A 72089-nucleotide genomic window follows, 5' to 3' on the forward strand; every position below is an offset into this window, starting at 1 on the left:
AAAAACAGTATTCAATACATCAACAATCTTTATCATATATAAAAGTCAAATGGAATACATAAACAAGTGAGAATAGCTACTACCTCCAATCTTGACAAAAGGGAAGTTTAGCTCCTCATCATCATTGTTACCAGCAGAATAATAATGGAAGAAAAACTCTGTTTTTCTCTCTTACAAAATATCTCAATGCCAATGTGTGAATAATGAATGAATACCCTAGAATAATGTATTTTTTCTTTACAAAAAGGGTTGACATTTCCTTAATTGATCATTCTCATCCAAAGTAGAAAAGCTATTCCAAGGCAGACACCAAAATGGCAAACAGCTTTTTCTGAAAGACAGCACTTTTGGCCCTTAATCAGCTTGCTGGATTCGCAGCCTTCGCGGCGCGAAGGCAGTTCGCGGCGCGAACTGATGCTTATCCAGCTTCCTTGTTTTGCAAGCTTCATCCAAGATGTGGTGTTGCATTCCAAAAGCTCTTTCATCTAAAAGTTCTACAAAACTGAAAAATCTGTGAAATAACTATTCAAGACAAAATAAATTAAATCTAATTGCATTTATACAAATTAATAAGAACAAAAGTGTGTAATTAAATCAAAGTTTGGTAAAAGGGACCAATAAAATGATATAAAAAGTAGTACTAATTGGTCCCTAACACCCATAACCTTTATTTTTGTTCTATGAGAATCTGGAATTTTTCTTTTTCTTTATGTGAGAATTTATAACTTTTTATGTGAGAAGCCATAACTTATCTTTTTTTGTTATGTGAGAAGCATGAACCCTTTCCTCTTACATAAAAATATGTAATCCACCTTTTGCTATGTGAGAATCCAGAACTTACCATTTCATTATAAATATTATCAAATATCATTTGGTGCGTTCTGTGAGAAGCCAAAACAAACCATTTTTTCTCAAAGTATCCCTAGTGAGTCATTTCACCTTACTTCACTTAATCCCCAGCAGCCCACATTTGCAAGCCATCTCAATAATCCCCAAAGAGTTTTCTTCACATTTTTATATCCATAGCAAGAAAATATTCCATAAACTCTCGGCATAACATCTCATTTCATTTCGTTTCATTTCATCAAGTGACAAAATTTGGGTATTTAGTATTTAATTATCTTCCAACTACAATTATAAGAAGAATGTTATTCTCCATATACTATGGTCGAAGATATTTAAATAGGGCAATTGTCATACCCCAAAATTTTCCACCAATTTTTAATTTTTATTTCATTTAAGTTCATATTCGTATCACTTCATTTGGTCATGGAGTTCCATAAGCATTCATAAGTCAAAATTCAACATAAATTCAATATTTGCATGTGTTAGGAAATTTGATTAAAAATACATGTATCATGGTTCATTGTTATAATAATCATTTAAATCATCATCACATTATTCCAAAACATTGCACATGTTGAGAAAATTGACTAAAATTTCATTTTTCTTAATTCATTTTGGAGAAATAAAATCATTACCATTTAATTCATCATCATAATTTTTATTTCACATTTTACTAATCATTTTTATGCATCAAAAATAAAAAGTCAAGGAAAAGTCAAGATTTTAGCACTAAAAGACAAAAGAGATCTCACTTCTTTTGCCAAACCACTCATGCGTCTAACACACATTCAAATTCACACTAAATTCACAATGTATCGGGAATTTGAAGTGCATTACACCATATATTTTGCATCAAATTTAAATCAAATTTAAATTTCCCATAAATTCCATCAAATTCAAGTGAAATGCACTCACACTTTTCACATTTTTTTTAATTCCACGTTTAACCCTTAACCTAATTCTATCTCTATATAATAATGCATCTTTACATCAGAAAATTATCCTCAACTCACCCTTATAATTGTCAAATCTCTACCATATTGAATTCTCAAAATTGAAGTTTCTGCACTTTTAAGATACTTTGAATTTTCACTAATTCTTTTGAGTTCTTTAGAAATTGGGTTTCCACTTTCATTGCATTGAATTTACATAATCATTGCCTACACAAGTCACTAACCAAAATAGTTCAAATCAAGAAAAAAAGTTTAGTTCAATTTTGAACTTGATTTTTAAAATTTCTCAGATCTTGAATTTGAGCTTGGATTTGATTAGAGAAGGTTAGAGGATTCTAAATCTATTAAAATTTATGAACTAATAGTTTGTTTAGACCTTCATCGGAGCTTGATCAGAGAGCCACCGTTTCCACCATTATTGTAGGCAAGTTCTTGAGGTTTTCGTCAAAGTAAGTTTAATCCTCTCTTTTTTTCCTTATGTTTTATGTGTGTTATCATGTTTATACATGCTTAAGGAACTTAGTTCAATCATTGGTTGCATGAAAACACATTTAAATTTAATTTTCAAAAAATTGCTCAAGAACACTCATGAACTCAAGAACACAAAAATCGAAAAACCTTGAATCTCAACCATAAACTACAAACTCATATACCATTTGAACTTGTTTTTCGCGCTGATCACTAATATGTAATTAGTTTTGCATTTGGATGTGTATCTTTGTCAAATCAAATTATTTTTCATTATGGATTTCATCCACCTTTTTGCCTTGATTTTCATGAACCTATCTTGTTGGCAAATTTTGATTGCATATTAGGATTAAGGACAAATATCCAAGTTCAACAATATATAATTTGTAATTTTTTTTTCTTTGAATTGATATTTTCATATTTTTTTCACTCTCAAATATTGTTAAAAATGATGAACAAATGATGAACGAAGATGACAAAATCAAATTTAATCATGGTCGTCCATTGCATCTTGTTTTTCTTATTTTTGTCAGTCTCCCGCTGCCACTTGTCACTTGCTGGCACATGTTGGGTGAGAGGGGATCTTGTACAGAATCCCCCGCATGAGAATACCAAACTGATTAAACCTAGGCCTTTGATTGTGCATCCCATGGTGATGGACACAATCAACCTTGGGGTTGTGGATTGGGCGCTTGTGGGCTTTTATTGGGCCAGACTTCTAAGCTCTTCTCTCCCTTATTTTTACTTCACCCCATTTATTTTCTTTTATTAATATTTTTATTTTATTTATTAATTCATATTTTATTTTTTCTAATTGTTTTTTAATTAATAAAATAATTAAGGAATGAATAAGTAATAATTGAATACATTTTTTCAAATACATTAAAACCATTAGTCCAATGCGAAGTGGATTTTCAAAAATTGTTTCGCTTTGATTAATTTAGATTCAATGCAAATCAAATCTCTTTTTGATTAAACGTAACATTAAGAATCTTTTTATAACAAAATTGAAAGAAGGGGAACATTGGAGCCTCACATTGCATGAAAACCTCGAATGACCGGCCCTGAGGCGTACATCTTAGATTTACCGATTATTCTTTCTTTCGTTATAAGTTACTTAATTCAAACTTGGACAAAAAGGGACATTGAAGTCTTGCATTTCATGAAAACCTTGAACAATCGGCCTTGAGGAACACATCTTCGTCTTACCGAATGTTCATTGTCCGTAAATAAATTACCTAAACACTTTGGATGAAAAAGGAACATTGGAGTTGTACATTCCACGAAAACCTTGAATGATCAGCCCCGAGGCATACATCTAAGACTTATCGTGCGTTCATCATCCTCCTAAAAATATTTCAACCAATCAAAGCATCTTTTTCTGCCATAGTGCGATTATAAAATATTTTCCTAAACGAAAGATGCTTCATCCATTCTGAGACGATGCAAATAAAGTTTCATACCTATCATGCGCAAGAAGTTATAACTTTTTACGCTCGAATGTGACGAGAACATAACTATGGGTGATTCCAAGCTATGTTGCCATTCTTATGCGACGCCAATGTTCACTTCTCCATGTTTTGGATAGTAAGCAAAAAATTTTGCACGAATGCGACTAAGTATCTTTCGATAAAATCTACCAACTCACAAACATTTGCTACCCAAAACTATGTAGCCTTGAATTCTCCATCACACCTGGAGATACGTAGCAACGAGATTCAATGTCTCGTCAAGCACTATAACCAAAAACCCAAAAATATATTTTGTCTGGCGAAGAACTATGTAGCTTTGAATTCCTCATTGTACTTGTGGATGCGTAGGAGCTAGACCTACAATCTTTCCAAGCACCCTAATAAAAACCTTTTTGCGACCCTTTTTATTTTCCTTTTAAACTTTTAGTCACTCTAATAAAACAAATAACATATGATAAAATTCTAATTGCAAATGTAACTAAATGGTTCTGGTTGAGTACAATGGATGCGTGAGGTGTTAATACCTTCCCCTGACATAATCGTCTCCCGAACCTGAATTTGGTTACGAAAGCCATTTTCTTTTTTCTTTTAAGGGTCGTATCGATATTTTCCCTTTCCTTTTCTAACAAATAAAGTTTGGTGGCGACTCTGTAATCTCAAGTATGCGAGCACTTGTGTCCCTTTTTTACGATGCGACACCCTCATATAGGTAGAAGCAAATGTCATATAGTATCATACGGTTAAGAGAGACTTTGAATAGCTCAGTTGCACCATTCCCCGTGTACGGAACAAAAGTGGTTCCACGAGGTTAGCCCTATGTGTAATTAGGCACAAATTCACACCTCGTGATGCGAGGGAAGTGGGAGATGATCCATCCTTGAAAATGTTGCAGATAAAATATTAATAACAAGTGTAACAAATGAATTGTGATAATATTAGTAACAAGAAATTACCGTAAGTTGCATGCAGCACCCCGTGAACTGCTTTGTCTTCCAAAGATAACTCTCGTCCAACTTCGAGTAAAGGTAGACCAAACAGGCGGTCCCCTGTTTTATTCGTGAATCACAACAACCCATCTCCGGATAAAGCTGTAATTTTGATCCCATGGTAGCAACCCATTTTCTGCCTTAACAACTCCAAAAAAACAATTGCATGTTGTTCTAACCTACCTAGTTCGTTTACATTACTACCTAAAGTGCCTAAAACAGCTAATGTATCCTAAACAAATAAATACAAATCAAAACACAAAAAGAAAATAAAATTTGAAAAACTTACCAAAATGGAACTGATTGATGAGAAATAGATATTTCGATGTTATAAGATGGTGGAAAGGAGGAGAAAGAGATTCATTGATGCTTCAATGCAATAAAGAGATTCTTCAATGGTTAGGAGAGGGAGGGGCGGAATTTTCTTTTTTTGAGATCTTTCTAGAAAATGAAGAAGGATGAAGAGAGAAGGGTTATGGCACCAGTTATGAAAGAAAAACATTCAGAGATGCATCTCCAAATCACCAACACGTTTTTGAATAAATGATGTTTACGGAGATGCATCTTCGGACTCACTTTTAATACATACGAAGATGCATCTTCGGACTAAATTTTAACGTAAAAAGGGTGTCTCTTCAATTTGGTCTGATAAATGCTGAAAATATGTGCGTTCAAAGATGCATCTCTGGACACTAGGGACATTAAGGAATTTTCACGGGGATGTAAGAACATCCATAAGGGTGCAAAGAGCATTTCCCTAAAGAGGGAATGTTCTATAACTCAATTTTGGAGCCTAAATTTTTTACCCAAGCCCAACATGTCAATATTAAAAGTGGATGCTTTAGCATAAGAAGAAGAGAAAGTTGCCACCTTTAAACAAAGAAGAATGTTTATCCCATACTAAGTGGTGGAAAAGTACCTTATGAAAATCCCTAAATGCCTATCTGAATTCGAAAATATATTTTCGGACGCACTCTGAATCTCACCAAAACACGTCCACTTGAGTCTTACCCCATATTGTTTCTAAATGTTTTTTGGATATGCATCTCAGGACGCACCATACATCCCATGCATTCCTCAGTAAAACACCTTCCGTTTGAAAAAATTGATCTGGAGATGCATTTTTGTATTCACACCAAACAATAATTTTTGACTTTGTTTTAGAGATGAATTGATGAAATTGACAATGTGTTATAGCTATACTATCATATTCAATTTAATATAAATTAAATCATACACTTTTGAAATAATATGAAAATGACATATATAAATTAATAGTGCTTTGTAATACATAATAAAGACAAAATAAAATACAACTGATAATAGTGCTCATAATACAAGTTAGAATAAATTAAGTCTCAGATGAAGCGATTAATCAATGATGAATCAAGGAAGAGATTGTGAAGCTTCAAAGATTGTGAAAGATTAGAAGTGTGAAAGCTCGTTTGGTTTGTGTCCGAGTGATCAGTGTTTTGTAAAGATATTTAGTTATTAAATTACCAAGGAAATGCACACATTCACCTAAAATCTTTTTAAACCTCTCTAAATTTTCTAAAACACCTAAAATATTAATGAGGAACCGCCAAGGTGCTTATAGGATTGACCAAATATGTTCCTAATCATTTAGGAAGCATGTTTACACTGCCTAATCGATTGAGAACCTTAACCATTCGATTAGATCAAAACATAAAGCTTCTTAATCGATTAAGAACGCTCCAAATTTATTAAGGCACATAGCCTTTGTAGGGTTTCCTTTTTGGGAGTTAGGGTTGTTGTATTTTCAAGCTCATAATCGATTAACCATATGGAATAATTTATTATTTGATTTAAAGGCCCGTGATCTTTTCCCTTTTTAAATCAATTTTTTCACCTTTAAATAGAAGGGTTCTCCTTATTTTCAAAACACACTAAAAAATGTATTTCTATATACTTTCTCACTTTCTACTCTCTCCTTTCTCATTTATTTATTTTTCATTAAATTGCCTTAGTGCTTTAAGAGAGGAAAATATCAGTGAGATTTTTGTACTGGTGTTGGGATTATTCTTATAATTTTTACAAGACTTTGCGTCTTGTGTAATATCTCGTGAGAAATTGTTGTTTGGTTCATGAGTTAAACCAGTAAAAAACTCTCATTTAGTTCGTGAGATTGTCCATTAAAATCTTTGTTTGATTCATGAGCTTAGCCTGATGTAAAAGGTCTTATTTGGTTCATGAGATTGTCTATTAAAATCTATATTTGGTTCGTGAGCTCATCTTGGTGTAGAAGCTCTCGTTTGGCTTTGAGATTGTACTGGTGTATAATCTTGTGTTTGTCTTGGACGATAACCAATATAAAACTTATGTTTTGTTGTAAGTGATGAAAAGATCACATCTTATATAGTGGAAACTCTCAAGAAGAAATTATTAGGGACAAAAGTAGCCCAAGTGATTATGTCAAACTTTTATAAATCCTAGTGAAAATCTCCCAACCATTATCTCTTTATATTTCTGCTATTTACTTTAAATATTGTTTCTTTATTTATTCCGCTTCTTATTCTTTGTTTTTTTACAAAATTGTTTTAAATGATTTCATTTATCAAATAAGGTTTAATTGGACTTCTCTGTTCAAACCTCCACAATTTACCCCATCCCTTGTGTTTTGGAGTCACTTGTCCACCCGCACTCTGGAGTTGATAAGGCTATCTTGAGAGATACAAATGCCTACCTGCACTCTAGAGTCCATTCAAAGCGTGCTTATTTCTTTAGCAACTTGTAGATCAGTAATGTAAGCTGAGTTGACCTCGAGATGAATCTGTTTAGGGAGGCGAGCATCCTGTTTAATTTTATTACCTCTTTCTTTGTCATTGGTGCTCCCATATTGATGACCGCTTCACATTTATCCGGGTTTGCATATGTCTCTCTCTGTCAAGTAAAGCCTATGAATTTTCTTTCTCTTAATCTGAAGGTACATTTTGACGGGTTGAGTCTCATATTGTACTATCGAACTCATATGTTAGCTAGGTATTTTTTGTGTAATCCTTCTATTTTGGACTTGACGATCATGTCATCCATGTAAAATTATTATTTTTCACCTATCTCTTCATTGAAGATTTTGTTCAACATCTTTTGTTGTGTTGCTCATGTGTTTCCATACCAATGAGCATGACATTGTAGCAATAGTTAGCTCGTTTGATCATGAAGTTTTTTGTCCTTGTCTACTTCAAACATGAGTATCTTGTCATAGCCAGAATACATGTTCATAAATGATAATAGTATGTACCCGACTAAATTATCTATCAGCTAGTCAATGTTCAGAGGCGGATATGAATCTTTAGGTCAGGCTCGGTTAAGGTCGATGTAGTCAATGCACATTTTCCACTCCTCTGACGATTTCTTGACCAATATGATATTTGAAAACCATTTAGTATATGTTACTTCTGAAATAAAGTTGGCATCAAGTAGATATCAAATCGTACTCATATTTCTTTGTGTCTTTTCAAGGGATTGTCGTCTACTTCGTTGCACAACATGATGTGCGGAGGGGTCAATGTTTAGTTGGTGACAAGTCACGCTAGGCCTATGTTGAAGATCTCGTCGGGAGAAACTATGAAGAGGTTGGCATTAGCTTTAATACATCCAATGGGCCCTTTCTTGAACATAGACGACTAATCATCCCCTTTACGAATCAACCTCTTAGGATTATCATTGAGTTGTATAACTTCGATATTGCCATCTAGAACCGGCCCCGGGTTTTCGCTTTGACTCATGGCGAAGATTCGAGCTCATCATCTTGTAAGGTTTCATTTTCTTGCACATCGAGGTCGAGTGTGTTGAGTATGATTCCCCTGATGTTCTTCCTTTTTGGAGGGAGACGACGCTCGCTGAGGGATTATTTACGAATGACATATTATTTCAAAAATATAGCTAGAGGTGGCCAACTATTCAGTGAACTAAAAGCTAACCGCAATTCCAAACGTACATGCTGTAAATAGAAGATAGTAAACAAGTTTATGTATCCAGGTAAGCAAATTTTATGTTTCTGCTCTTTTGAACAAAGTAGGTAATGCCCTACTACAGCTTGCTAGTTAACCAAAGATATCTACAACTTGCTTAAAGATCCAAAATAATAAAAGTTTACATAAGAAAATTAAGTCGAATTTGCATAGGGCCATTTATGTAGTTTTGAACTAGTATTTCACATGTTTTCGTTGTGTGTTGTGGGTAGGGATGTGCAAAAAAATCGGTTATTCATAACCAAATTGATATCCAAAATGTTTTACTTTTAAAAAACCAAACTAAATGCTAAAATAAAAATTTGGGTATTCATTTTGTTATCCAAATATAAACCGTTAGTCGTTACCCATTATAAAAATTTTGTTTTGTTATTGGGTATCCAAATATTACTATGAGTTAAATTTTTATATTTGTCTGTTTTCATGTTTTATCATATTATAAATTAAATTTATATTTTATATTTTTTTAAATTTTATAAAAAATAATTTTAAAAATAAAATTCAGAATTTTTTTTCTTTTCACAAAAAATATTATATTTGGATTTTTTTTCAAAAAAATTATATTTGATATTTTTTTTTAAATAAAATTATTATTTTCTTCTAAATAAAAAAGATATTTTTTATCAAAAATATTTTGTATTTTTTTCAGTAAAAAAAATGTTTATTGAAATTATTATTTTATTTTCAAAAAAAAATTATTTTCGATTTCCATTTTTTTAAAATAAATTTTTTTCAGTTATTTTTATTTTTTGGAATAATTTTTTTTTAAGATTTTTTTTCAGAATATAATTTTATTATTTTCAATTTTTTTTTCTGAATATTTGTTATTCTTTTTCTAAAAAAGATTGTTTTTTTATGTTTTTTAAATTAAAAAAAATATATTTTAAAACCTCATAAAATTTGTTTATGAACCATTATGAGAGATTTTAGAAGTTTGAACAGTTTTTTTGATGAATTATTTATTTTATGAATAATTATGATTTATAGAGATATGATTCATAATTATTTTATTTTATGACCGTTTTTATATATTATATAAAACTTTGAGATTGTTTTTAATCGAGATATTATTTGTGGTGTATAAAAGTCAAATTTAAAATAATTTTTTAAAATAAATATTTTTTTATATAAAATAGTTTTATAACTGATGAAAATAAAAAAGTTAGTTAAAATAAAATAAAATTATTTTTGATATAAAATTGGTTTTTTAAAAATGTAGTTTTAAAAACTGTTATTTTATAAAATTGGTTTTGAAATTGATTTTTTTAAGAAAATAAAAAAATTGGTTTTAAAGAAATTGATTTAAAACTGTTTTTTTTTTTTGTTTTTTTTGTTAAAAACCGGTTTAAAATCGAACCGATCCACTTATAAATCGGTTTTAAGAAAATAAATTGGTTTTATGAAAATGGTTTTAAGATCCAAACCGAACCATATATATGGTTCAATTTGGTTTGATTTATGATTCATGCACATCCCTAACTGTCGGGTTACTTTGGGTCCAAACTCTATTGATTATTTCTTTGATTCTTAATATTCCAGTAGGATCAAATTAATGACAACTAAAATTGGCTTACTACTACACATTGTATATATTGAATTATTGATGTTGATATTTATTCAATTATTTTTTAAAATCATGATGCTCAAAAAGAGTGGAGTTAACAGAGATTGTGATATGACCATGTCGGCTTGTATAAAATGCCTATAAGAATTGAAGTTCAAATACAAGTGAAAGAAGAAAGACCAAAACTACTAACTTGAATATACTAATATATTGAAGTTTTAATATGAAATTAAATTGGATAACAAATAAACTATTTTTTTACACAGGTTTAATGCATTTCAATTATTGTGGTTCAATAAAAAAAAATTAAATAAACTCTCTCTAATCTAAAAATTAACGTTTTAGTTAACAAATAAGCAATCAAATTCGCTTGGTTCTTGACAAATTTTACCTAAGAGTTGAGAATATATTGTAAAAGATTATTAATAAACAAAATGACTAGATTAATTCCGAGTTAATCTCATAGTTGACATGGACAACTTAGATCACTGTTTAAAAAACATTTTTAAAGATGACTTAATTTAGTTGCAGCTGAATGATTACTTGAATTGCTTCTTTTATGACTAAGACGTCAACTTCTATAATCTATAAAAGATCAACATCCCACATATATCTCTAATTCATCTCAAACACACCAACCCCTATTAATTGTCCCTTTCTACTTATTGAAACATGCATCGACATTATACTTCACTCACCCTTCATTAGGCGAACTCCACATTGAACAAATAAATAAACTATCTTATAGCTGATAAATTAATATATTGAATTTTTAATATTTAATAAAATTAAATGTCAACGGATAAATATTTTAAAATTAAAAAAAATCATATATATTTCTTTCACTCATGAACATCAAGAACACCAGGAACACTGATTTTATGTTAATTCACATTTCAAGTTATTAGGCCCAAAATGATTAAAGGATATAAAGCATACTAAGTGCAAAAACAAGTTTATGTCAAAAAATCACACAAAATTCAAGGATCAAGGCTTACTTAAGCGGAAAAAAACCTCAAGAATTCGATGAACATCGATGAGCAAACCCAGATTCCAATCAAGCTCCAATCGAGCTCCATCTAATCTCGTTTTTCACATCTCTTTGTAGATCTAGACTTCTTTTGATCTCCTCTACCTCATTCCACCATAATTTTATAATTTCATCAACTTTTTTTTTAAATCGAGTTCAAAATGGATTTGTGCGAATTTGAATTTTTATGTAGTTGTGTGTAATTTTTTTGCGTGGATGAACTGTGTAATTGGACTCCTATTTATACAAATTTTCAGATTAACATGAAAGGAAAACAAGTCACAGTGACAAATCGTGATCAATTAAAAACAAATATGACACATTGAACGCTTTGAACAAGTATGACACATTGCGACCAATTAAAAAATAAGTATGACAAATTGCGACCACTTAGAAATGGGGATGACAAATTGGGAAATATTATGTACATTGTGATTTTTTATATGTTTTGTGGTTTTTTGATTACTTTGTGATTAAAAATGAATATAAAAAATTAATAACAAAAAAATACCTACTTAAAAATACAAAAATAATATTAAAATACTCCAAAAAGTCAACATTTGACTTTTTATTGATTTTTTTTTGGCTTTTTTGACCTTTTAATATAAACATGAATAAATAATAATAATACCTGTTTTTTTATATTTCGAGGGCCTAAAAATGAAAACAAATGCAAATGTTGTTCGTACACCAAAAAAAAGTAAACAAGTAAAATGCGAGCAAAATTTAGGATACGACACATTTATCTATTTAAAAAACATTAAACATTAAACAGTTTACTTCATATAACGTCAACAAAGGCGCTTAATGTGACTCATGATACACATGGAAAGAATTCAAAAGTGCCTGAAGTACGAAGGTACCACATATGAGTAAAAGGTGTAGTGAAAATATATATATGATATTAAGAAGTCTCTTCAAACTATATATAACAAATGGGGACACAACAATCAGATCAACCAAAATATTTTTCCATTAGTTCAACAAACATGAATACATCAATTCAAAAATACATGACACTAAGGAATTTATAAAGGTTCATACAAGTTTTAAACCAGAGTAAAAGTTAAAAAAGAATCTTCGGGATACCAAGTGACTCAATGGAAAATTAAGAAGAAAATGTATCCCAATTTACAAAAATTAGAAAGCAGGGGCGACGTAATTCTTCCGTTCAATCAATGATCTAGTTTAGACTTTAATTTTTATGTTGGAAATGAGATCCACATATCCACACACGTGCTTAGAACTAAATCAAAAACAACATATTCTTACATTTCACTCAATTCTAACATAGAACAATGCTAATAAAAATACCATGGGGCCCAAAGATTAAAAATAAAAACTTATGTTCATGTTTAATCAAGTTCTATCCAACTCCTAAGAGCGCTTCACCAAAATAACCTCACTTCAAATTTGGAAAACCAAAACTAACAAAAAAACAACTTCCTTCAACATAATCAATAAACAATAAGCAATCCACTTTTCCTATCGGTTTTTTCCCTTAACTAAGGAAATATATGATATATGACACGCCCAAGAGTTATACCTTGGGTCATTGTTGACTGAGGTGAAACCTTTGTAATAAAATGTATTATTTGTTGCAATGATTCGGCCTTGGATATTGAAATTTTAAGTTTAATGAATGAGTATTCAAGATATAACCAAATCTTCATTGTTGAAGAGGATATTCCTAAGACTACTTTTAGATGCTTACGTGACTTTTGAACCTTTGAACGCACAATGATATAATTTGGATTAAAGGATGCAGTAGAGCCGTATCAAAGGAAAATGAATTTTATCATTCATGAATTTATTGGAGATTGTATACAAGTCTATATTGATGGTGTAATAGTCAAATATAAATCATAGAAAGATCTCAAACTCCTCTAGGAACTTCATTCTAAAGGAGGGGGAAACATAACTTAAAAATGAACCATGTCAAATGTGAATTTGATTACAATGTTAAAAAATATTAGGTTTCTTGAGTTAGGAAAAAAAAGGTCGAAGTAGAAATAAGCAAAACAAAGAGAAGGGTTTGGGAATCCTAGAGATAAACTTAGAGAGACGAGGGTTTAGGAAAACTTTTGGATATATCTAAGGGGATTAAGAAACACTTCTAAACACCTCAGGTTTGTGTGATTCATATATTGAGAGTATGAAAGATTAAGAAATACTTGGTTAGAAAATAGGATTTCTTCTTTAGAACTTCAAAGACTATTTTCTTGTAATTCATTTGTAATCTCTTGTAATAATTTTTGAAAGTGTAATGAATTTGATATTCGCTCTTTCTCTGGAGTAGATTGTTTAATCAAAATGGGTAAACAAATTTCTTGTGTTATCACATACTATTAGTGTTGGGGAGTCCGGTGAGCTTCAAAGTGTAAATGGGCTAAGCGTTCAGATTCCAAGAGGCCCTGACATCACATATCACCCAAAACCTTAAGGAAATGTGAGTATGAGTCCACTCTCTTATAAATCCAACATTTCCTCCATTAATTGATGTGGGACTTAATCATTCACACTTGAATCTCAATAATATCTCTCACGTTTGAGTCACCCACAACACCAGTCTTGATCAATACTAGGATCTAATTTTCGTTCGCCCACTAAACCTAACCATGGCTATGATACAACTTGTCGGGGAGTCTAAAGAGTACAACAAAGTGTCAATGGGATAAATGTTCAGGATCCAAGAGACATTGTCACCACATATCCATCCAAAATCTTAGGAGAATAAAGATGTATGTCACCTCTCTTTTACATAAGACTATTTAGTAGTTTTCAACTGGTATTTGACATATTTTTAGTGTGTGGCGTGGGGTTACTTTGGGTCCATTTCTGTAAGACCAATGAGTCTTCTAATTAAATGGAAGACAGCGGTATTATTGGTGGGTGGCTGGCTGGCAGCAGACAGATGACGATGTAATAATCTAGTTAATTTCCAAGAAGTAATAGCCTAACCCCAAATTGATAACAAGTAGCTAAGAAAATTCCAAATTCTACTGTTTCTTTCTTCCAAACCTAGTGACTGTTCTTTCTTCCAAAACTAGTGATTGTTAATATTCCAGTAAGATCAAATTAGTAACAACTAAAATTGACTAACTACTACACATTGTATATATTGATGTTGATATTTATTTAATTATTTTTAAAATCATGATGCTTAAAAAGAGCGGAGTTAACATAGATTGTCATATCACCATGTCGGCTCGTATAAAAGCCTACAAGAATTGAGGTTCAAATAATAGGGAAAGAAGAAAGACAAAAGGTACTCACTTAATATACTAATATATTGAAATTTTAATATTTAATATATATATATATATATATATATATATATATATATATATATATATATATATATATATATATATATATATATATATATATATATATATATATATATATATAATATGAAATTAAAGTGGATAACAAATAAACTATGTCATAGCTGATAAATTAATATACTGAATTTTTAATATTTAATAAAATTAAAAGTCAAACTAATTGATAAATACTTAAAATTAAATAAAAATAAATAATATATTTGAAATTAAATTTACAATAATATTTTTGAGAAAAAATAATAAATTATAAACTCAAATTTTATTTGAAGTAACTTATCAAAAATATAATCAACTAATAAAGCAAATGTTATAAGCTCATAAAAAAAACCTATTTTTAAACAAGTATGTTTTAATTATATAAATTTATAAACTATTTACATATTTAATTCAAAATTTAACTCTTATATTAAAGTGTTCAATATATAAGAGCGATATGGTGATTGTTGTGTGAGATGTTGATTGTTCAAAGAATATGTGATGTGATGAGAGTTTGATATTGTATGTTTTTAGTATAAGTTTTAATTGAAGTGCTTTTTGTTTTTAATTTTTTTAGTATTTAATAAAAATTTCAAAAAATCGTGGAAAAGTTAATCCAAGACAAAATCATTCTAATTAAAAAAAGTATATGATATTTTACAATGGAAGTTACAATGACAAAGTAAGGAGGAAAATCATATAAAAAAAAAGAAAAATTACAAAAATAAGCAAAAACATGTTACACCTATACAACCAAGCGAATTATTCTGTCATAGAAAGAATAAAATCAACAACTGAATATAACATATTGCGTCAAAAGCATAGCGGCATACTATTAACTATTGGAAATAGTGTGACACGCATTGTAAGTAAGAGTAACGGGCTAACAACGAACACAAACAACTACTTCCGACACATCGTAAAACTCGCGGCGCACCTATAAGACATTGTGGCGCAATTCTGCAAACGCAAAAAAATTCTATAATTTGTAAAACATATTTAACCATGTGGTTTTGAATTTTATGACGAAGGAGGAACATTTTGAAGTATTATAGCATGTGAGAAGGAAATACATCATTATGGGTTCATCCCTAATCGTTTAAAGGCTTAATTACTCTTTTTATTATATTGGTCATGAATCCCTTAAGGATGAGTTACTAGTTCCCTTAGATTAAGTTTCTTTAGATGAATTTGTCTCAAATAATGTTAACCATGTGACTTATTTATATTTGCTCTCTAAAGTGATGAACTTCCTATAGCTATTCAACAATATCGTATGTTTAATTCTTTCTCCCGTCTACAAAATTGCGGGAATCGGTCTAGAAAGAAATTAAGAACTAACTATAGATTTTTCTATTTGAATTAGATATTGTTGGGAGGTTGTTTCTGATTGCTATAGACATAGGGAATGTTGGATCGTAACATAGATATTTTACGTTTGACCAAACTCTCGTCGGTTGCAACTTGCCCAAGGCATTGGGAGATTGTAATAAGACAAAGTAGGTTATGCAACGAGAAATCATGTGTGACTATTTTATAAAATAATTATGATATAAGAAGACTCATTATAGGTTCAAACAGATAATAACAACATAAAAAAGGAAAAGGGATTCAAATAATGGCTTAATCATTTCTATTATCATTATTTTCATTCATTAGTTTTGTTAGCTAATTTTACAATTATTTCCACAACCATGCTCAATCACGTTATGTGCACCCCATTTAAATTATGTCTTTTATGTTTCTAATAGAAAGTATAGTTTCTTGTTGAGGAAAAAATAATCCTTATATTGGTGATGTAAATTTACTCACCCCTTATGGTTTTCGTTGGCAAAAAAAAACATCACACCTCTATTTTCAGTCCAACTATCATGTTAGGGAAATCAGTATTACAAGCCATATGGTTATATGCCATGCAATTAGTTTGGCTACCTCGATAAACTTCTGATGAAGTAGATGAAAGTTCCAGGAGATTCATTCGATGTCTAATAAATGCAAAAATTATTTGTTTTACAAAAGCACTAATTAACTAATATAATAAGAAATCATATGAAAATTCATAATTTGTCATAAAAAGTAGATAAAATATATATGTGAACATTTTAACTATGCTACTCACCATTGCAAGTGAAAATATCAAAGAAAAACACCAAAAAAAATGCTAAGGACCACAAAATTTGCTGAGCGGAGCAATGGCTCTCTCAACAAAGACATGACATTGAGCAAAGGCATTTTTTCTAGACATTCTCATTAGGAAAAAGTACAAGCTCGCTGGGAAAACATATGTGGTTCAGGTGACCTCTGGTCTAATTCATGGAGAAGAAATGTATTTTTTCTAGGCAATATGTTAACCTCTCTAGGCGAAACAAGGTGACTCAAGACCACTTTTCTAAGTTAATTCATGGTGAAGAAAGGGTTTCCTCATTGGGCGAAAGGACAGGCTCGATGGGAGAAAGAAGGCGGTCGTGACCCATTTGGATGAATTGGACGTAGCTTCGTACTGAAGAAATGCATGCTCGTTGGGCGAACTTATAACCTCGTTGGGGAAAATTACCTGATTTGACTTTTATAAATAATCATAACCTTCAAATCGGGAGATTCCATAATTTTATCATATAGCAGAGAGATAATAATGGGATCAGAGAAGGAGTAATCCCAAGAGAGGGAATTAAATATCGAAGGTGGAGGCTTCGTTCGGTAAGAGAAATCAAAGCTTATGCTTTTCCATCTCTTTCTCAGTCATCATTATAAAGCTACTATGAGTAATAATAGATAAATTATCTTTTGTTGGGTAGATGTAATTTTCTAAGTACTCATGTATTCATTATGATCATGAAGATATATATGTTTTAGTAATTCATTAAAATTGTTGATTATCTTTGTTCTTAATGTTTTTATATGGCTTTGAATTGATATTGAGAAATAATTTTCATAAATAGATTTAGGATTTTCATATATTAAACAATAAACTCTAGAGATGGATTTAGGTTTACCATTCACAGAAATTGTTGACCCTTAATATTATCATATTGGCTAACAAACTAAAAGATTGTTAAATATCCACGAGGAAACCAATAAATCTACATATCCACATGGGCGAGTAAAATAATCGTTGAATGTGTTGAATGTAATTTTAAGTGTCGGGTTTTTGTTATCGTCTCCACAGGGATTGTGAGATATCACCGCCTTTCGACAGTTGTTTTAATTCTTAGCTTAAGGTAACAATGGGGTTTTGGTATTTGTCACGGTATCTTGCATAAAAGTGTAATAAAATGCGGTAAAAGTTTTGGTTTTAATATTTGAGAAATATTGCCAAAGTTAGGGTTCGACGATCACTTTGCATGTATATGTTCGATCAACAAAACTTATAAACTCCTTTAGATGATAAACTATTTCACAAAGTCCTCCCAATGTGTTTATCTCTAACACACATTGTGAGTTTTCCCATTTTGATCCATTGTTTATCTCTAACACAATCTATCAAAATGACAACTTTTTGGTTCAACCTTATGGTGAACAAAATCATTCATTACTATCTCTAGCTAACAAACAAGATTGGATGAAAACCTAGGTTAAGAGTTGGTAAACATCTCTCAATCATAAACCAACACAAAGAGTTTTGAATAAGAACAAAGTTTTCACCATATATTCACCATTAAAGAGTTTACAAATGAAGATCATCCCATTTACACACAAAGCTAATGATCATCTACATCTAACCTTGACAAAATGAAGGACTTAGCTACTCATTTTCATGGTAGCTTGGTCAACAAGTTTCGGAAGAAGGTTGATCAACATCCGAGTCGAATAATCGAGATTGGATGGGAATCCACCTTCTTTTTGTGAAATATTGTTAAGAGATGAAGAGAAATGATTTCTAGGTCACAAAAGATCCCAAGAGCAATGCTGGAAAATATCTAAAAAGTACAAAAGTATTGAGGTGCAAAAGTATGGCTCCAAAAAGTAGCCCTTGCTACTTATAGAACTGCTACTGAGCTGTCATGCTCGCTAGGCGAGCAGACTGGCTCGCCTAGCGAGCCCCTAAATGAGGCACCTGAGGCACCTGCGCCCAGAGAAATAACCTTTGCCAGACTGTCATGTTCGCTGAGCGAACAAAACCTTCGCTAGGCGAAGGTCACGCTTCAACCTTCGCTCCAGCGAGCTTGAGAGGTTTTGCTACTGGAATGCTCGCTGGGAGCTCGCTAATGGCTCGCCTAGCGAGTGAGTGCTGGTTGCGCTTTTCGCTGAGTTCTCGCTGGGCGCTCGCCTAGCGAGCCCTTCGCCACAGCCCTCGCCTAGCGAGCAAGCTGATGAATGCATCTTTTCTTTGGTCCCTTTGCCAACTTTCTTGTGGCTTCATTTTCTATTATTTCATGCCTAATTCCTGCACAATAACACACAAATCAAAGGTACCAAGATCGTTTATCATTGTATTGCAATTCAACAAAAACAAAGGTTGTTTCGAACACTTTAGCAAGGAAACGGAGTGAAAGATACCCATATTTGATAGCTCAAATAAGCACTTTTGGGTATCTAACAGAATGCTAGGAGGCTCTGGCCTTTGCATAATCTCAGATCTTGCTTTTTTAAGCCCGACTATGCGAAGATTTTGAGATATATCCAGTTGTAGGAACTTCCTTCATCAACAAGGATCCCTGAGACGTAATGATTAGCGATGGTAGTAGTAATGATCAACATAAACTCCCCATGAGTTTCATCCACATTCTCGTGATCTTTGAACACTAAGATTAGTCTGTCGTTTTTCTGTTTCTCAATCAAGATTCTTCATTCTCAAACAGATTCCCACGTATTGTGTCTATGGCGAATATTGAAGGTGATCTTGAATTGAAGGATTTTGAAGTATTTTCATAAATGAGATTCGAAGCCCTATCCATCTTAGTGTACATGTCAAAGTGTTTGAGGTTTAAATTGGAGGAGATCTGATTGAATCATGAGAGATATGATGGAATCAAGAGAGATCTTATGGAATAATGAGATATTTGACTGTGAAAATCTGCATGAATCAGAAGTCGCTTTCTACATACGGCGCCATTGTTCCTTTCAAGAACTAGAAAGTCATATTATTGATGTGGTGGTGCAGATCTCTAGTGCGGTTGCACGGAATGGACCTACAAAGTTAACATTTCAAAAGTCAAATATGTGAATGAATGAATAGAGTATATGGAATTATGCATATAATCATATCTTAGACCGCTTATATACGATGGATGGTAATTGGGATCACTTTGGCTGCTCAACATATTTTTTTTTATAGAATTCATGAATTCATATATGTGTTAAAAAATTATAAAATATTTTATCCAAAATTAAACTATGTAAAGCAATAAAAAAAGGTTTTTAATACTATGAATTTTATTTTTAAACTTGATTAATTTATAATTAATAAAATATTCATCTAAGTTTTAACTAGAATTAATTGTATCAAAATCGATTCTATCAAAAACAATTTTTTACAATAAAATCAAAGACATGATAAATCACAATTCATGTCAACATGCCAAAAGAAGAAAGTTGTGTTGGGTCAGAAACGAAAGGAATCGAAGACGATTACAATATTCCACTTTTCAAGAATATTGTATAATTCCTTCACAGCCAGCTTTGAACCAAAGCCACACACATTTGACCTATATATATATATATATATATATATATATATATATATATATATATATATATATATATATATATATATATATATATATATATATATATATATATATATATATATATATATATATAAACGGTTAAAACCAAAATACATACCCTTAAAACCCTACACCTCCTCATCTCTTTAATTTTCCTGTTATTGTTCACAAATTTTATAGTGCAGTTTATCGTATGTTAGTTAATGTTGTTAAATTTAATTTAAAATGTTTATAAATAAGTTGCAACTTGAAGTCTTTTATAGTAATCTATAAATTGGGCAAATTTGTTTGATATAATAGTTTGAACACACATTTTCAAATTATTTACTGTTTCCTTTTTAATAAAAATTTCACATTGAATTTAAATAACTTGACTTTTTTCAACCGCTTTTAAAGTATTATTATTCAAGGGATTTGAATTTAACTTTAATAAAAATTTAAAAATAGTTTTCGTTATGTTGCAACATTTCATATTAACTAATTATTTTTTAGAATAGGATCATCTACAAAACTTTTATCACTCAGTTTTTATTTCTTATAGTTCGCATAGTTACTGTTTTTGAATTCATCTTAAATTATATAAATTTTTTATTATAATCAGATTATGAACTAAAATTAAGCGACTTATAATTGAGGTGTGTTCATTTTCTAATGCTCTTGTGATTAATTGTGGTTTATGGGAGAATGAGGGTTGGAGTTGAAAGGTGGGTGTTGATTCTACCTTATTAGTAGGTGAATTATTGGAGGATTGGAAGGAGTTAACAGAGATCCTAAAGGATGTTAAACCGTGTAAGAATGAGGTTGATAAATTAATTTGGTGGAGAGATGTGGAGGGCTTTTCGGTTAGGAATGTTTTTAAATGTTTGTACTCATTGAATGCGGTTAACCATATTGGTAGTGATTTTAGACGTTGTGAACTTAAAAGATTATGGAAAGCTATTATTCCGTGTAAAGTCAAGTTGTTTGGGTGGAGATGGATCTTGGGAGCCTTACCGACGAGAAAAGAACTTTGGCATAGAGGCGTGATTTTAGGTGTGGAGGGTTCTTTTTGTCCCTTTATGTGAGTTAGAAGAGGAATTTGTTGGTCACCTTTTTCTTAAGTGGTGTAAAGTTAAAACCATTTGGAAGGAAGTGTTCTCATGGTTTGGAGTGGATTTTGATGATCTATTGGGATTTTCGAATATTGATACTATTGTTACCGGAGAAGATGTGCTGTTATTTTTATCTAATTCTTTGGATGGAAGAGTGAAGTCGTCTTTCTTCACTTTTATTTGGTCTTTGGTTTGTTGGAGCATTTGGAATGCTAGAAATAATTTGGTATTTAAACATTCCATGTGGAATGTGGTAGAGATTTTATTGATTATTAAATCAATTGGGTGGGATTGGATTTCTATTTTGTCCAAAGGGAGTATAGATATTACTAGAGAATTATGGTTTGCTAATCCTGCTAATTTCATTGGATTGTAACTTTTCCCTTTGTATTGGGTTGCACCCCTTGTGCGTATTAATACAAGTGCTTATCAAAAAAAAAAATTGGTTAAAAGGGTCGCTGCAAGTGCAGCATGTGCTGCAGCATAAGGCCTCAAATATTAGAGGGTCCCAATTTTTTAAAAATTTAATTTTTTTATAAATATTAGTAAAAATAAATAAAATATTATTAAAAAAATTTAAAAAATGTTATGATAAAAACTCAATACATACAAAAATCAATATTGATCAAAACTCAAAATAATTATAATTAAATTTATTTTTAATTAATACATGATTATATTTTTGATATACTTTTTTAATTATTATAATTGTATTTTTTTAAAAATTTGGGTCCATTTTTATACAAAAAATTTGGGTCGGCCGTGTTGGTTAAGGTAACTAATTATTGTTTAAAAATATGATGTATCATAATTATTTATTATCTATATTTTTGTATCATATTATTTTTATAGTTTTACATCTTTAATATTATTTAATAATTTTTTGAGGTTTTATTCTAAAAGAATTGCATATATTTTTTAATTCATCTTAAATTATAAGTGATTTATGATTGGTCCACACGGTTAATTAATTCGTTTTTTTAGAATATGATATATGACAATCTTATCATCTCTATTTTTGTTCTCTATTATTTCAATAATTATAGATTCTTAATGTTGTTTAATTTTATTCTAGAAAAACTGCATTAGTTTTTCTATTATTCTTAAATTATAAGGGATTTATGATTTGTCTGTACAGGTAACTAATAACTTTTTTAGAATATAATTGTATCACGATAATTTATCATCTCTATTTTTGTTTCATATGTTTTACATGTGACCGCACGAGTAATTGGTTAATTTTTAGAACATGATTATCATAATATATCATAACCTTTTTCAAATCTTAATTCAACAAATAATAAGTGTCAAGTTTATAAAATTCATTTATAATGACTTATGTTTCTGAACTTTATCTTTAATATAATTTATTTTATTATTAATTTTAACAAACAATCAATACTCAACTTTATTGTTCAATAACCAATAACAAAGCGATACTCAACTTAACATTTAATAACTAACAAAGTAACAACAAAGCGACAAAGCACGGGCTCGTACGGATGCATGAGAATAATTTCACCATTACATCTAGGGGTGGACGGCGGTCGGTTATGGGTGGGTTCGGGCCCGAAATAGCTAACCCGAGCTAATCCACGGTTGAAAAAGTTAAATCCAGTTTCACCCAAAACTAAGTTCGGTTTTATCGGTTGATGGATTATCGGTTTATACGGTTCATTCGGTTGGGTTGAATCGGTTTGGACCAATAAATTCTAACCTGAATTTTATCATTCCTATAACACTAATCACATGAATACTTATTAAACTTCATTCTATATAATTAAAAGAATTAATAAACCATAAACTATTTTCATTATATTACATTTTCATCATCATCTAAGTGATAAAGTATTAGCATTATATTACAATTACATTATCATTCAAGTAATAACCTGATATACAAGTTCATTATAAGCCAAAATATTCTCAACATATTTAAGAAAAGTTAGTAGTCCAAATCATCCATATCTGCCACCCTTTGAGGAGGTTTGTTTTTATCACTCATATTTTCTATAATAGATGCCTCGGTTGTCGTCAGTAACAACGATACACTGCAATAGAGCAAAAACTAGTTTAACATATAGTAATGTGTGAAATATAAGCAGAGAAAAAATTGCATTGTAAGATATATGATTTTACCTGGCAGCATCTACCAAAGCTGTTCTAACAACTTTAACAGGATGTATAATCCCAGCCTTCACCATATCAACATAAGTTCCTGTTTTAGCAGAATAAGCACCATAGTTAAACAACCTTCTTTTTACTACAGAATCATTTTTAATGTTAAGGTATCATAAACAATACAGCATCACAACCTTCACTGTTACTAACCTTTAGCAGCATCGAAACCCAAATTAAGATTATCTTGTTCCAACAATTTGCTGTAAATTAAAGAACCATCAAAACCAGCGTTTGCAGCTATTGTAAACAGCAATACCGCCGGTTTTTAAGAATGAATGACAAACTTTGAAAACAGCAACACCGTCGGAGAGTTTTGATAGCCAAAGATGAACTTGATCGTTGTGTCTTAGAAGCTTTCACAAGTTCTGATTTTGCTTGGGCAGTGGCTTCATGGGAATGCTCAATGTTGGATCCAATATCATCTGCAAAATGGAAATTCTCAACATCAACTACTATAAACCAGTCTAGACATATAAAACGACTTGATAGAGGATGCATAAATAACAAAAGTAAATGAAGGGTGGGGGTTGGGGGGAACTAGTTACCAATCATTGCTCCTTGCTCATGAACAAGCACGGCAAGATCTTTGAAGATCTCATTTACTTCCCCAATCTGCTGCTGGACTTCTTGAATACCTTGTTCTCTTTCCTCGATGATAGCCTCATTGAAGGAAATCTCATTATCTAAGGATATTACCTCCTGTCTGCAGCATGAACAATTTAAGAGCTAAGCAACAAAAAAGATGCAAATGGCTAAATTTGAAAAAGTAGCCTTAGGATATTACCTCCTGTCTTAGAAGTTTTTAATCCTTCTCCTTTACTTTACCCGCCCGGTCCTATTTTTTAACGGACTTTGACGGAATGGACATGTTTGTTTGCCACCTACAATTGAGTGATGACACTCAGATCACGGAGTCACGGTTTAACCGGTTGAACTGTCTACTTCTTAGTGCTTTCTCACTCAAATTTAATATTGAATTTGGTCAATAGACTTAGACTTTGCAGCTTACAGCTATAAAATAAAAAGTTCCCATGGTGTTACAAGATCCCTCACCAACTGCAAATGATGATACAGAAAAAGAACACATCCAAACAAGCTAACAAAGAAAAAAGACATTGAATTTATGAAATGAAACTAAAGGAGCTATGCATGTTAGTTGTAGGTATACTAAAAGTATGTTTGTATTAGTAGTGGAATAACACATGGCCCTATTCTATAGTTTTAATATTTTATGAAGGAATAGAACATAATTTAGATATATATGAAAATACACAATGAAATTGATGTCATCATTTTCCATTCTATTCCATCAGTTTTAAAATTATTCAAACAATAGAATACTATATTATTTCACTATATTCTATTAAAAACATATATCCTAGGAGAAGGAAATGTTACAACAATATGTCACTGAGAAAAAGTGCATTTTGCAGTATTCAAGATATTCTGTTAATGGGTTAGTATCAGTTGGCAGTTAGTTGGTAATTCTGTTATGACAATTACCAGTATGATAGAGTTAGTTACACTAATTATAGTTTTAACTTCTACTCTATAAATTAATATCAGTATTATACACTGTTTCATTCAATCAATTGCTTATTCATAATAAGTTTTTCTTTTTTCAATTTTTCTCTCGAACCGTCTCGATCAATGGCCAAGAAATTATGCAACATTAGTAATAAATTATAACGACCCGCGCCACATTTCATGCCACAGTTATATTTGTTCTCTCTCAGATACAAATTCAAGAAACACTTCCATTCTTGATAATGGCCCGAATATATTTACTAAATCACTTGATGTTTTACTGAATCACTCTTGAATCACTTGATGTTTTTTGCACTTAAAAATTAGTTGACAGAATAACAAGATCAAATTGCCGAGTTGACAGAAAAATATGATGTTTAAGACTGACAAATGCAATGACTTCCAAGACACAACACATCCAATAAAGTTTGCAACTATTCACCAAAATGATCATTGTGAATAATGAATGGATCTTAAACCACTTGATTTCATATAGGCAAGAAAGTAAGAGAAGGCCTTGATCTATTAGCCCAATTCCTTAAGCCAAAATTGAGCTCAGAAGAAGATACCCATCAAATGCATTAAATAATAAAAGATGAAACCAATAGGCACAACAGTTTTTCAGATGACTGCATACTTCAGCATAACATGAAATCATCACACAGGCATTAAACACAACATTGAAGCATCTGCAAGAATCACAAGCAAACTTAGAGCAATGTACATACCGTTGACATCAAATGCCACAACTTGTCATCATGGACTCCCTCCGACACCACCAGCAGAATATGACATGTGGATGCTAGAAAAACAGCAAGCTAGAAAGATTCTTTTTAGCATCCCAAATTGATCGAACACATCGGTCGGGAATAAGTTAAAAATAGGACAATTGTGATCATGATAGGAAGTTTATACCCAGAATTATATTTTTATTGAAAAGTATTCTCTGTTTGGGAGTCACTGTTTACCTGAATAGCCATAACCTCATGAGCCAATTGAGCTGACAAAGATTCTCCTTCTCCACTCATCACCGAAATTGTTGAAGACCCATCAGGTTCCATCATCTCAACTAAAACAGAAGCACTGAATACAGGCTACAAATACAAGGAATCAAATGAATATACAAATAAGAAAATGAAGAAAACATTTTGAGCAATGAAGTTATCATGGTTAAAACCTGTGTATCAAGAAACCACAACTGTAACAGTAAATAAGACTATTACTGTAACAGTAAATAAAAAACTCGATCATAAGATTCATTTAAAGAAACTCATGGTTTTTAAAAATAGATCATAAAATACCAATAAACTGATTTGTTTGCGCATGCAATCGAAATAGATAATAGAACTTCAAACTCACATTAACATCAACATGATGATCAATTTCACTAGCTTGTTTAAGTTTATCCGACGTATCCTTCACCAATTGTCCAATGTGGAGTCTGGTCTTGTGTCTGTAAGTTATGTCGCGCTCTTCTGTGATAACCTGTTTTCAAATTCATTGTGATCATTTTCAGCATAATATGCAGTAATCCACAATTCCATAAACAGTACAAACCTTCCATGCTTTTGCAGCAAAGATCGATGAACCGACTGCGTAGGATGAGCAGTTAAAACCAGATCCACAGTCTGATTCTTCAAAGCATCAAAAACCTCTTCAGGACTATTGGTTGATATATTATCACAAAAAAATAACTGTTGAGGATATTAGCTGATAGATAAGCTGATTATCCATAATAATCAGTAGCCCAAAATAAGGTCATTTTCACAAATGACTCCAAAAAACAAACTGAAACGAAACACAAAAATATATTAATACATGTAAAAAACATAGATATAAGTAAATCAAATGAAAAAAATACAAAAACCACAACCATCATCAAAATAATCAGTAGCCCAAAATAAGGTCATTTTCACAAATGACTCCAAAAAACAAACTGAAACGAAACACAAAAATATATTAATACATGTAAAAACATAGATATAAGTAAATCAAATGAAAAAACACAAAAACCACAACCATCATCAAGTATGTGATTGAGATGAACCAGCAACTGGTTCATTTCTGTTTCCAACAGCATTAGATCCATCACCAGATGTTGATCCACTAGTAGAGGGACCACAAAAATTCTGCATAAAATTAAACAGAAACCAAATAATTAAATCAAAACCAAAGCCAATACATTAATACACTAAATACTCATACTCAAATACTTACATACCTGAAACAATAGTGGCAGACAACTCAAATTCTTCATTTATATTCAAGTCCTTGAATTGACTAAGTGTAGGTTTCAACCAGTCCTGTGCACAAATCAAAGCCTCTGCCATTTCAGGGGTTAGTGAACTTCTATATGTGTCTAGAATTCTGCCCCCGGTACTAAACGTGCTTTCAGAAGCGACAGTGGATACTGGACTAGCTAAAACATCCTTCACCATTTTTGATAAAATAGGGTATCTACAAGAGTTTTGTTTCCACCACATAAGGATGTCAAAGTTAAAATCATCGGCACAATTATCATCTAGATACCTCTCAAGATCATTTTTTTTATCTATTGAATCTTTTTGTTTAAGGTGCTCTTTAAAAGCTTCAACCCTTGCAAAATGAGATGGAACTTCAACATTAGGAACACCATCACCAAATGAACCACCCTCATTAGGACTAGTAGAGGGTCCATGTTGCTTTTCATGTACACCCTTGTACCAATTGAATAGTTTAAACAACTCCTTTTTTATCACATTAATCATATTAGTAAAAGGCACCGACTCACCATTATACATATCATTAAAACACCACTCTACATATCCTAACTTGTATCTAGGGTCAAGAATCACGCCAAAATAAATAAACTTGTTGATGTTTTCAATTTCCCCCCAATATTTGTCATACTTCTTCTTCATTTCATATCCCATTGAGGCTAAAATTATGTTCAAGTTCATGGATGATCTTTTAAGCTCACAATGTATTGAAGCTAGTTGGTGGAATGACTTATGAAGGGATACTTGTTTTGACGAAGAAAATTCCATAGTAGCATCATAGAAAATTTTGAAAAAACTTACTAGACACCTAACATTCTCCCAATCATTAAGAGTAGGGGGCCCAACTAATCCAAAAAATTCCAAATAGCTAAAATCTTCACCTTCCATTTTCTCAAATGTTGCTTGATACTTTTCAGCAGCATCTAGCATCAAATAACATGAGTTCCACCTTGTCGGAACATCTAGACAGAGAAGTTTCTTGCAATTAATTCTAGCAAACTCAATACATTCTTTGAACTTTGTAGATCTTTGGGGTGATGACCTAACAAATCTAACAGCATTTCTAATGGCAGAAATGGATAAATCATTCTGTTTTAAACCATCACGAACCACCATATTTAAAATGTGTGCACAACAACGAAGATGAAAGAAAGATCCATCACTCATTAAACCACCCATATTATCAATCCTCTTCTTCAAATAAGCAACAGCTACATCATTAGATGTTGCGTTGTCCACAGTGATTGTGGACACATTCCTTATTCCCCATTCCCTTAAAATCTCTTCAACTTTTCTACCAATTGTCTCACCCTTATGATTAAGAACTAAACAAAAACTTAGAATCCTATTTTCATACTTCCAATCATTGTTAATGAAGTGTGCAGTTAGGGTCATATAACTAAGATTCTGAATGGATGTCCAACAATCAGTGGTTAAGGCTACCCTATTGCAATCAGATTTGAAATAACCTTTCAATCTTGCTTTTTCATCAACAAAAAGTTGAAAACAATCCCTCGCCACAGTTCTCCTTGATGGAATAGTTAATTGGGGTTGTAATTGTTTGCATAACAACTTAAAGCCTTCCCCTTCAACTACCCTAAAAGCATGTTCATCTAGGATCACAAAGAGAGCAATAGCCTTCCTACAAGCTGCCAAATTAAATCATTGGCTTGCGGCAACCAAGCCACCACCCTCTCCACCGGCAAAGGAGAGGGCAGTTTGAGTAGGATCATTTTGTGGCATCTTGGTACATACTTTTGTATGAGCAAGCATGTTAGATGTCCCATGGGTTTTTGGATCACACAAATATTTCTTATGACAGTGTTTGCAAGCAGCTACTGCTTCAATTTCATTAGGCAATTTAATAAAATGGTCCCAAGCAGGAGAGGATTTCCTAGGACCATTAGCATTTTGTTTTCTCTTCTTTCCAAGTGGAGGAAGTCCAACAACATGAATTTCATTGGCAGCAACATCAGTTGCACCAACACCAGATGTTAATGAAGAAGGTTGGTTTTGAGTAACATTCTCCATTACTGAAAATTAATGAAGATTATAATCAACACACAACCAACATCATCAACTTGTTAAGTGTTTATAGGCTTAGTTTCAAAGTTTGTTAATCTTATTTTTATGTAGTCATATGTCTTAATCTTAAAGGACCTATTACCTTAAACTTTTAATAAGGCATACAAAACAAATGGAGTTACTGTTATTATGCAAAATATTCAACATGATATATCGACATAGGCATACAAAACATACATAAAATAAACTAAACTTACTGTTATTATGCAAATTTCCAGCTTCTTGTATTTCTCCAGCTCCTTGCATTTCTACCGCCTCTTCCATATCTCGATAAAAATTAAACAAATGGAGTTATTAAATACAGTATATAAAAGATTAAAGCTCTTAAAAATAGAAACAATGATCTAACCTTCCATTAACTCAAAGAACTCTTGAAATTACAAAACCTGAAAATACAAAATCTGAAATCAAGAACAAAGAAAGACTTAGTGTTTAGAAAGCAAATACAAACACAAAAGAACGTGATTAAGAGGGATAAGGATACAAATGATTCTCTGCTCAGTGATGATGAAGGAGGAAAGGACAGTGATGACGGCGGAGGAGAGACATAGATAGCGATTTTGTTTTACTTTTGGAGATGAAGCAAGGTGACGACGCTAAAGCTTTAGGGTTCAGAGGGGTGGACGGAGCTTTAGGGTTCGGAGAGGTGGACGGCGCAAGCTTTAGGGTTCAGAGGGGTGGATGGCGCAAGCTTCAGAGGGGTGGACGGCACAAGCTTTGGGGTTCAGGGTGAACGGTGCAAGCTTCAGAGGGGTGGACGGCGCAAGCTTCAGAGTTCAGGGTGGACGGTGGACGGCGCAAGCTTTAGGGTTCAGGGTAGAGTAGACGGCGCAAGTTCTGATTTTGCAATCTGATTTTGTTGGGTCAAGGTGCCAAAATTCTCCTTGATAGTAATAGTAATGTAATGGAATCGGTCGGGCTCGGATTTTGTTGGGCCAAAAAATCAAAACCGAACCCGACCACACATACCCCTCTGAACCCGTTTGCAACACCCGTCCAACCCGTCAAACCGAATTAACCCGACCCGAAACAGCATCCTACAACCGGTTCGGTTGGTTATTCTCGGGTGGGTTTTTCTTGTCCACCCCTAATTACATCATCCAATTAGGGTAGATGTAAAATATTGAAGAATATTTCTTAACGCATCATATATGTGTCTTTTACAGCACCATGCGAATTTCTAAAAATGCCTCATGTTTTCGGAGATGTATCTTCGAACACATCTCCTACATATTCAATAAATATCATTTTGAGAGACGCCTTATAAGTTGAGTTATTTTTATTCCAGAAATGCATCTTCAAAACATTTTAAGAAATACTTTATTTATTTACCTATTCCATAGAAATTCTAGAGATTCATCTCCGGAATTATGGGAGGGATTTTGAAAATTTCTGTCCCCTTTGCATGTCAGATATTTCCGGAGATGCATCTCCGGAAATATCTAATAAAAGAAGCAGTTGCATGATCACACAGTCATTGTTGCCACTGTTGGTTTTCAACCAAACCCTTCATCAAAAAAACTCTTTATTCCCAATCCATTTTTCACTCCAAATCGTCACTCTTTTGGTTCATCACATCATAGAGAGCAAAAGAAGATAAAATTTCAAGTAAAGATCATTCATTTCCCTCTGTGTTGCTCACATTAATCATACTTTTTTCTGGGGAAAAAACGTTGTGTTCGGAAATGTATCTTTGTAATGAGTATGAACTTGTCTAGAGATGCATCTCCGGAAGTTGTCTTTGTTTGATTTCTAGTTCTGTCTTCGACAGTAGCACTTATATGTTATTGTATTTTAATTATTTTCATTAGATATGGTGCACCCGATGTTCTCCCAAAACAAGTTGTTTCTCCGGATGTCCAAGGTGTTGTCGTGAAGACGGTAGATATTGGCAACCAATTTAAAAATAAGCAAGAGTTTGAATCTCGTGATCAAATGCTTTAATGAATTTGTATGGAGGCCTTTAAACTTGGATCAAATGTATCTCCGGAACAAGAAAATAGAGTGTATTTCTGGAGATATATATATATGGAATCAACATGGCAGTCATTGAGTGACCCATATTGATCTATAACTTCTATAAATTAATGTGCTCTTATGTTATATTTCACACAAACTGAAAATGTCTCAAATGTCACAATTAAACATTCACTAGTATGTCGCAAATGTCTCATTCTCCAGCTATACATCTGGGCGCACGTTCAAGCTCAACGACTTCACCTCCCTCGAAGATATGAAAGACTAAATCCATTATCTCCTACCTTACAGAGACAATCGAAAGATTGTGAAGCTCGAGTATCTTTCACCGTCGATTGGGAATGAAGGGAAGATTAAGTTCAACAAATTTGAGCTCAAGATGCAAGCGGATGTTAAGTCTATGTGGAATACATTTTTCCGTTTCGAAACAAAAGTTCCGCTCAAGTTGGAAGCGATGATTTCAAGATCGGTCGAAGATATTCTGAAGATGTTGAAGCGTTCACCTGAATATTGAAATGTAATGTTGTATTTTATGTTGAACTCATCTATGTAATCCTAATTTTATTTTATGAATTTTAATTTCAATTTGAAAAATTATATATTTTTGGATCTGGTACCATGGTTGTCAAACTCGCGGGTAAACTTGTAAACTTGTACGAGTTTACGAGTCTAGAAAGCAAAAATGAGTAGACTCGTGCATAGAATCTTTTTTTGATAAACTTGAGTAGACTCGTGTAGACTCAAACAAACTTGTATAGACTCGCGAGCCTATGGCGAGTTTACGAGTCTATAAAAAAAATTGTTTTGTTTTTTTTTATAAAAAAATTCAAATTCTCCAAAAGATTTTTTTTTTAAAAACCTTTTTTTTTACTTGTACAGGAATTATAAAATCTCTCTTCTAGTCTCTTGTTTCAGCAAAATTTCTCTTTCTTCATTGATGATGTGCATTTATTATGTCTCTTGCTTTGTTCGTGTTTGTTGTCGTAAATCAATCATTTGTTGTAAGTATTTTCTTATATGCTTCATTTGAATGTTTCTCTTATATATTCTCTTGTGTAAATGTGATGCACCATTGTTCAACTAGGTGATTCGGGTCCATTGATCCCAATCTCCATCTATCAATTTGACGTGAAAAATTAGTTTAGAAAATTTATGATATATGGCCGAAAGCGCTTGTGTATGTTTTGAAAATAATAAAAACATGCTATAAATTTTACTAATTAATTAATTATTCATGATAACAATTATAAGGAATCTTCATACAAAGTGTTATAAGAAGCTAAGGTGAGTGGATAAACCATGATGATAAAGACATAAAACAAACTCAATTCAGAATCAGTTTTAACATAAGATTAGAACAATTTGAAGAGAGGCTAGAACAACTAAGAAAAAATTAGTACTTTAAATCTTTAACTATATACTTTGCTATTTTGTTTGTTTTATTATCGAATTTTTTTGTTAAAAAATTTGTCATGGAGTAGGATATTTAAATTTTGATGTTAATTGATATTCTATTATATATATTTGTGTTATATATTAGGTATTTACAAGTTTAAAAATATTTACATATTTTTTAAAGTCATTTTTAATTTTTCATAAACGCGTACGAGTTTGCAAGTCGAGTTTACGGACCATTTACGAGTCTGAGTAGACTCGCGCGTTTGACAACCTTGTTTGGTACTGATATGTATGTCTTACAGAAATGTAACTACGAAAAATTTTCTAAGATATATCTCCGGAATAAAATAAATCAAATAATATGGTGTCACTCTAAATGGTCTTACTTAAATGTATGTTTGATACGTCCGAATGCATTTCCAAAAACATAAAAGCATATGTGAAAATTCGCACGATAAAATCTTATAGAATGCATTGAGAAATGGTCTATGGTGAAACAAGCAACCTAGCTCATTTATCAACTATCCGAAAGCCCTTAAATGTGAAATAAAATCACCAGCTGTATCCGTTGAAACTTTCCATCTCTTAATAACACTTTGTTCGTACTAATAAGACGTCACATTTTAAAGTTTGAAACTTGAAAAAACTTTGAACACAAACAACATGTCAATTAATGAAAGCAATTTTTTTCTTTGCTGAAACTTTAGTTAGTGACCCACCTATATAACCCATTCTCACAATCATCCTTAAATGGTACATGAACTTTTGTGCATGTCTGATATCATAATTGATATATCAAAATCAGGATTATCTTAAATTTGTGGTAGATAATAGTGAATAATATACCGTATCATTGATTTATCAAACATTTATAGAATATTATTTATATAAGGGTAGATGGCAAGTGAGCAACAAATTAACTTAATTTTTTTTAAAAAAGAACACAACATTTACATTCATGAATTTTGAATTCTTTATAAAAAATTAATTGTCTCTAACGTAAAGTCAAAAATATCAAATACAAAAGATATAAAAATATATTGATCATCTAAAAGGAGTTCATGTGCGTCTCTTTATTCACAAATATTTTTATTTGATTTAATATATCAAAAAAGGACATCTCAATAAAGTCACACGATAGTATTTGAAACATGAAAGTTATTTACAATAAACTATGTATTTCCGAAAAGGTATTTAGACACACTTTATGGTAGATTGGACGAAGCTCTTATTATGAAGAAAATAATAATAATAATAATAATAATAATAATAATAATAATAATAATAATAATAATAATAATAATGTCGTTCAAACACACCAAGACTTTGATGTATGAGATAAAGAACAATGACAATCAACTAAATGACTTTAGTATAATAAAAAATATAACTGACGAGAAAATAGAAAAATTGTTTACTCAATTCGATCAAACTGGTCTACGCTTGGGGGAGAGAGCAACTCTCTAATTCAATATACTTCAAAATTGTTTCAAGAGATTACAATATAAGTTAAAAGAAAACAATCTTTAGAGTTGAAGTATTTCTGAATAACTTCAACTCTCAATATAAGAATCACACAAATTTAAATTTAAGCTATTTAAAGTGTTTCACAATTTCTTTTAATAACCCCAGAAAATTGTCAATCCAAGAAAATAATCCTATGAATTTCTATCATTTGCTTCTCACTCAGATTGCTACCTTATGCACCACATGCCTATGACTAATGAAAAAGAACCATATTTATAACTAGCAAAACCTTAACGAGCTCAAGATATGACACATTAACAAACAATCTCGAAAAACCTGAGACTTGACTGTCATTGTTACCCAGTCTATGGCAAGTCCCACCATCTTGCCTGGAAAAAATTGCAATACTAAAACATGTTTTTTCTTTCTTCCCACTTACGGTTTTATGGCATATTACAACACTCCCCGATAGAAAATAATAGAATCATGAGGCGATACCTAGGGATATTGGATATTCTATTAATGACATGTGTTAGCCTAGACCATCAACATAAATAACTAGAAGAAAAATTATGAGCTGCTATCCAAAAACAATTTTTTATCTTATGGTCATTTCAAAGTTAACTTTTATGTCCTTAACAGTTTTTCTAAAACAGACGCTCGCCAAAACATATTATTAGGCTTTAGGAAGGACAATGTTCTTGCTAGTAAAACTGTTAAGGTAAAAAGTCGGAATCATACCACTGACATCATCTAAAGCTCTATCAAATCAAAGTGCATGCCATATATTCGACTACCTATCAATATATGATCTTGTAATACCTAACATTGGGACATGAAAGTTATCAAATCATATTAGGCATTCTCTACTATTGAATACAAACTCAACCCTTCAACCATAATAGGTAAAGAAGTCACCCTCCATTGAAGGTCCACACAGAAAATATCTCCACCAACCACAAAGTCTTTGATAACCCCTCATAACTCATTATAAAACCAAGTACATGCCTCCTAAATGTGAATTGGTTGGCATATCCTTTGACCAACAAACGTTTTGGCAATATCCATGTAGGATCGAAGTAGAAAGAATCCACTTTGTGGATCCCTAATTGTGTAAGAAGATGCATTAACACAATAGCCCTGACAGGTCTCTTCATGGACAACCCCTTGATAAAACTTTTATCCAAGTAATAAACCATCTGAGAAACTTCACCTCCAACACCAACCTTCCAATTTCTGAAGAGAACAACCCCCATGATGCTTACGCCGTCACACAAAGACCAAAAGATTTGGGTCTTACACATATTCAATTCAAGACTTAATCCTAGACCTATTACCTGAACGATGTCAATGGATTTAGTTGCCTCGTATGAAGATCTCATCATTAAGATACGAAGCATGAAGAATAAGCTTGCAATTGTATCTATATTATGAATAAAAGGGTGTAATACAAGATAGAGAAAAAGGAGAAGCCCCAATGGATCTCTTTGTTGCACTCCATTGGCTGACATAATATGTCAATCTCCAAGATACAACTTTGTTGTTACGAAGAAATAGATGGACATCTTACCCTTATCTCGTGCAATAGTTTCAAACGGTATCATGTTAAAAGCATTAGAGAAATCTACTATGAGCACGGCCAAATAAAAATCTTTACACGTTACCTGTACAACACCCTATTTGTAGTGTGCAATATGGCTTAAACACCATATGCTTCGGCCTCTAAAAAGTCATAGTGATATTTTGCAACATCTTTATTGACTTTTTTTTATAAAAACTTTTGATGTCATACACCTCTAAATGGAACAAACAACAATATGGCATATTCCACCGTCAGACTTTAATAATGATGTTAATGATGCAGTAGCTACAACTCTACCAAATTCATCAGGCATCTTTCTCCTATCCATAGACTAACTATGGTAAGTGCACAAAAAAGATCTCTAGTCACAGCGGAACCTTCTCCACACAATGCATTTATTATGCTTCATTATAACTCCATCGAAGTAGATCACTTCAGATGATCCCAACATTTTCACAGCTAATGTGAAGTGCTCATCTACAACCTTATGAAGGCATTATTTGATGTTAATACTCCTCTTTTTATCTTCCTCTATCTTTCATTAATCATATCTATCATCTTTTTGACAAGCCTGCTTCTTTCCATGTAAAAAAACATAATCAAAAATCAATTTTTTTTATCATTAATTAATCAAACTAGACACAATAGGAAGACTACTTTAAATAAGACAAATGTAATTTGATGTGAATGAACTTTAAAAGCTAGTGTTTTTCAGGTACATACTGAATAAACCTTGTTCATTACGTTAACACAAATAATTTGATAATAACATTGGGATGTATCATCCCTCATTAGCTGTCATGTCCCCACAATAGTCCCTAATTCACCAAAGACAAGTCAACCTGTATCTATTCTACACTTCACTCTTACACGTTTCTAATATTTTTTTCCTCAACCATTTCCACCAATTCCAAAACCTAATAGCTCTTCACATTCATTATTCACTTCTTATATATACTCTCACACCTTTGCATGCAATTCATTCCACACCAAATACACTTCTCTTTTCCTTCTAATTAACTTGCCTCCTATACCCTAGCTAGTTCAAAAATGGCAACTAGAATACCTATTGGCCTACTTTTTGTAGCATTTTTTGTAGCAACCTATGCTACTAATAATTTCAACCAATACTTTGACATAACATGGGGTGATGGTCGTGGCAAAATCCTCAACAACGGTCAACTTCTTACTCTATCTTTGGACAAAGCCTCTGGCTCTGGATTTCGTTCCAAAAATGAATACCTGTTTGGAAAAATCGACATGCAACTAAAGCTTGTGCCTGGTAACTCTGCTGGAACAGTCACAACTTATTATGTAAGTGTCCTTCATCAATGTGTTTTGTATAAAACATTTAGCAAGAAATTAATGGAATGAATTATTTGATGCAGCTATCTTCTCTTGGAGATGCTCATGATGAAATAGATTTTGAATTTCTTGGTAACTTAAGTGGTGATCCTTATATTGTTCATACAAACATTTATGCACAAGGGAAAGGAAACAAAGAACAACAATTTTACCTGTGGTTTGATCCCACCAAGGACTTTCACACCTACTCCATTCTTTGGAATCCTCAAAGCATCATGTATATATTCTATTCTCTTCTATTATAAAGTTATATATTAGATGATATATTACTTATTTTCATATTTTAACCTTTTTGTGTGTGTGTGTAATATCATATATCAGATTTTCTGTGGATGGGACTCCTCTAAGGGAATTCAAGAATTTGGAATCAAAAGGTATTCCTTTTCCAAGAAGCCAGGCAATGAGTATATATTCAAGCCTTTGGGATGCTGATAATTGGGCCACAAGGGGAGGCCTAGTGAAAACAGATTGGGCCCAAGCCCCATTCACTGCTTCATATGGAAACTTCAACATCCAAGCTTGTGTTTGGACTTCTTCTTCAGGCTCATCTTGCTCTTCCAAAACTCCATCTTCAAGTAATCAATCATGGATGAAACAGTCTTTGGATTCAACAGGACATGCTAGGATTCAATGGGTGCAAAAGAATTACATGATTTACAATTATTGTACCGATACTAAACGATTTCCTCAAGGCCTCCCTCCTGAATGCTCAGTTGCATAAAGAAAAAAGACTATATGTATAATCAAATCATATAATATCATGGGGGGAAACTAGGATATATAGTATACTCAGTTGATATTTATGAGTATGTTATATTATGCATTTATTTGTATATATGGAGAAAAAAAATATGTCGAGAACGAAATAAAGCTCAAGTTCAATTTCCAAAAGAATAGAATTGGGAAAAAACATGAATCAGAACAAAAGAAATATGCCAACAAAACCACCTCGAACAAAAAAGCAAAGTTTAGTAGTCAAATGATAATGAAAACTATGAGGAATATCCATGAAACTTACCGCGGGCTGACAAAGCTAATGATCAGTTGAAAATTTTATAAGGCTATCATCATCGACCACCATTTAGAACTATCTGCAATAATTGATAAGCAATCCTTTAAAACGGACCAAATACTAGATTTAACTTAGAAATTTGATGATAAGAATATAATTTTTTTAGTCGGTTTTATCATACTACAAGTGAGGTGGTTGAGACACTCGTCCTAATTCTTTTCCTTTATCATCACTATTATTATGAGGAGTACGTCTTGAAATGACACTCTTCCATATAAGTTTGGCATACTCCCAGGGCCGGCCCAATCAATCTGGAGGCCCTGTTTTAATTTAATAAATAGGCCTAAATCTAAAATATATATATAATTTAATAATAAAAAAATACACTAAAAATTCAAAGTATTGTTTAAACTAATAATATCTTTTTAAATAATATATATTTTAAATTTTTTCATATTAATTAGATTTAAAAAAAAAAAAAATAGGCCCCCAAAATTTTGGGGCCCAGTTCCATAGGGCCTGTTGCGCCTGTGAAAGGCCGGCCCTGCATACTCCGGATGATCAACAAAAGGATTCCGATTATGCTGATAAAATTTGCATATCCTTTCATTTCTCAGTTTCTCTTCCCTTGAAGGTGGATCGACTTCATTCCATTCTAATAATGTCGAAAGCAGTCCCATCTCTCTGTTTTCTGCGGTAACCATATAAATTTTCAATTTTAAGGTATGACATAATCCAAATACTACTGTTGAGTGGGAACTTCAACAGTTTAACCTACCAACATTTGGAGTGTCCGAAAGACGAAGAGCAGGACTTCCCCCTGGTTGTTGAAACCCATAACAGACTGCCATGTACATTAACGCTCTTGCAATATCTCCCCTAACCTGAGACATTAGATCAAGCATGATCAGCAATCAATTATACGAAATTGAAAATGACAATCAAAAACAAAAATGAATGAAAGAAATGTAACCTGCTTAGGTGGTGCCCAGATCCTCTTGTCTGCTTCCGTGTCCGAAGCAGCTTCTTTGTTGGCTGGCCTCAAACATTTGGGCGAGCTAGTTATGCATTCCCCATAGTACTTGTTTCCCCTTGATGAATTCACTAAGAGAAGCTTGTAATATCAACCAAAATTGTAATGTTAGTAAAATATTTGTGCAGTGGTTCCCCTTACCATTAACGTCAGCAGGGCGAATGTTTTGTAAATCAGTCAAAGATGGAACAGTTGTCAGCCCATAAGAACGAGGCCAAAGATGCTCCCCTGTAAAATAAATTCCATAAATAAGTGAGTTTCTAATAAATAAAAGCTTTAGTCAATCATTCCGTGAGTTACTTCGATAAAGTGAAATGATAGGCTATAAATAAGAGGAAAGAATAACTGGTGAGGCTAAACTTTGGTTTTTGAAAGGAATTTGGATGGGAGAGAACAGGGTTTGTTGCATACTAAGGATGCGATAGAAATTTCTATCAATAAACACTATTTTACTTTATATTTGATTTGATTCATATCAATTGGTATCAAAGGTCTAATATTAGAGTTGGGTGTTGCATCTTGAAAATGATTCAAACATTTGATGGAAAGTGTTGGACTTTCCACCTTAATTGCGGTTTGTCCCTAGTCGCCTTAGTTGAGGCACTTTGGCTTGCCATATTGCAGTCCCTAACACCTTCATTGTGTTAGCTTTGAAGGGTGGATTTAGTCTCACGTTGCTTAGAGATATGGTTTGTGCTGTGTTTATAAATGGAAGCAATCTTCACCTTACAAACCGGTTTTGTAGGGATGAGTTAGGCTCAACCCAAATTCTGAGAGAAAGCAAAATTAATGATGGTTGATCATTGTAAATCAGTATGTTGAGGTCACAGGGTACCTGGCGCTTGGGTGACAGTGGCAGATCTACCTTGGGGCGGGGAGTAGCCATGGCACCCCTCAAATATGTTATGTATACAGTATCAGTGGTGGTGAAGTTCTGGCACCTAGGAATGGCGACAAAGCCTCCCTTGCTGTAGCCCTATGACCAAGTTACTGGTGCAATGATAGTAACAACTCTAGTAGTTATGATAGCAAAGAGAGGTTCTCCTATCTAACAATTTCAAATAGAGGTAGTAATGGAAGTATGGAAACAGGTGAATCTTCAACTTAGACCACACCCAAATTGTCGTGGAGAAGAATCAAGCCTTTAAATTTTTCGGAAGGGACTGATCGAGGAAGTTGAACTTTCCAAGGAAAACATGATCATCATTATTTGTTGAGCTTCCAAATCATATGTTAAGCCGCAACCCCATCTAGGAATCACACGGGATAGTGCTATAGGAGAGATATAAGGGTGACTTCTAACCACTATCGGAACCACCGGGCTAATTACTATAGCTTTTATCAACACAAATATTCATTTAAGTTCAGAAACTACAATAGACAGATCAACAGCTTCAAACAAGTTCAAATGCAGTATACACTAGTTCAACACAAATCTTTCTACATCGGCATGACCTAAAATGGAACTTCATAAAATACATGTTTATTTTCTCATCCGACATACTTGCATTTTTATCCATTTGTTACAAAATACCGATTAACAACCAACAATATGCTACAAAAAAGGCCAAGATAACTTACTATTCCATCCTTGTGGTTTTCCAGATAACCCCTTCGAAACAACTCTCAGAGAATATATTTCAACTCTGCATATTATAAATATTATAAATCGTCAAACATATAAAAACCAGCTAACATTATACGATAAACAAAAAAAACCACTCAATAGAAACTTCTGGAATATCAATATCAGCAGCATCAAGACATCATGATAAGTGCAATACATACATTCCCAATGAAGCTTCCGGATTATCAATATCAGCAGCATCAAGAATTTTGAGAGCATCCCACACCTGTTACACATCAATCCTTATCTAATCAAACAATTGGTAGAACAATATATTAAATCAAAACAGAGGTTACATATAGAGCATTGAACGACCTCTTGGTAGGACAATGAACGATGTGGAGCAATGATACTATTCAATTTTCTCTTGAGTGCTTCACCTTTTAATCTCAAATGCTTCACAGGGGAATAGTAATTGGTAATGTCCTCACAGGCATAAGTAGAGGGTATTGGATATTCAGAGGCCACAGCAACCAGATTAAGAGATAATAACAAGTAACAGGAAACAAGTCTAGAAAACCATTTCCACGAGAAATAAAAACATGTTAGCCATATCTGTTCCGTCGAGTCCCTAAAAAAAAGTAATAGCAGTTAGCTTTGCAATCAAAACAATTGAGTTTGTTGGTTTGATTAAGTTAAAATGAAAGAAAAGGCACTGACCTGATGTCAGTGTTGTTAGAAACGGGAATCGGAGGTTTTGAGCCGCTTGCAAAGGCAGTCCAACGACGGCGCCACAAGGTTGATGTTGCGTTTATGAGATTGAGATTGTGATTTTGAGGTTTAATTGCTGTGTTTTCAGGTCGATTTGAATGAAGTGCGGCAAGTAATGGGTCGCCTGTGGTGACCGTCCTCATGCTACCAGAAAAAATGCTACAATGTTCAAGGACCACATTATCGGCTTCGGTTATAGTGGAGAAAAAAATATTAGTACTTGTAATAAAGTACACGTCAATGGATCTTACTAATTTAGTAAATAGGGTGGACAAGGATGTATTCGTGTTTTATAAAATAATTTTGAATTGATAAATCTTTTTCGTAAAATAAATAAATGGAGTGGAATTGAGCGTAATGAAATGGAATCGAGAGTGAAGCAGAATGAAGATTTTATTTTATCGTTTAGAAATTTAAAGATGCAATAAAACAAACCATTCATTCTATCTAAATCAAAGGGGAAGAAATATGGTGGTAAGTGATGAAATGAAATTCATACCACTTGTTCTATTCAATTTTAAATGATTCAAATTGTTATGGACCAATCATATCGATCTCGGCTAACCATCATGGAGGAACTGCAATCCTTTCAGAATTTTCTCAGCACGCGAGAATCATCCTGATAGTGAGCATATGTGATACAAGCCTCAAGTGCATCCAACAGTTCCTCGCAATTAACTCATAACTAATAACAAGTTAGTTATTTTCTCTATACTATATATAGAGAACGCATTAATTCAGATACTAAGTTTAAAACTCAATTTCAATTCACTATTCTTCCTCATATACTGACTTGAGTGTTGGAGTGCTAACTTTGTAGGTTAGCCCCCAATCCACCGCACCAGAAGCTCAGATCCTCCATCACTTTCGATCCCCACTTCTTTTCTGGTTTCAGTATGGAATAGTGGTGTCGTTTGTAGGAATCGACTTCTGATTCTTGCATTTTCCACGATTTCGTATTATCTCTCTAATTTGTTAGTTTGTAACCTTCTCGGGTCACTGAATCAAGAGCATTCAGAATCGAACACTAAGATTTTCCGCATTCAATCCAATTAAGCATCATTTTTCAACTTTGATTCCTCAAATTTCCAGATCTCTAACTCCTATGTTTCCAAGTGATGGATGGATCCAAATTTACTCATCTTGCTGCTGCTCGAGAAGCTATTGTTGTTGATGCAACTCAAGTAGTGATCACTCAACCACCTTTACCTCTACATCCTCAACAAAACGTTGTGAATCCAGAAGCATAGGTTTTGTGGCATCCATATCTAGTCTAGACTCCTCGGATAGCTGGATCTATCCAATTTCCTCTAATTGGACCTTGTACTCCACCTCAAGTTGTGTAACTTGAAGTCTTACCTGGTTTCCAATTGTTGCGAGCAAACCTTGGATTTCAAGGCGCTAACGAGTTATTGAACAACATGTACAACATCACTCGACAGCAGAAACTCGCAAACAATAGAAGAAAGATTATTGCGACTTGAAGAAAGCCTCCACAACACTATTACACGAGGGAACATTGTTCAAGAAGTTGTATCAAGGAGAACTCACATTGTTTTCCCTAAGCCAACGACTACGAAAAAAGATGAAGCTCCCAAGTCATGAAATCAACATAGAAATAAGAAACATCAAAGTCCTCCTCGAAGCCCTGGAGGAGATCGAGGCATCCACGTTTCTCCCTCGGATCAGGTAAAAACCAGTAGTTGAAGGTTCGACAAAAGCATCCACTATGCGTCAGGATTTCGGAAAGCAAAATAACAAAATCCTTGGAGAAGCCACCAAAGCTAGATGATAATGATGGAAACGGAGATCTAGACGAACACATGCAATTCGTCAATGACTAACTAGACTACTTCAGTGCCGACGAGGCTTCCAAATGCAAGTTGTTTTCCTTAACCCTGGTTTGGCCGATCAAGCCATGGCTCAATGGTCTTCCGAACGAGAAAATTGTATCATGGACTAATTTATGTGAAGAGTTCTCCTCACACTTTACCGCTTAAAAGAGGCAACCAATGACTAATCCTTGAGCGGGATTAGTCAAGGGAAGAAGAAAAGATTACAATCTTATATCAACCAATTTACGCAAGTTATTGTTAAAGTCGAGGATGTCGAAGAAGGTCTGTTGGATCTTCAAAAATGGTCTTCTATGCGACCATCTCTTCATGTTGAAGATAGGAAGGAAAAAGGTAGGAGCAACCCAAGAGATGATAAGTATGGATCAGCCTTACATGGTCTTAGAAAAGAATCTAGACACACGCTTTGAAAACCACATCTCAGGTGACACCAACTTCAACCACCCTGCAGGGAAGGAGTCACGTCGACAGAAGGACGAATCTAATCGAGGTATGCATGGCTGCTACGATAAGTGCATGCCACTGAATGTCACTTGGGAGAAGAACTACCAAGATTGTGCCAACACAAAATTCAAGAAATGAGGAATCCAACCCCTTTAGCTTATCAGAGAGGCATCTCGGACTGAGAAGTCAAAGTATTTCCCCTTTCATAAAGGTTAAGGTCATAACACCGACGATTAGATCTAGCTGAAGGATTCCATTGAAGGATTGGTCAAGAGAGACCGTCTGATCGAGTACTTGAAAAAGGGCAAAAGAGACAGGGAAGAGTTGCCTAAAGGTAAATCTCCCTCGAAGACTGCACATACCAGAACCAGTGGCAAGATCAAGGATGCCAACAAAGGGAAACATTCATACATCGCCGCCATCATTGGAGAAATTTATTTACATGTGCAGCAGAACGCGCTAAGCGCCCTCTGGTTGCACTGAGCGAGCAAAGTTGCAACTGGTTTTTCATAAATGAAATTTTTTCAAGTTTTCCATCCATTCTCACTTTTTAATATCTATACTACTAAATGAAAAGCTATAACAAAACTTATAAAGTTGGGTTGCCTCCCAACAAGTTCTTGTTTTATGTCGTTAGCTCAGCGCCTTTATCTTGTATATGCTCTTTCTTGTTGTTTCTTTGCTTGGCTAGTTATTTACCAACGGTTATCCCTAACCAACACTTGAGAAAACGTGAAGGGAAACAAAAATATAGACAATATAGACAATATGTACAAAGCTTAAAAAGGTAGAAACTATTGTGATGCTTATTAATATCTAAACACCAATCCCTGGCAACGACGCCATTTTGTTCGAGCTGCGGTATAGCAGCGGGCGAGCAAAAGTTAAGTTGGAAGTTTTCGGGGTTTTATCTTATCCACGGGGATCAGTGAGATATCAAATTTTGTTCAACGGTCTCTATGTTTCTAAGCTTGCCGAAGGGTTTGAAAGCGTACATATGCGGAAAGTAAAACATATGCACAAGTAATTAAAGTAATGGAAAGAACTCGTCGGGAATGAATTTCATCCACCTATATAATACGCAAATTTACCAATCAGTTGTACACAACCTAAAACACTCATCAATATCGTCACGTATCCCTCACATCAGTGTTCATGTCTGAAGCACTGATGAGAGTTCTACCCTATTGTTTAATCGAATATCTCTCAGCCTATTAAACAATACGGAGCATTAAGAATCGATACCCATGGTGAATGTTAGATCTAAATTTATGTCTAGAGTTTAGAATCTAATAGATGTTCATCTTAGATCAAGATCTGAAGAGTATTTCTCAATAGCGGTTCAAATCCAAATATAAAACAAGTGAAAAAAGGTGACATCGATATAGATTCATAAAATAGATCATATACAACACCATGATCAATAAATATACATACTACCAAAGTAAACTTACATACAAAACACCAACAAGAAGGGTACAAAGAGAAGAAGGAAGACGAACAAGAATCTTTCCTCGTGTCTAGCAGATTGATGTAAATCTAACTCCGGATCTTCAAGATGCAACCGCCAATGTTGTTTCTGAGCTACTCTCCACAAAGAATTATGTTGATGGAAATGGGGTTAAAAGTTACCAAAACCATCCCATAAATATCTATGTACAAATGAATAAATAGGAGCTGGAAAAGTGGAATCGTGTTAAGCCCTAGCAGAGCTCACTTAGTGCGATCAGAAAAAATGAACTTAATTTGTCTTTATTTGCACTAAGCACACTCCTAGCACGAATTTATGAATTCCCCACTACCTCTATTTCTCTAGGCATCCTAGGACCGCGCTTAGCCCGCTCTAGAAAACTTGAAATCTTCAAAAATATTACTTTGAGTCTTGCTTGATGCCTTTAGGTTTCCCATGCTTCCAATAGGCTTTGAAACCTACAAATTTGCACCAAAATGATCAAACAAAACTTATTTACATGACAACACAAATATACAATATATACGCAAAAGTTGAGGTTTATGTAAGAAAATCAATTGAAACAAGTCAATAAGTGCAAATTATTCACACACAAAATTACCACAACTTAGCACTTATCAGCATGGAGACTAGAGATCAAGATCTCAACTTCTAGGATTTCTTTTCCCTTTATTTTTGTTCAGTTTAGGACTACAATCTTTTTGTAAATAAACTCAAAAACAATTAACAATACGATTAGAATTATGTGCCACAAGCCTTAAGTAATAGGGAAGGGACGAAATTAAGCATTCTTATCCTCATTCTGAATATCTTTGAGTACGGGACGAATGATCCAGTTGCTCAGAGTATTCATCTCCATTCATAGACTTTAGTACAATTCAAATCAAGACATTCTTTTCAAATATAAAAGCAAACTCAACTCATCAAATTCATTTTTGCCTTTGAGCATCTTTTTCAAAACCTTTTCAGAAAGGATATGTTACTTCGGCTCTACCGTGAACAAACTTTAAGCCTCATTAATGCTTAACTGCTAGAGTCTGATTCAAGTGCATCAATTCTATCACAAAAAAAACAAACGCTTAAGTCTCTCATGCGCGAGCGTACAAGCAACGTTGACTATTGGAACGTGAACGTTAATACTGTTCATTAAAAACAACTAACGGCTCCATATTTTCTACCATGAACTACAGAGCTTTGATTTCCTTATTGCACGAATGAGGATATGTAGACCCAAGGAATTGAATCCTTGGCGAGCACATTAGTTATTAACTTCTTTTTCACCATAATTATTAAATCGTTTTCTCCTTTAGCAAGTAACCTTTAGATAGAAACACATGCTCGAGCAAAGAACAAGAAAAATGATTCTCATTGAGTACAACGAATGTGAGGGATGCTAATACCTTCCCCTTGCATAACTGGCTTCCTTACCCTGTTTTCTCTTTCCTCGGGGTTTTATCGATGTTTTCCCTTTCCTTCAGGAACAAATAAAGTTCGATGGCGACTTTGTTGAGCGTGCGATGCGCTCAGGTATATTTCGTGTAGCTTCATAGTTAAAAGGAGAGCATAGGGGAATTGTATAGAAGAGGTCTTTTCACACCCCCCCCCCTAAATGTATAGGGCATGATAAAGTTGTGTATACCCTTGTCAAAGTCCACAAAGGTATATTCAGACAACATCTTAGAGGATGATAATTGGCTAAAAAAGTCCTTAGAGCATGATACTATTAGCCTTCAATGGTCCAAGACTCCAAATTATTTATTTTTAAGTGTGAAAGTTTCCAGAAGCACAGAGACACTCACATTGCCCCTTCTTTCGAACTTTATACTCTAAATGTTACATGGTTGTTGTCCTAGCGGGGCATGGACATTCTAGGTCTTTTCTCATTATCTCTATAAGAGTTAAAGTTTCTCATAGTGGCATGGATTAATTCACTATATAGATCAAATTTGAATCCTTGGGTAAGATCACAACCCCTAACATTCATAAATTCTTTAAGAAGAGCGTGTTAGCCATAAGTGGTATTCCATAATCCATATTCATGGATAACATTACCTAGTTCACAGATAAATTTCTTAGGAAACTCTTCCAAGACCTGAGAGTCAATCACCACTTTACATATATAGAACACACTCAAACTAACATCTAGACATAATTTGCCAACAAAGTCTTGCATAGGGTATATAGAAGAATGCTAGAGGGATCCAAAGGTAACTGGATAGAGGAGCTCTCACATGTTCTCTAGGCATACAAGACATCAAATCATTCAAACAACGGGGAGACACAATTCGGGCTTAGATATGACATTAAGGCCATTCTACATGTCAAAGTGGAAGTTCTCGCTTGGAGAATAACACCCCCTCCGTGACAAGGAAAACTCACAAGCGATTAGAGAAGATATATACTTCATGGATGAAAAGATATAATATTCTTCCCTCAACGGGACTATATTTAAGCACACCACAATAACCAAATACAATAAACCTCAATCGTGCGAGTGATGTAAATGATAAATATCAAATCTCGACCCGTAAGTGATACACCAACAAAGACACCAAAAGAGCCTCAAACACGTGGGTGGTGCACTATCTAAGTGGCTAACCCCTAATAAAAGCTAGCTAGTACAGAGCAAAGATGGTGACACCCTCAAATACGTTAGGCTCAAACCAAGTTCACATTTGAGAGAAGGAACGAGGAGAGGATCATTAGCCGAGCTTCTTTCCCATATACACCCAAAATCATTTGGATAAAGCTCCCTGAAACGGCTAGAAAGAGCTTGGAACAATAACCCTGAACAGTGGGCCGACGAGGAGCGTGTATACATAAACCAGTATGGTCAATTCATTAAGTCAAATACACTTAACACCTTTTGCAGGTAACATACAAGAATCTATATAAATAACAGAGGAGACAAAAAGAGAAAGAAAAATTCAATTTCCATGTCATACCTTTTGCAGGAACAACAACCCTGAACAAGGGGCCGACAAGGAGCGAGTATACATAAACAAACATGGTCAATTCATTAAGTAAAATACACTTAACATCTTTTGTAAGTATCTTACAAAAATATATATAAATAATGGAGGGGACAAAAAGAGAAAGAAATTTTCAATTCTCATGTCACTATGATGTGCATTACACATGAAAGACAAGAAAAATAGGAAATCAAGCTATGGACTTGTCTCTATAGGGAACAATTTTCCAATCTACAACCTTTTATTTTAGATTAAACTTTTCCCTAGAGATGGTGGAGGAGTTCAACCTACAGTAGGGTGCTTTAAATGACTCGTGAATACAAATGAATATAGCATCCACAATTTGGTTAAGTTGTGCCTTTACGCACAACTTTTACCTTCGCACCTCCTTGAAGGCCTCCTTCTCAACATCCAGAGCTTCTTTGATGTTTTTACAGACAACCTCATTTTTCTCTAGAATTTTTTGCACTTGGTTAAGAGTGTAACACCTCAAAATTGCCCTCCTCTCTTGGGACTAGCATTAACATATTGCATATCATTTTAGGTCATTAGGCATTGCATATTGCATATCATGTGGTTACATTGTGCAAGCTATCTTCCCAAGTCTTGATCAGAGGATGAGAAAATCAAAGTGCAAGCCTAGGGTTTATTGACTGATCATTGGCCATCTAAGGATTGGACTGTGAATTAGGGTTTTTTGTGATGCTCAAAGGATATTGGTCTTCATCTTGATTGAAGTGATACATCATCATCATCAGGGTTGGATTTCATCGAGTGTTGAAGCAGGATTCCTTGAGATTAGGGTTTTGACCACTGGTCAACCCTAATCAGTTGCATTGGGCCAATCAGGGCATGGTCAGGAGAGGGGGTTTGTGATGGTTATGGGGTTCATTCTATGATTATTTTGTGCTTATTGAGGCTAGGGTTTCACCCTTGAGCCATTTCATCAGAGAGTTGGAGCTCAGTTTGATCTATGCATGGCCAGATTCCTCTGTCAATTGAAAAAGTCAACTGTGGTCAACTGTACATGATCTGATGGATTTGGAGGTGGAAATGAGTTGGATACACTTCATTCATGTTGGAACAAGTGTTATTTGACATCTCAAAGCTTAAGAATGAAGAAAATCAAGTCAGGACAAAAACTGCCAAAAATAGAAAGTGACTTGTAATTGAAGTTTCCAAAAATGGAAAGTTTTGGACCTCAAAGTCACGTGTCTAAGGAAGCTTCAAATGAAAAATTGTTCAACATGAAAGTTGTAGATCTTGTTCTCACCTTTCCAAAAAGTCCAAGAACTTGAAAATCCCATGTATGGTTGGAAAATTATGGCTCAGTGAAATTCAAAAATGACCCATAATCAGGAGAGCATAACTTCCACATGGTTTGTCCAAATTGCAAGTTCTTTATATGCACAAACTCCATTTGACATGTACTTTCATGGTGCATAATTGGATTTTCTCAAAAGTGGTCAATGCAAAAAGTCAATTTTCAACTGGACAGTTAAAATGGACCAGGGGCAAAATTGTCCAACTTGTGAAATAATTGGAATTTTTGAGTGGGGATTTTTGCTACACCTCATAAATGGTATTTGAAACTTGTTGGAATCATCATACCATGCCTAGGCCTTATGGTTTGAAAATTGGCTTGTAAAATGAAATTGCAAAAATGGACAAAGTGCCACCACATAGTGAATTTCCAAAATACTCATCCAATGAGAGTGAAACAAGTTGCAACAGCTCACACATGTCATTTTGAGAGTGTGTGAGCTGTCCATGAGGTGGCAATGAGCTGGCATGGGAAGTTCCAATTTTGTCCCTAACTTGAAAATTAACATTTCACTAACAAATGCAATTTGGCTAATTACATGTTTAAGCTTGGATTAAGCATTCATATATATTCTTAATCATCCAATAATCATAACAGAAACTCACACTTCCCGAAACCAGATCTGAAAACTCTCCAATTCTCTCAATTCCCTCAAGAACACAAAACCTTCAAATCCAAAGAACTTCATCAATTTTGGATCAATCTTCGAATTTCTTTTTGGTTTGATCTTGATTCATCCTCATCATCAACTGTTTTTGGAGATTGGAAGGCAAGGAGTGGTAAATCGCGACTGTCCAAGTGGAGCTTCGTTCATGGCAAATCAAGTTTCATTCACTAGGAGCTACTACAATTGAATCAAATCACATCATTCAATCACCTGGACCTTCAACTGCATCTGTTCGTGGAAAACGCGCACGAAGAACACCGATTTCATCGCTGCCATCTCCAGGTATGTGAAATTCGAATCTCACGAATTGCTTGATTATTATGTGCGTTTGAAAGCTCATGCTACGTAGAGTTTAGTGATGTGATTGGTTTTGATTATAGTGAACCGTAGCTTGTGAAATCTGGATTTGAAGTTGGAACATCAAACCCTAACTCCTTCGATTCACAAAATATATGAACATTTAGGTTAAATCATGTTGATATTTGAGATCCTGAGAGTGAGACCTTTCCAACGGTTATTCATTTGTGAGTTTTCATTGAGATTTGAGCAAAATCAGTTTTGAGTTGGAGGTTGAGTTGTGCGAAGAAGAAGATGAAATTCTGAACTGTTTTACTGTTGGATCCGTTGTTCTGTTCGAATTTTTAAGTTTCGCTGTTTCCCGCGCCTGGCTTGTGGTAATTACAAGTATGCCATTGGAAATTTAATTAATTATAATAATTTATTAAAAATCATAAAACACTTTAAAAAATTCATAAAAAATAATTTAAAAATCAGAAAAATGTGTGGATTTTTTTGTTGACTTCCTAATTCCCTGTAGAATTTTGTTGACCTATTGATTGAAGTTGTGCATGGTGGAAATTAAGTTTGACTTAGGGTTGATTAACATGCATGCCATTTTGATACATTTTGCCATTTTGGATGTGAAATCCTCATGCTTTGAAAGAAATGTTTGAAAATTTTTGTGGTAATTGTAGACTGGCTAATGTTTATTTACATGTAAATTTCATGAATTTTGGATTCCTGGTGTTTGAGTTATGAATTTTGGAACCTAGGTGTGACAATTTGTGTCACACCTCATTATGTCAACTTGCTGGATTTATCTGAATGATCTAGGTTTGTTAGAATGGAATGAAATTTTGCATGGATGTTCATCAACATGTTAAGATGCTATGTGAATTTTTGTGGAATTTTATGTGGCATTTTCAAATTGATTGGTATTTTTCATCTCTGTTGGTCAAATGTGCAAGCTTGTATGACATGTGTTTGGAATATCTTTGTGAAATGCTCATATGGTATTGAATGAACATGAAATTTGGTATGATTGTTGTAGACACATGGTATGACATCCCTGTTTTGGTCCCAGTCATTTCTTTATTGTTTTCATGGACTTATGAATTTTTGAAGTGAATGCATGTGTTGATGTTGTGATTTGGAGCATGTAATTGTGTCTGTTTTTGTTGATTTTCATTGACATGGTTTCCTTTGTCCAATTAAGCTAAAATTTGACATGCTAGACCTAGGATATGTCCTGTTTAGGTGTAAATTATTTGAGGATTTTTGGAATTGTTTTGATATGGAATTGAATGCAATAGTTCTGTTTGGATGTTTGGTGTTCCATTTGAACTAGTTTGATTTGTTTTGTGCATGAAATGAATATAATGAATGGTATGAGCATGGGACTAATTGTGTTGGCTTTTGTTTGACATTAATTTGACTTTGGTTAGAGATCCCTTGCTGTTTAGACATTTTTGTCACCTTTGGACCCTAGGCTTGGCCTAGTGGTCTAGTTTCTAACATTTGATTGAGTTTTCAGGATGAAAAGGTGCAATGCTTATGGAGAATGATCCAAGTCAATTCAATTGATGTTGTTTGATGTTTGTACACTAACATAACTTTGTTTTGTAGGTTGTGAAGTTTGGGCTTGAGCTCATAGCTTGCCTTTGTTGTGCATTAGTTTGTATAGTCTGACTGATTAATACTTGCTGTTTATTTTTGTATGTCTGAGTACTAACTGTGTTTGACTGTTTCCAGGTACTTTTAGTTGCTCAGTTCCTTGTGAACTTTTGCTTTGCTTTGCTTAAGCAACTTGCATTGAGGTATAACTTCCTAACTTCATGTAGTCTGGAGACCCGGTCTGTTATTTGACCGGGCAAACTGTCTGAAGTCCTCCTTAAGAGGCGATGATTGTGGTTGTTTATTTTTCGTGCCAAGCAGGTGAAAGTCCTCTAAAAGAGGCAATTGGTGGAAGTTAGGGATAAGCAATCTATCCCCCACTATTCAGTTGAGTCTTCTCCTTGCTCCCATTACATGGTTGTAGCATTGAGATTACAAGCCCAAGATCCGTGCAGTGCACATTGTGTCAGAGTCTCTGAGTATAGAAGGGTTCCCCCATTCTGGACCCATGCTCATTTGTCAGAAGCTCTCCCTGGTTAGGGATAAGAGCTGTGAGGTCTGATCCTCACTTCATCCTTTCATCTGCTTCACCTTAGCCTCGTAATGGCAAGGTTAAGAGCAAACACACCCCGTACAGACGACTTGCTGAGGCAGTCAAACCTATTGTGTGAGCCACTTGTTTGGTTATAGTGCGTGCTATGTGGATATCTGTTTGAGATGCTTGTTCTCATTGGATGTATGCTTGAATTATTCAGTATGCTTGTGTGCTTGCTTCTTTCCTGGATAGGAGTAGTTTGCTTATGCAAGTAGGATAGAAAACCGAACTTAGGGTAAACGATGCATGACAACACTAGGCTCGAGTCCAGCTCCCTAGTAGTGTGTCTTTCCCTGGTTTCTGGCTAGCAATTCAGTCCCTTTCAGGGGAACTACATCGCCCTGATCCTCGTTCCAGACGAGGTATGTAGGCAGGTGGTCGTGCGAGACCACTCCGGGCAACCTTTTTCTTTTGTGTGTGTTTGTTTGTTATTTGATTGTGTGTTTGGCTTGGATGCCGACGTAAGTCCATTGATTGGCGGTCGGGCTCCCCGTTTGCCGTTTTGTGCGTGTTATGGTTCGGATGCTGACGTAATTCCATCCAGTGGTTGTCGGGCTCCATGTTTGCCACCCTTGCTTGCTTGTGCGTTTTGTGTTGTTTGGCGTGCGTAAGCCGAACTACAGTGGCTCTGATTCTTGTTCCAGACAAGATATGTAGGCATAGGATGCGACGTCCTATCGAGCTCCTTTTTCTTAACCCCACCTGCGTTCCCCGTGTGTGTGTGTGATGTTTAGCAACCTATTCTTTATTTTAGAACGTGGATCCCGTCGAGTACGACGGACGTGAGGGGTGCTAATACCTTCCCCTTGCGTAACCGACTCCCTTACCCTTTCTCTCTGGTCGCGAGACCATGTTCTTTCCAGGTTTCTCTGAGCGTTTCCTTTCCCTATTTTGGGATAAATAACGCGCAGTGGCGGCTCTGTGTGTGTGTTTTGTTTTTAGCTCGCCGGTTGATTTTTCGCGGATGCGACAGCTGGCGACTCTGCTGGGGATTATCGGATGTAGACCTGTGCTGGTCCATCGTCCCTGAGCGAGTCCTTCCTAGCGTTCTAGGATTGGTTTGGGTTGCTTATTGTGTTTTATTTATTGCATTTATTATTCTAACCAGTGTGTATCTATATTTGCATTAATATTTGCATGCATCATACTATCATGTTATTGCCGTCCTCTGTGCAGGTGATTCCTCTGTGTGGGGTGGGTGTTCTGAGTGGGGCTAAAACCCAGGCCCGAGTATACACCTAGGACTAGTGTGGTCTCATGTTCCTCATTTGCTGGATCAGCATATTGTTGCAACGTGACATACCACAAGTCAGACGAGGTTCATTTGATAGTGCTTTCCTCTGTGGGGTACTCCACTTTGGTTGAGTTACTTCATCTGAACTATTGACTCTGGTGACCGATCATTTCCCGGATCTTTGGTTTAGACGATCTCAGGAGAGCTACAATGGCACACCCGAAAGGGCAAACCCATTGAGTATCTTTGCCCGATTGTCGAGACTATTATCCGCCTTAGGATGACCTGATTAGAATTTACCTGTGAGGGGAGGGTGATTCTTTCAGATGCATGTTCAGATGGTGACTTTGATGGTGACTAATTGTTCCGTGGATCAGAGTCCTATTTATAAGTCGGATTTATGGCCGTTTATTTCTGAGACGCCGGAGTGTTGTCCGTGATTTATCAGCGGGGATCCGTTTATTTCAGGATTCCCCGGGCCGTGATATTTATCAGTGGGGATCCGTTTATTTCAGGATTCCCCGGGCCGATTCAGATGGTGGTGGTATGCCTGCTCAGAGGATAATGATGATGATGATGTATCTTTCTTCCGTTTATTTCGGAACCCGTGGGTCTGATTGATGATTGTACATCCCTCAGATGGTTATGATCAGTTCAGAGATCAGGCTTCAGTGCAACAGATGATCAGAGGACTTGGAGGATGGCACAGTGCATTGCATACATCTGCATCATTCTCATTTGGCATTCATCTGCACTCAAACTCACGTCTAGCCATATGGGGAGTATTATTGATTGAGAATCTGGTTGAGAGACATCTTGAATTTCAGAATATGGATGTCAAAATGTTGTCTGTCTCGATGAAATCAGAATCAAAGGACAGAAGCTTCCTCATATGGATAGACGTTGCATTCATGCATATTAACCTGTTTGCTGTTTTGCAGGAATCATTGCTCGTGCTCGTAGAACTGTACCTTTGCACTCGACACGCCCTCACAGATACTTCACCAGACGCAATACTCCTCGACTGATGGATCTTCCGAACACTGACATTCTCGAGCTGAAGGACAAGATGACTGAGCTGATCAACATCATGCAGGGTTTTGCAGTTGATCAGAAAGCTTTGGCTGACAAAGTTGAAAAGCTCGAGCGGGCTTCAGCTGCTAACAGTGTTGTTAACCTGGATGGTGTCTCCAATCAGGGGCTCGGTGGATCCAGAGACGGTGAAAAAAGAGCAACCGTGGGTATGGTGAACAACAATGCTGCTGGTTTTGGTGCTGGTGGTCAACCTGGGCCCGGTCTGGGGCAGAATTTGAAGGACAATTTTGTGCCTCCTTTCTATGGGTTTGATGATGACAGAGAGGAAGATAGGGAAGCAGATCAGTTTTCCATGCATAATGAGCCCTTGGGTCAATATGGGGTCCCGCCTCAGAACAAGGAGATCCAGCTGCTGGCTGAGAAGGTAAAGGCTCTGGAAAGCCACGCCACTCCGGGATTTGTCAACATGTCAAACATGGGGCTAGTTGAGGGGATTGTGATCCCACAAAAGTTCAAGGCGCCCGCATTTGACAAATACAATGGGAGTTCCTGCCCGGAAACTCATCTTCAGGCCTTTGTCCGCAAGATCTCTGCGTACACTACAGATCAAAAGCTTTGGATGTATTTCTTCCAAGACAGTCTGTCTGGAGGCTCACTGGAATGGTATACCAAGTTGAAATCTGCTGACATCAAAAGCTGGCAAGATCTGGGCGATGCCTTCTTTAAACAGTATCAGTTCAATGCTGATATGGCCCCGAGTCGTACCCAGCTGCAGGGTATGTCTCAGAAAAATAACGAGGGGTTTAAAGAATATGCCCAACGGTGGAGGGAGTTGGCTGCCAGAGTTCAACCTCCGCTGGTGGATCGGGAGATGTCGGATCTATTCATGGGTACCCTGCAAGGGGTTTTTGCTGAAAGGATGGTTGGTTGTCCGGTAACCAACTTTGCTGACATTGTGGTGGCAGGGGAGAGAATCGAAAGTTGGCTGAAAATGGGGAAGATACAAGGTAATGCTTCGTCATCAGGGTCGAAGAAGCCATTCGGGAACGGTCAGCGCAAGAATGAGGGTAATACCAGTGCGGTCTACGCTCAGAGAGGACCCAGTAGGGATCGTTACTTCCAGCACACCGCTGCGGTAACCATTCCTGCTGACAATCAGCCTGCACAACAGCAACAGCAGCGTCAGCCATTTCAGCAGAGGTCTCAGAGGGCAGGATATCCAGTCAGGAGGAGGATGAGTGATCGGCATTTTGACAGGCCGCCTGTGACATATTCTTTCCTATTGAAAAAGTTGAAAGATATGGGGCTGGTACAGTTGAGGACTTTGGCACCTATGGGACTTGATCAAAGGCCAGCCAATTTTGATGAAAATGTCAAATGTGAATTCCATTCGGGTGCTCCCGGGCACAGTGTAGAGGACTGCAAAGCTTTTAAGCACGTAGTCCAGGATCTGGTAGACTCCAAGGCTATCAATTTTGCGCCATCGCCGAATGTTAATGCCAATCCCATGCCGGCACATGGTCAGGCGATGGTGAGTGCAATTGCTGAAGATTCGGATTACGCCTGTGCGGTAAGTGGAGAGACTGACAGCGACTGCAAGTTCAGTGGTTGGATAAAGCCGTGCGTACCAGGAAGCTGGAAGGCTTAAAAAGATCAGCACTGTCACTCATCCTGAAGAGTAATAATTTCTTGTTTTCAGTTTATTTGCATGAAAGCCTTGCGTGTTGCCCGACACGTAATGGTCCATTGTAAGGGCCACCTCATGTTCATAAATTTGCATTTTCTGCATCATTAATAAATGGATGTTTTTCAGTCAAAAAGCGGTGTTCCCTGTTTTTCATTTATTTTTGCAGTTCAAAAACAAACAAAAATGGCAATGTTTATTTTCATTTTTCCTTTTTGATTTGTCTCGTCCCAAAGTCGAAAAATAATTCTCCGGATATCGTTGATAACAATTTGGTTACCCCTCATATGACTCCGACAATCCGAGCAATCAGGCTGAAGAAGAAGGCGAAGAAGATTGTGATCTGCTGGAATTAGTCAGGTTGTTGAAACAAGAGGAGAAGGTGATTCGGCCGCATGATGAGCGGATTAAGATTGTTATTACAAGCACCGCCGAGGTCAGGAAGGAAATGGAAATTAGGGCCGCTTCAGAGGCGAGTCAAGAGCAGAATGGTAGTCCGGTTGAAGGGACATGTGGATGCCTTCACCTGGTCATGTCAGGATATGCCAGGGTCGGATCCCGGTGTCATTGCGCACAAGCTGCCATGGAGAGAAGACTGTCCTCCAGAGAGGCGAAACGCCGGTGCTACTTATCAGAGAGCCATGGTGACTTTGTTTCATGATATGATTCATCGTGGAATCAATTGCTATGTTGATGACATGATAGCAAAGTCCCATACGGAAGTGGGGCATCTGGCAGACTGGGGGCAAGTCGGTTGACCGGTTGAGACAATTCAAACTGAGGTTGAATTCGAATGAGTGCACTATCAGAGTGCAGGTCCGGTAAGATGATCGGGGTTCATTATAAGGGAGGAATCGAGGTTCATCCTGCAAAAAAAAAAAAAAAAAAAAAAAAAGAACAATAAGAGAAACGCCTGAACCGAGAAAGAAAAAGAGAGGTTCGTGGGTTCTTAGAAAGATTGAACTACCTGTCATGGTTCACATCTCATCTAACAACCACGTGGGAACCCATTCAAGAAAAGATCAAACGGTCAGGTGAAATAATGATTGCCAAGGGGCATTGAAAGAACAAAAGGATAAGTTGCAGGAGCCTCTGATTCTGTTACCTCCTGTGGAAGGAGCAATTGTTAATCTGTACTTGACAGCCCTCGAGGGGTCTACGAGGTGCGTATTGGGTCAGCATGACGAGTCTTGTCGAAAAGAGCATGCAATTTACCTTAGCAAAAAGTTTACCGACTGTGAAACAATACATTCACTGTTCGAGAAAACTTGCTGTACTTTGGCATAGGCTGCTCGCCGACTGAGACAGTGTATGTTGTTTCATACCACTTTGTGGATTTTCGAGATGGATCTGACCAAGTATGGGTTTGAGAATCTAGCATCGACCGGACGGGTTGCGAGGAGAGCAAAAGAATGTTGACTGATTTGTGATCCGCTCAGAAAGCAATCAAGGGGTGTGTTGTCTGATTACATCTCTCTGCAACCCGTTGAGGTTATCAACCGATGAAGTTTGAGTTCCCTGATGAGGACATCTCGAGGTACTCAAATCGAAAGATTGAGAGTGACCGATCCCGGAGGAGGGGCCTGACCCCAAATCCGAACGGATTCTGATGTCTGATGGGGAGGTTAAGGAGAATAAGATTTTGTTGCCCGGATAACGTTTGAATACACCAACGACGGTGTGATTGAGTAGGAAACTGGTATCCTGGGTATTAATCTTCGGTGTGTCTACTGGGGCAACTCCTTTCTCATTGGTATATGGGATGGAAGCCGTGTTACCTGTTGAGGTTCAGATTCCCTCTTTGAGAGTCCTGATGGACGTGAAATTGCAAGAGGCTAGCAGCCATCTGTCATGGGCAGTTGTATCAGCAGCGAATGAAGCGTGCTTTTGACAAAAAGGTGCGACCTCGGGTATATCACGTAGGTGATATGGTGCTGAAAAGGATCCTTCCTCCTCAAAACGATCGGAGGGGCAAATGGACGCCGAATTATGAAGGTCCATTCGTGGTCAAGAAGGTTTTCTCTAGTGGAGCCTTGTTGTTAACGACCATGGATGGTGAGGATTTTCCATCCCCTGTGAATGCGGACGCAGTTAAAAAAATGCTTCGTATAATAGACCCGCTGGACGAAAAGAATAAAATAGTCCAGGCAAAAATGGGCATCCCGGCGAACCAAAAACAGAAAGAAAGGTTCGGGCAAAAATTAGGGATAAAATGAAAAAATGTACACCCGGCAAGTCGAAAACCTGGAAAGGCGACTTGGGCAAAAAGGGGTATCCCGGTGGACTGAAAACCCGAAAGGGCGGTCCAGGCAAAAGAGGGATTGAAATGAACAACTGCGTCCAGCATGATCGTTTGCGCTTTGGTTAAAGCATCATGGATAATACCGGGTAGGGATCAATCAAAATCGTCTTGTTCAGGAGGCAGAAAAGCACGGAAAGTCTGAGGACATATGGGGTGTAACTGAGTTGGAACTCGATGAGATCACGGGTTTCACATTGCCATTAGGATAGATTTTTCCTTTTGAGCGCAATTACCTCTTTTCAGGAATTGCTTCCTTTTGTATTGCTCATTTGAACCACGCTTTTCCAATCAATAAAATGCATATTCAGTCAAATAATTTTGTTTTTGTCTTTCATTACTGCTTTGATTGCAAAAACATCCAGATATTTTTGATAAAGAATTTTGCATTTTAAAACATACAGGTTCCTTCCAATGCATGTTTATGAGATTGAAAGCTTGAAATCTTATTTGGAAGGTTGGGTGACTCAAGTGTTGAAATCTTGACATGCCTGGGGCACGGTTTTATCTGACGATCTGTTTTGCAGGTATTGTTGGATATTCTTCATTCACTTGCAGGTTGTGATGTGGAAGCTTTGTAACAGATCCCCAGAGAGTTCGCTCAGGAACGAATGAATGAAAGAATGACGGAGACGTTGAGACGTACGACGATCCTTGATGTTAATCAAGAAGACTCTTCAAAATCGGAAGACTGGAAAGTTTGTAGAAATTCCCCGCAGAGTCTGATCAGGGACGAGTGAGTTGGAAGACGATGAAGAGACGACGAGAGACGTCCGACGACCTTTGGAATTAATCAAGAAGACTCTTCAAAGTCGGAAAATTAAAAAGTATGTATAAATCCCAGGAATACGTTTCTCGTCGAGCGCCGAGCGATTGGGAATACAAGATGATGGAGCAGAAAAGGTCCAGACGAGTCTGGGAATTCTCAAAAGTGGAAAGCTGATATGAGTATTGGAGGTAGATACCGTGGTTCGACGGGTCGATGGGTGTTCTGTACCAACTTTTCTCATTTCCCAGCTAGGTCCTCAAGCAGGAGTAGAGGACCAACTCCCTAGCAGATCCAAGGTCTGTGGTTCCCAGCCGAGTCAGGATGGTTATCTCCGGCAGGTTTACAACGGTGTTTCCTCAGCAGCCAGGCCAGAAGGTTGCTATCCCCGAGTGGAGCGGGTTTCAATGAAATATATCTCCAGCAGTTCCCCGAGTGGAGCGGGTTTCAATGAAATATATCTCCAGCAGTGTTCATCCTACCAGTGGATTGGACAAGTTTCCGTAGCAGACGGATTTTGCATCTCCAGCTGAGTTGATTTTACCTATGGATTGCATGGGTTGTCCCCAGTGGAGTAGTATGCATTCCCTAGCAGGGTCAGGATGGTTAATCCCCAGCCGGTGATAGATTGATATTTCCCCAGCGGAATTGCTGTGAGCATTTCCCCAGTGAAGTCATCAGGTATCTGTGAGGGTTTCCCAAAGCAGAGTCAGGATTGATATCCCCAGCAGGTCAAAGACTGTTGTATCCCCACAGAGTGTTGGTGGTTCCTATCCCCAACAGTTTCCCGAGTGGATTGGGTGCAAAGGAGGTTCTTCCCCAGCAAGGGTTACCTTTTCCCAGCAGCAGTGCTATTCCCCAGCAGGGTGGAGTTAGAGCAATGGCGAGTTCCTCAGCAGAGTGTCTCGTGCTTCCCAGAAGAGTCCCTTGAGGGGGATATTTTTTATGCATTCATCATGTAGAGTAAGCATAGCATATTGCATAGAAAAATAATAAATCGCGTAGCATTTCCATAATTATGGAGCATTACGCAGAAAAAGATCATGCATCATATTGCACGCATAAGCTAGTCTCAAGCTGTGGTTACTGTTTGAGAGGTGGTTTGGCCCGAAGAGCAAGGTGTTACTCCGAGGAGTTCAGAATCTTGGGTTAATCAGAGGTATTTCCCCAGTAGTGCGATACTGGAGGAGTTTTTTTTTTCGTCGGACAGAGATGGAAAGGTTACGCGATCAGCACGATTCGAGCCGTGGTTACAGCTTGAAGTTTGGGTTCATCAGAAAGCGAAGATGTTACTCTGTGGAGTTTAGCATCATGACGTCAGATCAGCAATATTCCCCAGTAGTGCGATATTGGAGGAAATGTTTCCGTCGGACAGAGATGGAAATAAAATCAGAGGACGTTACGCGATCAGCGCGATTCAAGCCGTGGTTACCGCTTGAGGATTGGTTTTTATCAGACAGTGAAGGTGTTACTCCGAGGAGTCTAGCATCATGGTTTTAATCAAGGATATTCCCCAGTAGTACGATACTGGAGGGTAAGTTTCTGTCGAGCAGAGATGGGAATGTTAATCAAGAAAGTTTCGGGGTCCAAAAAGAAAAACAAGAAAGAAGATAATCCCCAGCTAAACGTGAAGTGTTTGTCTGCCGGGGTTGAATAGAGAGCAGTCGGCTCAGGGCTTGTCATCCTCAGCATGGGTCGTTGTGGCATTCCGGCCAGTTTCCGATTTCCAGATCGAAGAGGTTCTCAACAGTCAGGACGAAGAACTTGTGGCATTCCGGCCAGTTTCCGATTTCCAGATCGAAGAGGTTCTCAACAGTCAGGACGAAGAACTTGTGGCATTCCGGCCAGTTTCCGATTTCCAGATCGAAGGGGTTCTCAACAGTCAGGACGAAGAACTTGTGGCACTCCGGCCAGTTTCCGATTTCCAGATCGAAGAGGTTCTCAACAGTCAGGACGAAGAACTTGTGGCACTCCGGCCAGTTCCGATTTCCAGATCGAAGAAGCTCATGATGATTAGATCGATGCAGCTTGTGGCAATCCGGCCAGTTTCCCGGTATCCAGACCGAAGTGGTATCCAGACCGAAGAGGTGTTCAGACCAAAGTGGTGTTCGGGGTTCAAGAAAATGAAAAATAAAGAAAATTTCGGGGTTCAAGGAAAGCATAAAAAGAGAGAATAATAATCCCGAGCGGATGCGTGGTGATTAGACCATGGTTATCCCTGCGTTACCATTTATTTTGGTATCCAGGTCGACGTCTTTCGAGATTTGTTTCTTCGCCGATGCTGACAGGCGTTGTTAATTATTATCCCATCAGAGTGCAAATTGTTCGTTTATTCTTGGTATTCAATCACTCTTCATCCTGATCATCTGAAAGCCGAGGCTATTCATATCGACAGGTTCATAGTGGATTGAATAGGGGCAGCTGTAACACCTCAAAATTTGCCCTCCTCTCTTGGGACTAGCATTAACATATTGCATATCATTTTAGGTCATTAGGCATTGCATATTGCATATCATGTGGTTACATTGTGCAAGCTATCTTCCCAAGTCTTGATCAGAGGATGAGAAAATCAAAGTGCAAGCCTAGGGTTTATTGACTGATCATTGGCCATCTAAGGATTGGACTGTGAATTAGGGTTTTTTGTGATGCTCAAAGGATATTGGTCTTCATCTTGATTGAAGTGATACATCATCATCATCAGGGTTGGATTTCATCGAGTGTTGAAGCAGGATTCCTTGAGATTAGGGTTTTGACCACTGGTCAACCCTAATCAGTTGCATTGGGCCAATCAGGGCATGGTCAGGAGAGGGGGTTTGTGATGGTTATGGGGTTCATTCTATGATTATTTTGTGCTTATTGAGGCTAGGGTTTCACCCTTGAGCCATTTCATCAGAGAGTTGGAGCTCAGTTTGATCTATGCATGGCCAGATTCCTCTGTCAATTGAAAAAGTCAACTGTGGTCAACTGTACATGATCTGATGGATTTGGAGGTGGAAATGAGTTGGATACACTTCATTCATGTTGGAACAAGTGTTATTTGACATCTCAAAGCTTAAGAATGAAGAAAATCAAGTCAGGACAAAAACTGCCAAAAATAGAAAGTGACTTGTAATTGAAGTTTCCAAAAATGGAAAGTTTTGGACCTCAAAGTCACGTGTCTAAGGAAGCTTCAAATGAAAAATTGTTCAACATGAAAGTTGTAGATCTTGTTCTCACCTTTCCAAAAAGTCCAAGAACTTGAAAATCCCATGTATGGTTGGAAAATTATGGCTCAGTGAAATTCAAAAATGACCCATAATCAGGAGAGCATAACTTCCACATGGTTTGTCCAAATTGCAAGTTCTTTATATGCACAAACTCCATTTGACATGTACTTTCATGGTGCATAATTGGATTTTCTCAAAAGTGGTCAATGCAAAAAGTCAATTTTCAACTGGACAGTTAAAATGGACCAGGGGCAAAATTGTCCAACTTGTGAAATAATTGGAATTTTTGAGTGGGGATTTTTGCTACACCTCATAAATGGTATTTGAAACTTGTTGGAATCATCATACCATGCCTAGGCCTTATGGTTTGAAAATTGGCTTGTAAAATGAAATTGCAAAAATGGACAAAGTGCCACCACATAGTGAATTTCCAAAATACTCATCCAATGAGAGTGAAACAAGTTGCAACAGCTCACACATGTCATTTTGAGAGTGTGTGAGCTGTCCATGAGGTGGCAATGAGCTGGCATGGGAAGTTCCAATTTTGTCCCTAACTTGAAAATTAACATTTCACTAACAAATGCAATTTGGCTAATTACATGTTTAAGCTTGGATTAAGCATTCATATATATTCTTAATCATCCAATAATCATAACAGAAACTCACACTTCCCGAAACCAGATCTGAAAACTCTCCAATTCTCTCAATTCCCTCAAGAACACAAAACCTTCAAATCCAAAGAACTTCATCAATTTTGGATCAATCTTCGAATTTCTTTTTGGTTTGATCTTGATTCATCCTCATCATCAACTGTTTTTGGAGATTGGAAGGCAAGGAGTGGTAAATCGCGACTGTCCAAGTGGAGCTTCGTTCATGGCAAATCAAGTTTCATTCACTAGGAGCTACTACAATTGAATCAAATCACATCATTCAATCACCTGGACCTTCAACTGCATCTGTTCGTGGAAAACGCGCACGAAGAACACCGATTTCATCGCTGCCATCTCCAGGTATGTGAAATTCGAATCTCACGAATTGCTTGATTATTATGTGCGTTTGAAAGCTCATGCTACGTAGAGTTTAGTGATGTGATTGGTTTTGATTATAGTGAACCGTAGCTTGTGAAATCTGGATTTGAAGTTGGAACATCAAACCCTAACTCCTTCGATTCACAAAATATATGAACATTTAGGTTAAATCATGTTGATATTTGAGATCCTGAGAGTGAGACCTTTCCAACGGTTATTCATTTGTGAGTTTTCATTGAGATTTGAGCAAAATCAGTTTTGAGTTGGAGGTTGAGTTGTGCGAAGAAGAAGATGAAATTCTGAACTGTTTTACTGTTGGATCCGTTGTTCTGTTCGAATTTTTAAGTTTCGCTGTTTCCCGCGCCTGGCTTGTGGTAATTACAAGTATGCCATTGGAAATTTAATTAATTATAATAATTTATTAAAAATCATAAAACACTTTAAAAAATTCATAAAAAATAATTTAAAAATCAGAAAAATGTGTGGATTTTTTGTTGACTTCCTAATTCCCTGTAGAATTTTGTTGACCTATTGATTGAAGTTGTGCATGGTGGAAATTAAGTTTGACTTAGGGTTGATTAACATGCATGCCATTTTGATACATTTTGCCATTTTGGATGTGAAATCCTCATGCTTTGAAAGAAATGTTTGAAAATTTTTGTGGTAATTATAGACTGGCTAATGTTTATTTACATGTAAATTTCATGAATTTTGGATTCCTGGTGTTTGAGTTATGAATTTTGGAACCTAGGTGTGACAATTTGTGTCACACCTCATTATGTCAACTTGCTGGATTTATCTGAATGATCTAGGTTTGTTAGAATGGAATGAAATTTTGCATGGATGTTCATCAACATGTTAAGATGCTATGTGAATTTTTGTGGAATTTTATGTGGCATTTTCAAATTGATTGGTATTTTTCATCTCTGTTGGTCAAATGTGCAAGCTTGTATGACATGTGTTTGGAATATCTTTGTGAAATGCTCATATGGTATTGAATGAACATGAAATTTGGTATGATTGTTGTAGACACATGGTATGACATCCCTGTTTTGGTCCCAGTCATTTCTTTATTGTTTTCATGGACTTATGAATTTTTGAAGTGAATGCATGTGTTGATGTTGTGATTTGGAGCATGTAATTGTGTCTGTTTTTGTTGATTTTCATTGACATGGTTTCCTTTGTCCAATTAAGCTAAAATTTGACATGCTAGACCTAGGATATGTCCTGTTTAGGTGTAAATTATTTGAGGATTTTTGGAATTGTTTTGATATGGAATTGAATGCAATAGTTCTGTTTGGATGTTTGGTGTTCCATTTGAACTAGTTTGATTTGTTTTGTGCATGAAATGAATATAATGAATGGTATGAGCATGGGACTAATTGTGTTGGCTTTTGTTTGACATTAATTTGACTTTGGTTAGAGATCCCTTGCTGTTTAGACATTTTTGTCACCTTTGGACCCTAGGCTTGGCCTAGTGGTCTAGTTTCTAACATTTGATTGAGTTTTCAGGATGAAAAGGTGCAATGCTTATGGAGAATGATCCAAGTCAATTCAATTGATGTTGTTTGATGTTTGTACACTAACATAACTTTGTTTTGTAGGTTGTGAAGTTTGGGCTTGAGCTCATAGCTTGCCTTTGTTGTGCATTAGTTTGTATAGTCTGACTGATTAATACTTGCTGTTTATTTTTGTATGTCTGAGTACTAACTGTGTTTGACTGTTTCCAGGTACTTTTAGTTGCTCAGTTCCTTGTGAACTTTTGCTTTGCTTTGCTTAAGCAACTTGCATTGAGGTATAACTTCCTAACTTCATGTAGTCTGGAGACCCGGTCTGTTATTTGACCGGGCAAACTGTCTGAAGTCCTCCTTAAGAGGCGATGATTGTGGTTGTTTATTTTTCGTGCCAAGCAGGTGAAAGTCCTCTAAAAGAGGCAATTGGTGGAAGTTAGGGATAAGCAATCTATCCCCCACTATTCAGTTGAGTCTTCTCCTTGCTCCCATTACATGGTTGTAGCATTGAGATTACAAGCCCAAGATCCGTGCAGTGCACATTGTGTCAGAGTCTCTGAGTATAGAAGGGTTCCCCCATTCTGGACCCATGCTCATTTGTCAGAAGCTCTCCCTGGTTAGGGATAAGAGCTGTGAGGTCTGATCCTCACTTCATCCTTTCATCTGCTTCACCTTAGCCTCGTAATGGCAAGGTTAAGAGCAAACACACCCCGTACAGACGACTTGCTGAGGCAGTCAAACCTATTGTGTGAGCCACTTGTTTGGTTATAGTGCGTGCTATGTGGATATCTGTTTGAGATGCTTGTTCTCATTGGATGTATGCTTGAATTATTCAGTATGCTTGTGTGCTTGCTTCTTTCCTGGATAGGAGTAGTTTGCTTATGCAAGTAGGATAGAAAACCGAACTTAGGGTAAACGATGCATGACAACACTAGGCTCGAGTCCAGCTCCCTAGTAGTGTGTCTTTCCCTGGTTTCTGGCTAGCAATTCAGTCCCTTTCAGGGGAACTACATCGCCCTGATCCTCGTTCCAGACGAGGTATGTAGGCAGGTGGTCGTGCGAGACCACTCCGGGCAACCTTTTTCTTTTGTGTGTGTTTGTTTGTTATTTGATTGTGTGTTTGGCTTGGATGCCGACGTAAGTCCATTGATTGGCGGTCGGGCTCCCCGTTTGCCGTTTTGTGCGTGTTATGGTTCGGATGCTGACGTAATTCCATCCAGTGGTTGTCGGGCTCCATGTTTGCCACCCTTGCTTGCTTGTGCGTTTTGTGTTGTTTGGCGTGCGTAAGCCGAACTACAGTGGCTCTGATTCTTGTTCCAGACAAGATATGTAGGCATAGGATGCGACGTCCTATCGAGCTCCTTTTTCTTAACCCCACCTGCGTTCCCCGTGTGTGTGTGTGATGTTTAGCAACCTATTCTTTATTTTAGAACGTGGATCCCGTCGAGTACGACGGACGTGAGGGGTGCTAATACCTTCCCCTTGCGTAACCGACTCCCTTACCCTTTCTCTCTGGTCGCGAGACCATGTTCTTTCCAGGTTTCTCTGAGCGTTTCCTTTCCCTATTTTGGGATAAATAACGCGCAGTGGCGGCTCTGTGTGTGTGTTTTGTTTTTAGCTCGCCGGTTGATTTTTCGCGGATGCGACAAAGAGCTTCAGTGTTCTTAGAAAAGCATTATCCTTAGCGACCGTATACTCTTAAAGATGTAGATATATGTATTGTACGGGTATAACCGTCGATTGGTTTTTTATGGTGACTACTAATGAAAAATATTAAGACAATCTTAAAGATGATAACTCCATAATTTAAACGATTCTTGGATGTTGATAGCTCTTTTGAAGAGTTCTTTGTGACAACTATCAAAGAAGGAATTGATATGGAACGTCCAATAATTCTTAACGAGGACATCTGATCAAGAAGAAAATAGTTGAGTCTTATCAATATGAAGGGGGTATGTCTAAGTGGATAAAAGTGTAACCTCTATATACTTATAATTAAATACTCTGGAGTGGCATTTCAAAGTGAATAAAAATGTAATCTCTAAATCCTTATGATTAAATATTCTAGAGAATGAGTAAACACAAAAAATAAACACATTAATAAAAAATGTCATATAAATTGAGAAAGAGAAAAACTAAGTCAAGTTTATCTCTTACAATCTTTTATTATAAATTTTACAATATTTATTTTTTGTGATTCAAACATCTAAACAGACTAACCAAAATATTTTTTGTTCATCAAATATAAAGTTATTTTTCGATATACCAGTAGTATTCACCTTATTATTTCATTAGATATGTTATTTAACATCCTATCTTAAATTTGCACACATGAATTTAAGTAGTATAATTATGTATTATTATCTTTTTCATTTTAACCTTTTAGTTTTTGAGGTTTAATAATTTAAAATTGGATAAAAAATTAAATATTATCTAAAACGATTCAAGTTAGGAATCAACTTGACACATCAATGAAGTTAGGAATCAAAATTGACACATCAATCAATTTAAAGATCCTAGGTTATATTTCATGTAGGGCTACACTTTATTCGGATTATCCAATGTGAAAAAAGAAAGATTTAGAGACAAATGTATAGTATCTTTAGTCTTAAAGGAAACTGAACTAATTGTTAGTTATTTCAGAAATAATTGATCTTTATGGCAGGGAGAATCGCGGTTTGATTCTCGCACCTGTGATTAAAAGAAGATAGAAATTATTTGATGTCAAGAGTAACTTTTAAATTAGGTGAACACACGGAATGTGAAATTGATAAATGTAGCCCAAATACAAATCTTCACTTAGTTGACATAAAACAAGGAGAAACGTTTCTGTTCATTATCCTTGTGAAATTGACTCATTATCATATTATATACAAAACATTCACATATTATTCACATATACAAAATTTTGGGCATTTGCTTTTTTTTTTTATGGGTTATGGTTAGTCCAAAACAAAAACCTTGAATTTAATCTTTGCTTGTAACTACTACCCCTTGGAAATTTTGGTTTAGTGGTTCTTGCGGTTTTCATTGGCTCATGCGTGAGGCTTAAGCTTAACATGTTCCACATAATCTCTACATCTTTGTAACCGCACATTTCTACTTCATCTTGAAGATTCAACAACCCACCAATGGATCCTCCGCCGATATCTCCGCCGCTGAATTTAACCATACCACCACCTTGGCACCCAACAATAAAAAAAAGTATGTATTAGATTCTATCTTTATCGCATTAATATTATAAAGAAAGGGAAGAGAGGACCCACCGGATTTGCGAAGCTTGATTCTGGTGGAGAGAATAGTGAAAGTTCTTCTAAGCTTATGCCACCAATCCATTTGTGAACCAAACTTGAGGAAACAAAATATGAAATATTACAGATTTATGAGTTATAGTAGAAATGAGGTATTAGATTAGAAAAGAGAGGAACCAAAAACTAGAACACCTTGTTGAATCAAATGCCAAGCGTCTGGTGTTGGTGCATTCCACGAGGAGTTGTTTGTAAGCATTAGGATTTGACTCTTGTTCAACATCTTCAAATATTTATTCATAATCCTATCAAAAGAATATTATTGATTCGGCTTCGGCTGCTCTTGTCACTTTCCAACAATCACTTAAACGATGCCGTTTCATGTCTACTCAAATCACCTCCACTTACTTATTTATACACCATTCATTTTTATTTTAGAAAAATCATATTCTTATATCAAATGGTTACAATGCAATGTGATTAACAGTGAAATATTATGATAATAAAATATTTATAATAAAATTATAATTTGTTTTTATATATTTTTTTGAATTAAGTGGTACCAAGATAAAATTGTGTGATTGACTAATTTTATAATTTTTTAATTAATATTTTATATTTTATTAATCAACTTTATTTTATTACTTAAAATTATTCGTGATATATGGACGTATATTAATCAACTCCATAATTTCGTTAACCAATTTTTTATTTTTTATTAATGAACTTTATTTTCTTACTAAAATATAATTTTTAATCTATGGATATTTATTAATCAACTTCATCATTTTATTAATCAAATTTTTATATTTTATTAACCAACTTATTTCCCTATTCAAGGGCTCTATTCACTATTACTGGTCATGTTACTATTCAAGTCACTGTTTATAAAAATATTTTTTATTTTTAAAAAATATTATTCACCGTATATACAATGAACAATGTATAAGATATAAGTATTGATGACAAATATGGGTGTCTAACATAAGGTTGCTATTTATTTTAATACAATATATATTTCATTCAGATTTGCTATGTTAGCATCACTTCCATTCACTATAGCATATATACTATTCATTACTACTAAAAAGAATTAATTAAATATTCATGCCACCCACTTTTTTTCTCTTTTTTATCTATAATATGCAGTGTGGGCCTAACATTTTATATATCTGTCTCTCTTTCTCTCTCTCTTTAGTTTATCTCTCTCTATTAATTCCATTGTTACTTCATCTTCTTTTTTCCATCCTCTCACTTCATTCTCCGATCATTCCTCTATTTTTAGTTTATATATTTCTCTCTCTCCCTCTCTATTTGGTGGTGTATGTTACTTTGGTGGACAAAATGTTGGTTAATAAAATTACAAATTTGGTTAATTATAAAGAATTGATTAATGCAGTACATGAATTTGGTTAATTCACTTTTAAGTTTGGTTAATATAGGTTCAGACATCAAAACAAATCAAAATTCACAAGACAAAGTTGGTTAATGTAAGTTAAAGTTTGGTAAATGCAGTACGAGAACTTGGTTAATTCAGTTTTAAGTTTGGTTAATATAGGTCTATACATCATATAAAAATTCACAAGGAAAAGTTGGTTAATGCAGTGCAAGAAATTGGTTTATTTAAGTTAAAGTTTGGTTAATATAAGCTCAGACATCGAAATATAACAAATTATTCAAATCAAAGTTGATTAATGCATTCCAGGAAGTTGGTTAATAAAACTTTATGTATATGTCAAATTTTCAAACCACTCACATACATTAGTGTGTACGACACATATATCTAAAGAAATTTACAATTGACTTATACATGAAGTTCTAAACTTTAAACCGGAAAAAATCAAACACTAATTTACATAAATCTTTCATATTACAATCCACTGCAAAGGATCTTGAAAACAGAACTTGTTGAAATAGGATAGAAAATTAACATAGTATGTGAATCTAAAGCTCGAGCTTGATTTTTCACTTTTGTGATTGAGAAAGTCGAGAATGTAGAGAGTGAAATAAACAACAGTGATTTATGTCCTTAAGTATATAACAAAACACGGAGAAATACATCCACACAAGTTATAACTTTGTTGATATAAGAGAGTTATAAGCATGTCATTGTTCATTGAGGAAGAAACCACCAATATCCGTTGAGGAAGAAGCATGTGTCTTTTGTTGAGAGAAAAAGGTCGTCGTCGGTCGTTGATAGAGGAAGAAGCATCATGATTTAGGTCATTGAGAGAGGAAATGGTTGTGTCTCGTGAGAGAGAGAGAGAGAGAGAGAGAGAGAGAGAGAGAGAGAGAGAGAGAGAGAGAGAGAGAGAGAGAGAGAGAGAGAAAGAGAGAGAGAGAGAGAGAGAATGTGTGTGTGTGTGTGTGTCTCGTGAGAGAGAGAGAGAGCTTAAGTGCGAATTGTTGAGAGGAAGTGTGTTTGGTGAGAGAGAATGCAATGATGGGTAAGAGAGAGAGAGAGAGAGAAAGAGCAACACTGAGTGGTTAACCCTAACACTCAAAACAAATTTACCCTTTTGCCCTTACATGTTAGCTGAATTACACAAAAACCAGTATTTTGAAACAGTGTATACGGTGTAAGTATACATGTGGGTGTCAAGATATCATTTCTCATATTTCATCCCATCTAAAAACTTCTATATTTCATTGCTTTTTTAATTAACTCTCTTTTTCTTTCACAAGTGAAAATATAATGAAAATATATATTTATCCGGTATAAATATAGAGATTAATCTATTAAAAAACTGTAGCCAAGTTAAAAAAATAAATTTTAAAAAAAGTAAAGCATGTTAATGATTGTCTTTTGTTCTGATCAAAATTAGAGATAATATGTTAGACGATAAGATAATACTTTGCTACGAGATTCGAGCTTCTCATGCGGTAGAGAGAAGATTGACTTACAAGCTTAACACTCTGAAGCATAAATCAATGAGAGAATAATTAGTAATGTGTGAGTGAGGATTGGAATAATAGTTTTTTTCTTCACATGAGATCTTTTATGTATGTGAGTTGGTTGGGGTATTCAAGATTTGGACCAGATGTGGCTTTTCTCTTATTAGACATTTGGAATATCCAAAAATAGTTGTCCCAAAGGCTTATTGTGGTGTGATAGCGAGATTTTTTTAGAGAGTTAGGTCGGGTTCCCTACATTGAGAGCATTGCTTGGAGAAGTGGAAGAGGTTTGATCGTTGACATAAATATCCTAGGGTACACGTGCATTAACTAGAGTCATATTATTGAGA

At 35.3% G+C, this 72089-nt stretch overlaps 3 protein-coding genes and 1 long non-coding RNA gene across 10 annotated transcripts; 1 reads left to right on the forward strand and 3 right to left on the reverse strand.

The window, feature by feature from the left end:
* Nucleotides 1–23809: 23809 nt before the first annotated feature.
* Nucleotides 23810–24298, reverse strand: LOC127135848 (syntaxin-22-like; the record flags this gene model as incomplete). Its single annotated transcript, XM_051062479.1, has 2 exons — nucleotides 23810–23994; nucleotides 24118–24298. Coding segments are annotated over 2 exons (366 nt in total), but the record flags the coding sequence as incomplete, so codon positions are not given.
* An 11725-nt stretch (nucleotides 24299–36023) lies between these two features.
* Nucleotides 36024–41849, reverse strand: LOC127138619 (uncharacterized). 7 transcript variants are annotated; one of them, XR_007808826.1, is made up of 11 exons: nucleotides 41564–41849; nucleotides 41219–41474; nucleotides 41065–41129; nucleotides 40858–40922; nucleotides 39418–39504; nucleotides 39217–39347; nucleotides 39022–39127; nucleotides 38790–38934; nucleotides 38425–38526; nucleotides 38250–38322; nucleotides 36024–36437 (listed from the first exon to the last, which is right to left on the reverse strand). XR_007808826.1 is itself a non-coding variant. In XM_051065099.1 (10 exons), coding segments are annotated over exons 1-10 (1152 nt in total). In that variant the 5' UTR covers nucleotides 41758–41849; the 3' UTR covers nucleotides 38184–38321. The 7 variants fall into 7 exon arrangements, 4 of the variants coding, with proteins under 4 accessions (XP_050921057.1, XP_050921059.1, XP_050921058.1 ...); XR_007808828.1 differs by having other exon boundaries at nucleotides 36024–36440; XR_007808827.1 differs by having other exon boundaries at nucleotides 36024–36443.
* Nucleotides 36549–38130, forward strand: LOC127138620 (xyloglucan endotransglucosylase protein 7). Its single transcript, XM_051065103.1, has 3 exons — nucleotides 36549–37180; nucleotides 37255–37448; nucleotides 37553–38130. The coding sequence occupies exons 1-3, from the start codon at nucleotides 36917–36919 to the stop codon at nucleotides 37950–37952; spliced, it is 858 nt and encodes a 285-aa protein (XP_050921060.1). The 5' UTR covers nucleotides 36549–36916; the 3' UTR covers nucleotides 37953–38130.
* Nucleotides 41850–68382: 26533 nt separating the features above from the next.
* On the reverse strand, nucleotides 68383–69205 carry LOC127135125 (uncharacterized). Its single transcript, XR_007808430.1, has 3 exons — nucleotides 69040–69205; nucleotides 68863–68944; nucleotides 68383–68776 (listed from the first exon to the last, which is right to left on the reverse strand). It is a non-coding gene; the product is annotated as an uncharacterized LOC127135125 (long non-coding RNA).
* Nucleotides 69206–72089: the final 2884 nt, after the last annotated feature.

This window comes from Lathyrus oleraceus, chromosome 4 (genome assembly GCF_024323335.1).
Source record: "Lathyrus oleraceus cultivar Zhongwan6 chromosome 4, CAAS_Psat_ZW6_1.0, whole genome shotgun sequence".
NCBI lineage: Eukaryota > Viridiplantae > Streptophyta > Magnoliopsida > Fabales > Fabaceae > Lathyrus > Lathyrus oleraceus.

Bases quoted from the DNA above. Each gene is read 5' to 3' on its own strand.
- LOC127138620 (XM_051065103.1), top strand. From the start codon at position 36,917: ATGGCAACTAGAATACCTATTGGCCTACTTTTTGTAGCATTTTTTGTA. The intron at 37,181-37,254 runs GTAAGTGTCCTT...TATTTGATGCAG, and splicing joins GAACAGTCACAACTTATTAT to CTATCTTCTCTTGGAGATGC. The intron at 37,449-37,552 runs GTATATATTCTA...ATCATATATCAG, and splicing joins TGGAATCCTCAAAGCATCAT to ATTTTCTGTGGATGGGACTC.
- LOC127138619 (XM_051065099.1), bottom strand. From the start codon at position 41,757: ATGAGGACGGTCACCACAGGCGACCCATTACTTGCCGCACTTCATTCA. The intron at 40,923-41,064 runs GTATGTATTGCA...TATAATATGCAG, and splicing joins CCGGAAGCTTCATTGGGAAT to AGTTGAAATATATTCTCTGA. The intron at 38,935-39,021 runs GTAGGTTAAACT...TGGTTACCGCAG, and splicing joins TTCGGACACTCCAAATGTTG to AAAACAGAGAGATGGGACTG.